A 66,757-nucleotide genomic window follows, 5' to 3' on the forward strand; every position below is an offset into this window, starting at 1 on the left:
GGGCCAGCCTAGTCTATAAAGCAAGTTCCATCCAGGACAGCCAGGGCTGTTACACAGAGGAACCCTGTCTTGGGGGGAAAAAAGTCATTGATTAAAATAAAATATTTTTAAAAAATTTTAAGAGTTGTCTGAATCACATAAAAGGGTCCACCTTGGTGGACACTGAAATATACGCCAAGGTATGCCCGAGTAATTGTGCCATGCAATGGATCTGGTATAAGAGGTTTTTGTTAGGGCAAGGGAGGGGATCGGGAACCTGGAGAGGGAGTAGAGGCAGTAGAATGGACATGTAGAGAGCCAGAGAGGAGTGGAGGCATGAAGGCAAAGGAAAAAATGGGCACAGAAAAGGACAAAAAGTGTAGATTCCTTTTTCCTGCCTAGAGGCAGTAACAGTCCTGTGTCACTGTCCCTAGACATGTCCCTGTCTGTAGTCTCTAACAATTTGTACCCTGTGAAATCTCGGGTTTGTCCAACTTTTCTTCAGTCTCTCGACACCTTCCAACTGTGGCAGCCAGATTCTGCACAGCGGGTTCTTCCTAAAGAAGTCATCATTTCTAGAAGGTTCAGAAGTGACAGACACAGATGGTCACATATATGATGACCAAAGATATGCACCAGCCCCTCCTGGCTGGTTTCATTCAAGGAAGCTCCCACAAAGAGTTGGGAACATTGACGGACTGTCCTGGGGCCTCTCCATCCACCCAGAAATGACCAGGTTTCAAGCTCTGTGAATTCTAGAGGTCAGCCACTTCTCTTGACCTCTGAGGTCTCTTCACTCAATAGCTCTGACAAGATTTGTTCCCTGAGCCCCAGAAAACCAGCAGGGTCAGCTGTGGCATGAAAGAGACCCTGCAGCTCATGGAACTGAAAAGGCTCAGAGACAGGAACTCACAGGAAGCCCCCTTTCTCATTCCCTTTGTCCCTGAGCCTCCAGGGATGCTTCGGCCTCTTTCTTTGTGATAACAAGATAGTGGCAGCTGGTCCAGCCTCACTTTCTACCACTTAGGAGGTAGTATACAGAAAATGGGATGATGGTTCTGGATAAGAAAAGTCACAAAATAACTATGTCAGAGCAAGAGGGGTGTAGAAAAGACTTCCTGCAGATGACTCAGTGGTGTCGTATAAGTTATAGGCTGTAGATTCGTGGAGCCCTGCGAGAAGGAAAGAGGTCTACCTGTCTATGGACATTTAAAGATGTAAAGAGTAATTAATTGGCCAGGCATGATGGCATGTGACTTTAATCCCAGCACTCCGGAGACAGTGTTGGTGGACCTCTATGAGTTCAAGTCCAGCCTATTCTATATAGTGAGTTCTAGGTCATAATGAAACCTTGTCTTTAAAAACTAAAATAAAAAAATTAACAACACAAGCAATGTGTGTTAAAGGGCAATTGTCAGTGAAAAGACTGTTGGGGATATAAATTGTAAAACACATGGGTCCAAAGATGGCCGCTATCTAGAGAATATTAGCTATCTATCTGGCCACAGAACATTGGCTCTGTGTGTTAGAGTTGCAATTCCAACATGAATGTGATAGGCTAGCAGCTACATGGCCTGGTCATGGATACCTGCACTCTCAGCCTTGTCTAGCTAAGCTCTCTCCCAGCATGCACTGGTGGCAAGAAATGTCTGTCCATCTCATGCACCATTTCCCTCCAGCTGTTCCTCGAGCTCTGAGATTGGCATAAGTGTTCCCAGGGCAACAGCATGCATGAATTCTCCAGGATGATGTTCAGAGAAAGCCAGACACAGAAGGCCTCATGCTGTATGCTGCCATTTATGTAACTTTCAAAAACAGACAATGCAATCTATGCAGTCTGAAGCTGGGACACAGTTCCCTTAGAGCGATGACTGAGCAGACAAGGAGGGGAACTTACAGGGTGCAAGTCAACCACATTTCTGTATCCCAGCAGCTATAACTGTGTGCCCACCTTATGAAAATGTTTAGTGCTGTACTGCTAAGATCCGTGCACTGTGTGGCATGGTCCAGCCAGGATCTCCCATCTGGTCTCCAGGTTGGTGTCTCATCATTCATTCACATTTAAGCTTAGCTGTGTGTTGGTTGCTCTTTAATTCCAGTGCTTGGAAGGCTCTAGAGTACTGTGAGATTGAGGCTAGCCTAGTATACATAGTAAGACCCTGTCTCAAACAAATAAAAAAAAACTTTATTATTGGTGTGTATGTATGTGTGCATGTTCCAGAAATTAAACACAAGTTGTCAGGTTTGTACGGTAGTCCTTTTTCCTGCCGAGTCATCTCATCCCTCTCCCGATTTTTACATGTTTGTGTATGTTCAAACATACATGGGTGCATGTGTGTGCATGAAGGCCAGACATTAACTTGAGATGTCACTCCTGAGGAGGGATCTCCCTACTTTTTTTCTTAAAGACAGAGTTGTTTTACTGGGATTGAGGCTGCTTCTGAGTCAGGCCAGGAGCCCCAGGAAGCTGCCTGTCTCTGACTCCTTAGCTCTGAGATCACACCTCTCTGCCTGGAACTTTACAGGGATTCCGGGACTCAAACTCAGCAACTTCTACTTGAGTGTCAAACCCTTTCCCCAGAGCCGATCCACACATTTTAAAAGTTCTCCTGCTCTGACACAAGGTGTTCCCATATCTCTCATCTTTTTGGTTTTGTTCAATTCAAGATTTTTAAAAAACCATATCTAAGAACAAAATTGTGCATATCTGGGAAGATCGTGAAATGTTTTGATTAATACATTATGAAGTATTTAATCAGGGTAGGTGTGTGTGTGTGTGTGTGTGTGTGTGTGTGTCAGTGTGTTTGTGTGTGAGTGTGTGAGTGTGTGAGTGTGTGTATGTGTGTGAGTGTTTGCATGTGTGTATGTGTGTGTGAGTGTGTGTGTGTGTGAGTGTGTGAGTGTGTGGGTATGTGTGTGTGAGTGTGTGTGGGAGTGTGTATATGTGTGTGAGTGTGTGTTTGTATGTGTGTATGTGTATGTGTGTGTATATGTGTGTGTGTGTGTGTGTGTGTGTGTGATGACCAGTTTTATATCAACTTGACACAAGCTAAAGTCCTCTGAGAGGAAAGATGCTCAATTGAGAAAGTCTCTGTAAGATTAGGCTGCAGGTAAGCATATAGGGCATTTTCTTAACTAATGACTGGTGGGGAAGGGTCTAGCTGATTGTGAGGCCATCCCTGGGCTGGTAGTCTTGGGTTCTATAAGAAAGCAAGCTGAGCAAGCCATGGGAAGCAAGCCAGTAAGCAGCACCCCTCCAGGGCCTCCGCCTCACCTCCTGTCTCCAGCCCTGCTTCAGTTCCTGTCCTGATTTCCTTTGATGATGAACAGTGATGTGGAAGTGTAAGCTGAATAAAGCCTTTCCTCCCCAAGTTACTTTTGGTTTTGATGTTTATCACTGAACTGGTGACCCTAAAACATGTATACCTCCTCAACATCCATGATTCCTTATTGTTATTGTTGTTGTTGTTTTGTTTGTTTGTTTGTTTAAGTCTTTTACTAACTTAGGACAACTAAGAACAACACCATGAAACAACAACAGATACCACCTGCTCCACATTTGTTTCTTTTACTGACCTTATTTTTGTTGTTTTGAAGCAGGGCCTCATGGAGCACAGCAGGCCAGTGGAAGCTCACTATGTAACTCTTACTCCTCCTGCCTCTACCTCCCAGATACTAGGTTGATTGGTACAAGTCACCACAGCCTATCTCTTTTCCTCAGGATCTAACAACCAACAGGAACCTGGACTCAAGTCACACTTTCCCCGGGGTATGAGAAATTGTGGCTATGGGTCCCGTACCAGCAGTGAAAGAGGAGTGTCATCTGTGTGAACGATGAGAGGTGGGATATAGGTCAGGGTTCTGAGCAGTACTGGGGCTGTGTGACCCCATGCTGGGAGGAGGGTGCTACTGCTCTGCAGACCCATGCCAGGCAGGTTCCAGCCATCTGTGGAACCACAAGCTGGAGTGTCAGCAACAGGTCTTTCTGTCCTCTTCAGACAATGCTATGGTGACAGTTGTACGCACAGTGTGTGAAGACAACTCTTCCAGATATACTTATTAAAATTCTTCTTTAAAAAGTTCATTATTTTATGTGAAGGAATATTTTGGTTGCATATATACCTTTACCACATGTATGTCTCATGACCATGGAAGCCAGAAACCTGTCAGATCCTCTGGAACTCCTTTACAGATGGATGTAGGGCCATGTGGGTGCTAGGAACGGAACCTGGGTCCTCTGGAAAAGCAACCAGCATGCTTAACCACTGAACCATCTCTCCAGCCTTCTTATTAAATTCTTTTTTTTAAAGATTTATTCATTTATTATATATAAGTACACTGTAGCTGTCTTCAGACACACCAGAAGAGGGCACCGGATCTCTTTACACATGGTTGTGAGCCACCATGTGGTTGCTGGGAATTGAACTCAGGACCTCTGGAAGAGCAGTCGGGTGCTCTTAACCACTGAGCCATCTCTCCAGCCTTCTTATTGAATTCTTAAATGCTCAGAGACATGGAAGATCGAAAACTTCTAAATTAAAAACAAACAAACAGAAAAACAACAACCACAACAACAACAAGGAGAGTGAAGTTGTGAGAAACACAACAGCTCTGTAGTCACCGACTGACATCATCTGCAGGTTCATCTTAGAGTTCAAAAGAATGAAGGATATGACGCAGAAACATTAGACTTGTGTTAGAGATAAAACTTCTGGAAGTAGCTTTTGGTGACATCGATCATCAGTTCCTGTGTGCACCCTGGGAGCTCCCCTGAGAAGAGTCACGGGCAGCAGGAGAAGACAGTGAATGGGGTGGGGGGGACACCACAGTTTCTCGAGGTAATACTGTATTGTCAAGAAGTTTGCGGCAGGGGTTGGGGATTTAGCTCAGTGGTAGAGCGCTTGCCTAGCAAACGCAAGGCCCTGGGTTCGGTCCCCAGCTCCAGAAAAAAAAAAAAAAGAATTTTGCGGCAGTCTTTCAAGACACACCGGGGCCTAATCACACAGCTCTTCCCAATGTGAACATAAGAACCAATCTGGGCAGCCTTGACCCCACAGTCTTCCTCAATAAAGACATGATTCCCAATGTGCAGAGGAAAGAATCCCAGACCTTTGCTGAATTTTTTTGAATGGTGGCCTCAAGGCACTATGGCTTTTCACAACACAGTGGCGTCCAACTCTTACATTTGCCAGGTCTCCTTGGATGATACAGTCATTCATTAAAATGGTCTTGCCATTGAGAATGATGTTCTGGCTTCCACACAGAACAGACTGGGGACTAACTTTGTTTCCAGATGCAGTCTGGATGTACTCGGACTTGTACAGCAGTTCGCCCAACTCCGTGGCTGCCTCCTCCTCTCTGAACCTCAGGATCTTGTCGGTTGCTTCCCATCATTTCTTTATGGGAGAAAAAATTCGAAATATTTCTGTAGCATTGAAACCTTCATTAGTGTGATCTACAGCCTTCTGTTAGACTTCTATAGGGAGTTTAAAAAGTATTAAATAAAAAGCCACTGAGAAGTACTTTTTATTCTTATTTTCTACCTGCCCCTTAAGCAAATCCAAGTGTGTCCGTGATAAAAGGTGATTTCGTGTTCGTAGGAAGCTTTATCTTCAGTGACTGAAGAGCTTCCGGGAACAGCCACTGGGAGCAATCAGCCCCCACTGATAATCGAGTCAAGTGGGAGTTATACTCAACCTCGGGGAACCAAGCCACCCACATGAAGCATCAAAGTCAAGATGGGAAACTGCTTTCTTCTCTCACAAGGAGGAGTCTGAAGAAAGGCAGTCCAAAGAAGAAAGGACCAGGCCAGTGGGACACTAAGTGCCCAGTCTCCTAGCTTGCCTGCCCGCCATCTTGAAAATGGCGGCAGCTTCCGTGACCACGTTCCAAGCAGAAGGAAGAGAAGACGACAAAGTGGAAAGCTAGCCCAAACAATATCCTTTAAGTTTTTTGTTTGTTTTGTTTCCCAGAAGTCCAACCGCGCCCGCCCAGCTAAGGTATGCTTACTCAGCAGCCTGCCTCAGCACAGTCAGATCCCTGTGGTGCACTCCTGCAGGGAACAGCAACCCGCAGGAAAAAGAAACCAGCCTCTTGTTCTAGAAAGCATGTGTGCATGGAGATTTTTTCGGGAAGAATGTGGCTGTTGGAACTACTGCTAGCTCCCAGTGATGCAATAACATTTAGGGGCAAGTTCAAGAGAGATTCTAGCAAGTTCCACCAGCACAGCCCGCAGTGACTCTTCGCCATCCAGTGACCCATAACCTGCCACCGTCCCTCCCCCATCCCCAGCAAAGCCTGCTTCTCAGCCTTTGTGAGAAAATACCAGGATCCTGCGATATCTCAGCTGTAACAGAGGGGAGATGGCTCAGTGGCCAAACACGAGAACCTAAGTTCAGATCCCCAGAACCCTCTTTAAGAAACAAGCATGGAGGCGCACGCCTGTGACCCTAGCACACTGACGAGTCAAAGACAGGCAGATCCCAGAACAGCAGCCACTCCTCAGGCTATCCTGACGCTCTTCTGAGTGCTTTTCTTCTTTCTAGTCACCGCTCATTATTTCAATCCCCATTATAAGTCAGTCAGTCAGTCATCAGTCTGTCTGTCTGTCTCTCCAGTATCTGAGTTCACTTTGCTTACTACATTAGTCACTCTTCCAATCCCGTTATAAGTAAAAATCACGCTCTCCCTGTCTTTTCTCCTCCCTCCCTTGTGTGTGTGTGTGTGTGTGTGAGAGAGAGAGAGAGAGAGAGAGAGAGAGAGAGAGAGAGAGAGAGAGAGAGCCACCAGAGCTCTTGAAGCATGAGACAGCAAGGTGGACATTACTGTTCTCATCGGCTCAGGCGACTTTCTGCGGCTGAGATGGCAACTGGCTGTGTGACCCTGGGCAGGTTATGTTCTCTCTGACGCCCTTCTCAGGAACCCTTCTCTGAGTCTCAGCATTAAATGGGCAATGTCTGGGAAACATGCCCAGCAGCTAGCTTGACCTGAGTTCCTAGCAGATGCTAACCGGTGCCCTAGGACTACCCCCTGAGTGGCTTGCTCCATGGAATAGCAGAGAAGGGTCCAACTTTGGAAGCAGATCAGCTCTAGCTTAGGAACCCCAAGTCAGTTCTCAGCCCTGCGAAAATCCTAAGGCACCCACAGAAGTCACTTTGAAGGGACGAAGTAAATTGCCTTTCTAGGGAAGCAACAGGAGGAAATGAGTTGACTGCCTTAGAACCCTGGGCTCCAGGGCAGACTTTCCCTAGGTTGCTTTCCAAACCTGTGGAGCTGTGTCAGAAATGTGGGCTGCAGAGTCATCTGCTGGCGGGTGCTTGGAATGTCCCCGCTGAAAGAAAACGGTGGATTTGTGGTCCGTGTTTAGCCTGGAGTTCCCCAGACTGCTTGCAGAGGTTCTGGGGGATGCTTACGGTGCAGGTGTTCCAGGGCTCCTTACCTCTTCCCATCCTGGGACCCTATTTTAAGGTTGTCAACAAAAAACATGCAGAAAAATGTGACCCCTCCCCAGTAGTCAGAAGCTTTATCCCAACACATTTCATAACCTTGAATGAAAAATGTTCAAGTCGCAAGATACATGAGAAAGGCCGAGGACTCAGAGTGACTACGGGGAATGGGACAAATAAAAGCACTGTGTCACCAGGTATTTTCTTTCTTTCTTTTTTTTCAAGAGAATTAAATCATTTATTGAGTACACATGATAATGGATGATACACAAGCTTCATTCCCATCTGTTATTTTATCTGATACCGTTATTCAATTTTGATATTGCATAGGGTGTGCCAACAACCATTTTATAACCAAATTGTGATCTTGCTTGGATGACCCTTCCAATGATGAAACTCATTAAGTTACAACTCATTAAGTTACATAGTAACTGGCAGTTTAGCAACACCAAGGTTTTTGAAGACAATGGCTTCTCCACCCAAGCAACCATAAATAAATTCCGAATGGAATTTGGCACCACCCTGAAGGAATTCTAACTTCACACTGTTGGGGAAGTTTACCAAGATGGCTTCAGAGTAAACTAACTTTACGCAGCACATTAAAAAAAAAAAAGACACATTTATTCAGCGTCATGATCAGAGTTTTACATTTAGCAATCAACAGCATGGGTGACAAAGGTCTACAGTAAAACCCTCCGTTGGAATGCTTTACACTTTCCACAAAACAGAAACTAAAATAACCTGTTGTACAATTAGTCACAGATACAGTCCTGGAGTTTTTGCCCACACACTTGAGTATTGTCTAAAACATGTCTTCTTTGTAGCAGCTAAGCCCTGCCACCACTGTGCTTGGCTGAGTTCACAAATCTGTTGTAACCTGTAGCTTCCCTGTCACTTCTCTGGTTCTCTGTCTCCTGCTAAACTTTGTTTCCTAGCTGTAATTAGAACCTCCTGCCACTGCATTGCTACTGCTGCTGCTGGAACCTCCATAGCCACCTTCGTTTCGTGGTTTAGCAGAGAACTGGCCTCCACCACCATCAGGGCCAGAGCTCCTGCCTCCAAAGTGTCCTCCTTTCATGCGTCCAAAATTTGATGACTGGTTGTTGTAATTGCCAAAATCATTGTAGCTTCTGACACCTCCAAAATTGCTTCCAGCATTGCCAAATCCATTATAGCCCTCCCCACTGCCACCATATCCACCACCACAGCTGCCACCAAAGCCACCACGACCACTGAAGTTCCCTCCTCGACCAAAATTGTCATTGCCACCAAAACCACCTCCACGACCACCACCAAAGTTTCCGGAACCACTTCGACCTCTCTGACTGATGAAGCACTAGCCATATCTTGTTTCCACAGAGCCTTTCTTACTTCACAGTTGTGGGCATTCACAGTACGGTATTTCTGAATAACAATCTTATCTACAGAGTCAGGGTCATCAAAGGTGACAAAAGCAAAGCCCCTTTTTTTTTCCACTGCCTCTGTCAGTCATAATTTCAATCACTTCAATTTTCCCATACTGCTCAAAATAATCTCGTAGGTGATGTTCTCCAGTGTCTTCTTTAATACCGCCAACAAAGATCTTCTTCACAGTTAAGTGGGCACCTAGTCTCTGAGAATCTTCTCTTGACACAGCTCTCTTAGGTTCCACAACTCTTCCATCCACCTTGTGTGGTCTTGCATTCATGGCAGCATCCACTTCCTCTACAGTGGCGTATGTGACAAACCCAAAGCCTCTGGATCTTTTGGTGTTTGGATCTCTCATTACCACACAGTCGGTGAGTGTTCCCTATTGCTCAAAATGGCTCCTCAGATTCTCGTCAGTTGTTTCGAAGCTCAGCCCTCCAATGCAGAGCTTCCGCAGCTGTTCTGGCTCCTTGGGGGACTCTGACTTAGACATGGCGGCAGGGTGATGAGAGCGTTCAGCGATGCTTTCTCAGTAGCGTCAAAGAGCAGAAAGGAATAAGATAACAAATGTGTCCCACTAGGTATTTTCTTTATATGAAAAGAGACCTTTCATAATAAAACATATTACCTAAACTGACTGTAATATATATATATGTATATATATAGAGAGAGATATATTATATCTAGAGAGATAGATAGATAGATAGATAGATAGATAGATAGATAGATAGATAGATAGTAGGATTCTGAACAGGAGAAAAATAAACAGGAGACACCCCCACCACCACAGTCTGTGTAATTTGTAAACATAGGAGGGTGGGAGTAGAATCAGGTCCTGCCCCTCCACACAAGTTGCTACAAATACCCAGGGGCGTCCAAAGGGAGCACCAGGAGGGGAGTCCCCCAAGATGCAAGAATGGGTCTCCAGCCAGGAATGGAAAGTACACCTTCCCCCCACCCACACACACACCCAGTCCCCTCTAAACCAGATATGGAGGTTTCCAAATGGTTCCAAGCAAATAACAATAATTGGTAATGATAGATAAGGCTCCCCCAAAGCCCCCCAGTGCTTCAGGCACCATTAGCTCAGGTAACCTTGGAGGGACCAGATTAAGAGACATGTGAACCAGTTTCTCAAAGCCTATGGTGGCCATAATTATTTTATTATAACTATAAAAATAGCTGATTGTTTTTGGCACTGATTTTTTTTATCTTTTAATTATCTTTTTAAATAGCTTTGTATTTTCAGGAAAAAAAATAGAGTTTAAATAGCTCCTGTATGCCTTTCTCCTAGACGATATCATGAGACAATCTGAACACACAAACATCTGAATAAGGCCTTTTGTGTAGACAATTGGACTAATTTCCTGGTGTCAGTCATCATACGGTGACTAGATAGGAGAATGCCCTTGCTGATCAGAAAGGTGTGCTGAAGTATTAGAGGGTAAAAAGCCAGTGGTCTGTATTTGACTTAGAAATCGTTCAGAGACAAATGCATGTATACTGTATGCATTTCTACATATACTTCTTTTGAGATAGAGACTCATGTAGCCCAGGCTGGCCTCAAATGCCTTATCATCCTGCCTCTGGAATTCCAGGCGGGCACCCCCACACCCAGTTTATGAGATTCTGGGGGTGGGACCAGGGCTTTATGCACATGACACCAGCACACTACCCACTGAGCTACATGTCCATCCTTCCTTAGGCTGTCATGACCCCTGTATAGGAATTTTTTTCTAGTTTTTGTAACTTTTCAAAAAGTCTGAAATTAGACAAGCCGACAAGCTAGCCCCACCCCAAATCAAATAAATGGTGCTTTTAACACCATTCTGGGTCCTGTGGCTCAAGCAATACCAGCTCTCCTTGTGAAGGTGCCAGGCAGGTGCTAATTGCTTTTTTAGGTCTGTGTCTGGAGTCCCTGGCAGCCTGTGGAGGAGGCGCTGTGGTCGCCCTTCATTTGCAGGTGAGAAAACCTTAAGTCCTGTGAGGTAGAGAGTGCCCAAGGTCACCCTCCTAATGAGGGGTGGGATTGGGCCAGGCTGTCCCAAACCAGAGAATAAAACATCCAAGAGGTTGGACCGACGGAAGGACTGGGGTCCTTGCCCATGGCTGTCAGCTGGATCTGCAGTATCTTCCTATGCTCATGGCTCACCATTTGTGACATGCTCTGCTTACTGTCCCCATATGGCTTTCCCTTACTTCCTCTTCTAGGACAGCCTGTCTTTTCTCCAAACCCACCAAGGAGGGACCTTCTCTCTCCTCTACAGTTCCATAGCACAACACCAGCCCCTCTCTTGGGGGTTACCCCACTTTCCGTCTCCTGCTGTAATTCTTTTCCCAAGGGCAGAAGTGTGACTCCGTGGCAGGCTCCAGCTCTGCTTAGATTCCAAACCTGGGTTTTCTGCTACTGGCTGTGTGATCTTGGGTGAGTTACTCCACCTCTCTGAGCACCTCAGAAACAAAGTCACTATTATAACTCAGTTCATTATACAGGACTAGGGAGCAGTCAATACATTGTCTGGCAAGCAACAGTAACTGAAGTCTTAGATTCTGTTCTTGTGTCCCCTCGAATGTCAGTTTTACGTTTTTTCTTGGAGCATGTGTCCAAGTCATATTTCTAGCTTGCTGCAGAATCCAAGCCACAGCTTCCTTTTGGGAAGGAAGGTTCTCGGGAAAAGAGAGTGCTTGGATAACCACTAAACTGGATATAAGACAAAAGGTTTCTGATAATCACTGGGTGTTTGGGTAGTTGATTTCCCTAAAGAGGTTCTAATCCTGTTAAAGTTTATCAGAAAATTGCTTAAGTACTTACCAGGAATACTAAATGGCCTTGTGGTGGTGGTGGTACAGGGCAGTGGTTGTGAGTTGCATTAGAATTTTATCCCTGACCCTAATGGGTATATTCATTCTCTTTCTCTTCCTCTCGCTTCTCTTCTCTTCTCTTCTCTTCTCTTCTCTTCTCTTCTCTTCTCTTCTCTCCTCTCTTCTCTTCTCTTCTCCTCTCCCCTCCCCTCCCCTCCCCTCCCCCTCCATATCTCTCTCTTTCTCTCTCTCTCTCTCTCTCTCTCTCTCACAACTGCCACAGTTGGGGCTTGTTGCTTGTTGGCTTTTTATCCCTGACCCTAATGGGTATATTCATTCTCTTTCTTTCCTCCTCCTCCTCCTCCTCCTCCTCCTCCTCCTCCTCCTCCTCCTCCTCCTTCTTCTTCTTCTTCTCTTCTCTCTCTCTCTCTTTAACAACTGCCACAGTTGTGGTTTGTTGCTTGTTGACTTTTTTTTTTTTTTTTTGGTTCTTTTTTTCGGAGCTGGGGACCGAACCCAGGGCCTTGCGCTTCCTAGGTAAGCGCTCACTTGTTGACTTTTTAAAAAAGATTTACTTATTTTATTTGTATGAGTATACTGTCGCTGTCGTCAGACACACCAGAAGAGAGCATCAGATCTCATTACAGATGGTTGTGAGCCATCATGTGGTTGCTGGGATTTGAACTCAGGACCTCTAGAAGAGCAGTCAGTGTTCTTAACCGCTGAGCCATCTCTCCAGCCCCAGTCTCTCTCTCTCTCTCTTTTTTTATTCATTTATTATATATAAGTACACTGTAGCTATCTTCAGATACACCAGAAGAGTGCATCAGATCTCTTTACAGATGGTTGTGAGCCACCATGTGGTTGCTGGGAATTGAACTCAGGACCTCTAGAAGAGTAGTCGGGTGCTCTTAACTGCTGAGCCACCTCTCCAGCACCAGTTTCTCTCTTCTTAATCACCGCTAGCAAAGCTGACATTCCTTTCTCTACGCTTCATTCTGGCCGGGCTAGAGCTGTGTGGCAGGCCCAGCCTGAAGCAGGTCACATTTATTCCTGTCTCCCACTTCCATTTCGAATGCTCAGTTATAGAGCCAGGCTGTGCAGATCATGCTGGGGGATAGGCCTGTGAGAGAAACACACACCCTCCCCTGTCCCCAGGGACAGAAATACAAGGGTTTCAGAGGGGGACGAGGTCATTCACTCTCCTGTTATGTGGTGGTCAGCTGTGTGCTGTTTGGGTAGATAGAACTTGGTTGAGCTGTCTTTCCGCTACCATAGGATAAGATTCTTGCCAACTTGAGGATAAAACACAGAGGTGGCAGAGGACCAAAGCCTTGTTACCAAGCACGGACTCTTTTCCTCTGACAACACAGTAAAGGGCTGGATCCAAGTTACTTATAAATGTTTCCTGAGAGATTTGTGGCCATCTTGTCATGGTATGAACAACCAGATGCAGTCGGCAGCTGGACACGTGCTCTTCTGGAAGAAGCAGGCTGCCTGTCCATCAGGAAGGCTACTCCACAGGTAGGAGGAGGGCCGTCTCCAGGTTAGCATGAAGTGAGGTTGGTTCTCAAAGTGTGGTCCCTGAGCAGTGACAAGAACTTACTAGAAATGAGAACTCCTGGGGCTAGACATATGGCTAGGTGGTAAAGAGCACTTACTGCGCTTCCAGAGGACCCAAGTTTGGTTCCCAGCACCCACATCGGGCAGCTCACAACCATCTGTGACTCTATCTCCAGGGATCTGACACTTGTCTTCTGAGTGCAGGTACTTGCACTAATGTGTACGTAGATATACACATACACATAGCCAAACTAAGTCTTCAGAAGGAAGGATTCTTGTCCCCACCCAACACGTACAGATTCAGAACTGACTGGGGCTCAGTGCTCCCGCTTAAACATGCCTTCCAGGGCTTGATGCAAAGTTCACATTCAGGTAGGTTAATCTGTAATACCTGCCCCTTTTCTTCTCTCATTTCCTACCATATTCTTTGCCTCCTGTCTTCTCACACCCTTCCTCCTCCATAAAACAGCAATACCTTCTCAGAGACCCCCGAGGTTCAGACTAACTGCCCCAGGTGCGTGTGAGCGAGCGCTTCTGTTGTCAGAGACTTTGTGCCGTTTCCTCTGCCTGGAACATTCTTCCTCCAGAGACATGAGTAAATAGGGCCCTGCCTACTTCAAGCATCTTGAATGGCTTGCTTTCTTGCCTGATGTAAAGGAACTTGCCCCCTCCTGCCCCATCTTTCCTCTGATTCCGTTCCCTTCTTTCTACTTGCAACGGTGTGATACCTTGGCCCATCATCTTCCTCCCAAGACAGAGGCCTTCTGGTCTCTGGTCACTGCCCTGCCTAGAGAGCAGGGAGCCATCTTGATGCCATCCTGTACCAGGACTCCACACACAAAGTAAAGACAGAAGTAAGAACCAGCCACAACAGACCTTTGCTGCCCAGGACCCTAAGGATGCTTGAAACAAAATGTCACTCACTGGAAAAGAACAACGGCTTTGAGAAGAGCCACTATAGCAGCTACCCAAGGAAAAGGTAGCTTCTAGAGGGTGGAGAACTAGGGAACACCCCCCACCCCCACCCCATGGCACACACTGATTCTTTTGATAACTCTTTGTCAAGTGTCAACCATTCACCATGGCCAGTGCCAGATCCTAAGCAGAAGGCAGATCTGATGCTGTTGTCTCTTTTGGCCAGCTCTCCCGTAGACCCTTGGCTCTTTAGCTCCTGGGTCTGCTAACAATCTTGCTGGTCCCCTCTTGCTGTGAACTGAATACCATCACCATCTTCCCAATCTGTATGTTCAATCTTAACCCGAAATGAGAATGTGGGGATAGGAGGATTAGAGGTTAGTTAAGGTTCTGTGAATCAAACTGGTAGAATAGATGTCCATATTGCAAAGGTTCCCAGGAGGCCATTCTCCTCCATCACGTGAAGATACAGTGGGAGGCCTTTTGCACACCCACGAGCCACTGAAGCAGCTGGCACTTTGACCTTGGACATGTCAGTTCCAGAACTGTGAGAAAATTAATTCCATCACCTAAGCCACCAGCATGTAGCATTTTGCTACGGCCATCTCTAGCTAACAGATACTCCTACCTCTGCCCCACCGGTATCCAGTTGTCCTGCCTATTCTACAGGCTGAGGAAGGGGACACTGTAAGAGGTGGCTTCTTACAAAATCTTAAGTGACAAGCAGAGTCTGATTTCCTTCTTCAGAGTTCTAGCTGCATCCCTGCACCCCCCAAGCGAGAAACTGAGCCTTCTGTGGCCTTTTGTCTTCTGCTTTCTGCTCTCCAGCTGGGAGACATTCCTTAGCCTCCCAGCACAGAGTTCTGTTCTCCTACTTCCTGTCCTTCGAGACAGGAACAGCAAACTCTTCTTTTGTGCCCACAGTTATATCCTTCTTCTTCCGGGTCCCAGCTAAGACTTGAACAGTAGACAAAAGCTTCTCCCTGGCATATCTGAAAAATTGCCTGGGACAGATCATCCAGTCTGTTCCTTAGTATTAGGAACAATAGACAGGCCTGGAGTATCCCACTTTGCTATTTTGTTGCATAGCTCTGCCTTTCAAAGTCCAAAACTGACATTTCAGTCTCCTTTGGTGAGAAAGGTACCTAAGGCATATTAGAATAAAGATTACATGGGAAAAGCAAAATATAAAGGCAAATTAAAACTATAATTGTTGGGGGCTGGAGAGATGGCTCAGCGGTTAAGAGCACTGACTGCTCTTCCAGAGGTCCTGAGTTCAAATCCCAGCAACCACATGGTGACTCACAACCATCTGTAATGGAATCTGATGCCTTCTTCTGGTGTGTCTGAAGACAGCTACAGTTTACTCATCTATAATAAATAAATTTTAAAAAAAAAGAAAAACTATAATTGTTTATATATGTATATATTGCATTTCATTTTATATACACATAAATATATATATATATATCCATTTCAGCACAAGTAAGTATTGTATTTTACATATTTCTCTGACTCTAGCTTCATTTATCTAACATCACACCTTCATCCTTCCACATTTGCACCAAGAGCTCATCTTCTGCCTCTACCTCTGTAACCCAAGTTGCAGCCACTTGTCATACAGCTGCTGGTCTGTCTCCTAAGCGGCTACTCTGCTTCTGCCACTCTGTTCTTCAAACAGAAATGAAAAAGGATCTCGGAAAACCCATCTGCTGGTGGCGAGACACCTGTGTCCACTGGGCACTGCTGTTCCTGGAACCAGGGTCCGAAGCAATGGCTCTCACCTGTGCCTTCCCTTGCTTGCCTGTGGAGATAAACATGTGACTCAAAAAGGAGGGTAGGGTGGGAATGCTTTCAGTTAGAACAGATTTCAAGTGGTAGCTTTGTTCTAATGTAGAGGGTTGTTCTAAAAATAGAAAAAATAAAAAAATGTGATGTATGCACTTTGCAAAAGGGCTGAATTGCAAGATTTATGGGAGATGGCATTTGACTCGTAAGAGTATGCTCCCTACAATGGTTGTTAAAGTCAGATACTGCTAGGTGCTTTTTTTTTTTAAAAAAGATTTATTTATTTAGTCTATATAAGTACACTATAGCTATCTTCAGATACACCAGAAGAGGGCATCAGACCCTATTACAGATGGTTGTGAGCCACCATGTGGTAGCTGGGAATTGAACTCAGGACCTCTGGAAGAGCAGTCAGTGTTCTTAGCCTCTGAGCAATCTCTCCAGCCCACTAGGTGCTTATCAATCTGTTTCAGACATTAGAACACTGCAAAGGAGACAGTGGGGTCCCAGAGATTGCAAACTAACTTTTAAATTCAGCTTTGGTGATTTTCAATAACAGAAATAAAAAGTTCAAAAGGACTGGGAGAAATTTTTATTATAAACAGTGTAATGAGCCCAATTAATAATTTTAACCCAGGCAGGTAACACCCTACTGCCTTAGAAAAACTCCATCCTGAGGATTCTCAATGGGGCAGTGCCATGCCCACCCTGGAAAAACAAGGTGCCAGAAAAAGACCGCCCTGGGCAGCAGTCTAAGAGGGAGGACTTTGCCTCCTCTGCAGAAGCAAGCTTTCTGAGGGGTTCAGGTTCTACCCTCTGGAGGGAGGAGGGGCATTCATAGCCATATCTCCAGGACTCAAGCCCCAGTCACGAGAATACAGATGAGTACAAAGATGCTTCAAATCATTCTTAGTGTGTCGGTACCTGTGGGGGTGCATTGTGAGGGTGTGTCTCTGTATATTCAATTGTTAATTCTGTACCAGCAGAGAGCCAGATGCTGGCAGGATTCTGCGACGTGGTTTATTTTCTAAGCATTTGTTCTTCCTCACCTGCCCAAAGCGGATCTAGAATTGTATCTGACTGGCTGCAATAAAAAACTAAATAGCTGGGCAGGAAGTAGAGGGAGGGTCTCTTGGGCAGAGGGAGGGGCTCTGGGAGAAGGAATCAGAGGCAGAAGATTCAGCCTCACAAGCAATGAGCAGATGGGCCAGAGGTAGATCTGGCTACATGGTGGGACACTGTTGCAGTAAGTATTAAAAAGGACTGAACCTTTTTTATCCCGTGCTAACTAGGGCCACATGGCACTGTGAAGTACATTTATGTCAGTGGCTCCACGCTGCCCCCAAGTACTCTCAGACCCAGGTGGTCTGCAAGCCATCCCTTCCAGCTACCCGGTAAAAACCAAGACTCAACAAACTGCAACCCAATAATCAGATTTATGTGTTAAATTTTCTTTTCTTTTTAAAGGATTGATTTATTATATATAAGTACACTGTAGCTGTCTTCAGACACACCAGAAGAAGGCATCAGATCTCATTACAGATGGTTGTGAGCCACCATGTGGTTGTTGGGATTTGAACTCGGGACCTCTGGAAGAGCAGTCAGTGCTCTTAACCACTGAGCCATCTCTCCAGCCTCCTATATGTTAAATTTTCAATCCACACTACATTCACACAATAAACTCACAACCAGTTGATAAGGATATAAACTGCCCACCTAGATAGATTTACCTATAGAAATCCATCCCTTAAAATATATATATACACATATATACATGTATATATATACATATATATATATAGCCTAGGGCCATTCAAGACCACCCGGATCTGGGTCATCCTCAATCTCCATCTTGATTCTCTTCCCTTTGTTCTTCTCCCTTTCCTTCTAAAACTTTGTTCCCGCCTCCCTTCCTTCTCATCCAATGACAGGCCTCGTTTTATGTGTCTACCTTCACCTACATAAGGACATCAGCCTACAGGACATAGTGCCAGAATTAGGTTAGTGTAGTTCGGAGACTCCTCAGCCAAAGGCCTAAGCTTTAAAATATTACTAAGTCTCGTGTCACTTTTACTACTGACAGGTCAGAGACAGTCCCGCTATAGGTACCAATGTTAACTTTCTTCCCAATCAGCAGTGGAGCCAGCTCCATTCCCTTCCTTGATCATTCAAGACTTTTATCAAATAAATTTGTACAGTAACCAATGCTAGTGGGAATGCCCAAAAACTAAATGGAAGTTACTGTCAACCCCAGCCTTGTCTAAGTGTCCACCACAAGGCCCAGTAACATTAGAAGTTAAAATAAAAATTTTACATAAAAATTCAACATTCCTAGACCCTTCTTTAGCTTATTCAGGATGCTTATAAACCATTGCAAAAGCAATGTCACGTGATCAAGACAAATCTTAGCTAATACCTTCTTGGGATGGAAAAGACTACGCCACTCAAATAGAGTAACTCAAATTTTTTCTCTAAAGTAAATTAGCTTTTGTGTTCCTACAACCCCAGAGTATGGGGTTAACTGTCCACACCTATAACCTAACAAGACTTAAACCCTCTTCACAGGCCTGGAGAGACGGCTTATCACTTAAAGATGAGCTGTTCTTGCAGAGGTCAGTTCAGTACCCAGCATTCATGTCAGGACGCCCAAGCCCATCTCTAACTTCCCGTCCCATGATCGTACGTCCTCTAGTCTGAACTGCAGACCTCCCTACATGGACTCAGTTTAAAAAGCAAAACTTAGAATTCTCAAACAAGAAAAATGTTTAACTTTTAAAATTTTATCATCTACCTGTTTGTGTTCTGGGAATTAAACTCAGCAAGCATGCTTACCCACTAAGCCTTCCACAGTCCTTCATGTCTTAAATAAAAAGTCCTAGTTACAAACCCATCAGTTATCACACCCTTTCTCTTTGCCAGTTTCTCTTTTGCCCTATTGGTATCCAAGCTACTCAAGAGGGTTTCTTCTTCCTCCCACCTGGCATCCCACCCAGTGGGAGCACTTGTGTTCCTTAAGGGCCTGAAGCCAGTCTGCAGAGCATACCCTCATTCCCATGGCAACAACTCCCACCTGTCTACAGCAATCTGTCCTGTCAGCAAGATGCTCTGAATTCTCTCTCAGTCCCTTTGCCCATTCACTTCAGTAGTGAGACTTCACTTCCTAGAACTGACACCCCAGCCTTCCTTACCGACAGACACCTTCCCCAAGTCCTGACCTTGTCTTCAGCAATCTCTCAACTCTCACAACCCTAAATGCCCATAGGCTACCAGCACCAGCCCTCACAGTTCACTTCCAACACCCTGAAGCCCAAGCCTCAGGGGGCATTAAGGACAGGAAAGGCACAAGGAGTGACAGGAACTGGCCTTCCTTTTCCACAGCCAGTCCTGAGTTCATGAATTGACACGGATTTCAAAGCCAGACTGAATTAACCTATGAGGTTCATTGCACAGCCGTTGGGAAAGTAACAGGAAGTTGGCAACAAGTTCTAGCCATTAGTCATTCCAGACACTAGCAGATGGTCACAGGGACAGAAGAGGTGGTGTATGCTGGAGTCTCCCATGCTTGAGGCAATGACTAAGCACAGTAAAAAGCTGTTTCATGATGCTGAAGAGGCAGGGTCTAGTGTCACTTTGTGGTTTTGTTGTCCACTCCTGGCCCTCTGGTGTCCACAATCATCTATAAAATGAGAAAGAGAAAGAACATGAGGCTTTAGATCTCCACCCGTAGCATCACATAGCTTCTGGCACTGTTAGCTAATTGGAAGCTGGTGACAGGTCAGAGCTAGGCAGGCTCAAGAGACCAGAGTCCCTGTCAGCCAAGTTATTCTTCTCCTGACTGCATGTGGGAACACGCTAGCCTTCCACCAAACAGGCTTCTGCAGGCCTCTCGTCTGCAGCCATGGAAGGAGAGTATGACTGGGGCTCATGAGATATTTGCAAAACTGATCCAGAATAAAACCCTCAAGGCAGAGGCTGGCTTCTATCTCCCTTACAGAAGCCTCTGAGGACACTGGCCAGCACTCATAGAGGACACTCAGTGAGCCAGGTATCAGCAGCCAAGAGACCAATAGGCTGAGAAGATTTGTTCGAAAGCACCAGGGTTTGGTAAGGACAGGAGACCTTCCAAACACGGGGAAAAGGCTTTCCGTATCCTCTCCCTGCAGTATCAATGACCGGGGCACGGGCAGCCCATAATCACTTTCGAATACAGGGACAGACTGGAAACCACAATGGATAGGGGCCAAGCTGGGATAAGTGACCAGGAACAGTGACCACATCTACAGCTTCTGACAGAGGCAGCTTCCAATTCTCCAAGCTTCTCCAACACGAGCTGTCATACTACTGCCTGCAGGCATGATCACCCTACACACGCCAAGCGACGGTGTAGTGCTGCTTTAGTGGCCTTTTACTAAGACAATCAATGAAACAGACAAGTTTGGGGGTACTTCTGAGGACTCACTAACCGACACGTCCCTGCCGGCCTGGGTGGGGAAGCAGCCTCTGCTTTTCCTTATGACTGTGGCCTTTGCCGGACCACAGCAGCTCTCTCTCTTATGACTGTGGCCTTTGCTGGACCACAGCAGCTCTCTCTCTCTTATGACTGTGGCCTTTGCCGGACCACAGCAGCTCTCTCTCTCGTGAGGCGTCTGGATTCATACCTTCAAGGGCCCTGTTCCAGCCTCTTCTGGAAAGTCAACGACTGTTGAGCACACGACTGTTGAGCACACGTGGCAGAGATCAACTGACAGTCCTGCAGAGACAAGCCACACTCAGGACCCCATAGACAACCAAGACTTCAACAGGAACCAAGACACAAATATCAGTTGGGGGTGGGTGGGACAAAAGGTGGCTGCAACACCTTCTTCCTGGAACCCTCTTTCCTCCTGCTGGGCACTCAAGGCCACACCCTTAGCACACCCCAGCCCCCCACTTCCATTCTCTTCCTTCTGATTGCTCACGTCCTCCACAGGTGAAGGCTATGAGTCTTCATGGGTTTATTTATTTCATTGTAGCTTCTGATAATGGTCGGCTTTTCTGCTTTTGTTAAGTTTTGTGAAGAAGCAGTCTGGATATGAGTGGAGGCTTGAATGAGAATGACCCCGCCCATAGGCTCATATATCTGAATACATGGTCCCTAGTTGATAGAACTGCTTGGGACGATTAGGAAGGGTGGCCTTGTTAGAGGAGGTGTCATGGGGGTGGGGTAGGAGAGCTTTGAGGTTTCAAAAGCTAACTGGGATCAGTTAGCTCTCTGCCTGGTGGTTGTATTAAGATGTGAGCTCTCAGCTACTGCTCCAATATGGCCATGCCTGAAGCCATACTGGCCATGAATAGACTCACCCTCTGAAACTCTTAAGCTCCCAATAAACTCTTCATGGGCACTAGGCACACACATGGTATACACACATGGTACACATACATACATACACACACACGAAATAAAAAATGTCAGACTGCATTTTGGTCTGCAAGCCATGTACTTTTTTTTTTTTTTTGGTTCTTTTTTTCGGAGCTGGGGACCGAACCCACAAGCCATGTACTTTAAAGAAAGCTCCAAAGGGCCAGACAATTGGCAGCACAGATGGCCAAGACCAGTGGCTCACAGTGCTGCAAATACATACGTCAGGCCATGAGGGACCACAAGGTTAGGAAGTGAGCTGCGCATTCTGTACCAGGGAGCTCCTTCTCTAAGCACAGGCTTAAGGATTCTGTTACACACACCCTACCTCACCATCACCCCCCAACCCCGCACACAGCTCTACTCGCTCCAGCCCCTCATTTCCTCCTGTCATCTCCCCTCTGTTCCTATGTGAAAACTTAAGGAACCTGTCTAGAGGCCCTTTGGAAATCTGTGCTGACCTATCACCTCACAACATGCAAATACCCCAAGTTTCTGGAAACAGAACACCAAGTTGCAAAGTCCCAGCACCGACTTGAGCTTCCAGAAAGCACTACACTTTTATAAGGCTGCAGAGAAAGGCACGAGTGTAGGAAAGCTCTAGGATTTGGAGGGGTCAGGATAGACCGAACTCAGAACACGTCTTTCGGCATGATTTCCCTGCACTACCAATGACCAGGGCACAGGCAGCCAAGATCACTTTCGGATGCAGGGGCAGAAAAAAACAAAAGGAAACTTATGAAAGACAGGAGACGAGGCCAGGGCCGGATGCAAGCTACGGTGAACATGTGGATTCCGTGCCTAATATCAACTGCACAGAACCACACCAATCTCCAAGAATCAGGGAGAGTCAGTCCTGAAAATCTGTCTTAGCTTTGGTTTTCCAAGCCAGGAAATGGAGGTTCAAGGTAAGACTGCTTAGGGTAGAATCTGGGGACAAGCTAGGTATCAGCTGGTCACTTGATGGGAGCTCAAGGGTGAGCCCCTGCTTTCCAGTGTGTGCACTTCTGTCCCCAGTTGGGGGGGGAGGGTGGGGGGGGATGGGTTCTGCTGTGATGCTGGGGGACGGTACCTCAGGAAGCCAGTGCAGACGCTCCAGACCACCCAACCTTTCTCTTATCGTCCAGCTATGAATATTCCTTCTACTGCTAACAAGTCACTGCTACCCAACACAATGACAAAGATAAAGGCCGGGGGAAAATGGTGGCATATAGAGGTATTTCTAATGCCTACATCCACCCCTTGCCCTTACAATTCGCTAACACTGGAAAAGCCTCACATTTACCCCTAGCAGGTATCTGAAGGTGTCATGTATGACCTAGGTCTCCCAGGGAAGTGGGAGGATCCACACACCACTCCCTACTCATCCTCACCTCCCTCGAAGTGCCACCAGAACAGCAGAGAAAACTACGAAACTCCAGAGACTCAAAGGCTGGGGCTCCGGACTGGACAGAGTCATCCTTACAATCTTTCAAACTCTGATCCCTTGACCAGGTCTCTGAACGGTGGCAAGCACGTGACTTACCTGCTATGGCCTCCTGAGCAGCCAGTCTGTTCTGGAGGAGGAACCAGAGCTCTCTGGAGACGGGTCTGATGATCTGCTGTGCTGGCTGCTCAAAGGCGCGTCAGGACACGGCACTCTGGAGTGTGCCGTCTCTCCTGGCACTGGTATGTAAGAACAGCACAGACACATCAGTTACTCTGTGCTGTCAGGCCCTCATTCTTGCCTGTTGTCACAGGGTGGAGAGAAACACCCTTCCCAAGTGGCTACTCAAGGCAAGGATCGAAAGTAAGCACAAGAGAAGAATTCAAGGAGGGAACACAGCACGTCTGCTCCCTCCTGGGCCTCCCTGTCAGGGTGTTAACTCAGTTTACACGTGGCAATGCTGTACAGTGACTGTCCCTTTGCCGGTCATTTGTTCAATCAAAACCCCGACTCTTGACTAATGGAACACAGCAAACAGCATGCTAGAAGTCAAGCAAGGCAACATTTTCTACAGGTTCTCAAGCGTCCTGAAGAGGTGACAACTGGGTGTAGAGGCCGAGAAAGCTTCTGCAGGAAGCAGCCAACGTCTGAGCTCCATACCACGGCTTCACAGAAGAGCCAGAAGGACAGGCAGCGGGCGATGTGGGAAAGCACCAGGGTTTGGCAAGGATAAGTGTGGGTCCTCCAAACACGGGGAAAGGCTTTCCGCATCCTCTCCCTGCAGTATCAATGACCAGGGCACCGGCAGCCCACAATCACTTTCGAATACAGGGGCAAAGAGCAGAGGGCAAGAGGAGAGGGAAGGCTATGGCCAACGGGCTGGGTAATGGTTAAATTAGAGACAGACAGACAGGCAACAGACAGATAGCCAACAGAGGAAGGGAGCTGCTCCGAACTGAGCAAGAGTTGTTCCTGAAGGGGAGCTCAGAAGACTGGCTGGGAGGAGGTGACAATTCTAGTGAGCGCTAGACCTACAGTAGCCCCAGCACTTGCTGTCACGTCTTAGGTAAACACAACCAGCCTAGCCAGCAGAGCTGAAGGGTGACAGACCTCTTACGTCACAGAGGGAGGAACTGGTAGTCCCATTTTCCAGAAAAGGAAACCAAGAACCAGAAAAGGCCCGGAAGTGAGCAGAGAGCAGTGACTGGAGATCTGGAGGCTGTGTATGACCCCCAAATCCTCCCAGTTCCTTTCCATTCTGCTCTCAACCCCCCAAAGTAAAGCAGAGGGGCACAGAAGGGACGGGCGGGAACATACAACACAAGAGACATAGATCCCAAGTGGGTACAGCAAGAAGCAGGCACACCTCAAAGCCCCCAGCCTTACCTTACCTTCACATATGTAACTGAAGAAACTGCACCCCAGATCCCAGGGCACAATCCTCACTCAGGAGCACCGTAGTCTTGTCAGTCTAGTGGGTTGGAGCCAACTTTATGGCCACTGTAGATCCAAGCTATTATTTCTGCAAAAGATTAGCCCAGGTGAGCTTACCTGGGAAGCACACAGAATACCAGACACAGAAGCTGCCAGGCAGCAAACCACGTGGCATGGACCCCACCCCAACCCCCTTTCCTCTGTAATCTGTAAGGGGCTCCCATTATGCAACATGGACCCAAACTGTACCTAGTCTTGCTCTTGGGTACTTCTGGCTCCTACTGGGCTTCTCGCTGCCCAGTGGCTTCGTCAGCTTTTCTCAAACCACAACTCCACACTACCCCTCTGCTGGTGCCCATGGGAAGACCATTTAGAGGCACCCGGGTTTCCCCTTGCTGCGGAACAGCAGCACTTACCCAGACATCCTCTCCCTGGGGACAGTGGGCACCCACCACGTGGCTGAAGGGAGTAGCTGGGCTCCAGCTGCTGCAGAAGCTGTAATCTGTCGACCCAAGGAGCTTCCATCGGTCTGCAGAAGGGCCGCGCAGTCTCCAGCCTGGCAGGACAAGGGAAGAGGCTGCAATGCAAAGCAGGCAGGGGGACCCCGACGCTGCACCCGGGGACCTGAGAGTGTCCTGAACTTAAACTATGGTCAACAGATTCACCTTGGAAAGATGCTAAAAACAGAACATAGGTCGTAAATAACGACACGGGGTTTTTTTGTAGGCGAAAGACACGGCTTTGGGGCTCTAGATACTCAGGAGGCGAAAAGCACACTACTTGAGGCCCTCCTCTCGACCCAGACCAGCTACCTCTCGACCCAGACCAGCTACCCACCGACGGCCCGCAGCCCTGTTTCCCTGGCGGCGGGAACGGCGCCCTTGCACCCCGCTGCACTCACCTTGGCGCCCTGCACTGGGGGGTCGAGCAGACAGCCCGGAACACGCGGGATGTCAATAGATTTGGGTGGATGGCACTGACCGGAGAGGAAACATCCACGCCACAGGAAACTTCTCACGATGGGCGCCGGCGGAAGTACTAATGATAAAGCGCCCGACAGCCTAGAGCAGCATCTCCGAGCTGCGGGCCCTCCATCGCCCCCTGGAGGAGAGGAGACTAACAACTGTTTGAACGTATTAAGTTTTAACAATGATGGGTTTTAGGAGGAAACTTTACTTCGTTTGCTGTATTTTTTCCCCCTTCTGTTTGTTCTGAAGCATATCTAACTTATTAGCTACTGATTCCATAGCACCTGGCTCAGATGGAACGATTCCCTTAACCAGAAAAGTCCTGATCCAGTTAACAGTGATGACAGACGGATGTCTAAGAAGGAGCTCAAATGTGTCTGTCTTCACACTCGAAAACTCTGCCTGAATCCTGGATCCTGTGGCTCTTGGCCCTATGTACCGCAACGAGGCCCTTTGGTCTGAATTAGGAACCCCACTGAAAGAGTCCAGAGGCTGACTAGGTCAGGAGAAAACGGAACTCCAGATTTGTCCCGAGCAACCTTGAAGGAAATGGGAGTCCTAGATGGTTAGTGGATCCCATATTCCAGATGCCCATAGGGTTCAGAGATTACACATTGTGTGTCTCTGTGATAGGAGAAACTGTGGGATGTTGTTCCTGGGGTACACCGACCCTCTACCCCCAAGTGCATGCACCACCACTGCCTAAGAGTGTTAAGATTTATTTATTTAATTCTGAGGCTTGCCAGAAGAGGGCATCAGATCCCATGTGATTGCTGGGAGTTGAACTCAGGACCTCTGTAAGAGCTGACAGTGCTCTTAATCCCTAAGAGTGACTAAAAGATAAAAGGTAGTCTGGGTTGGAGAGATGGCTCAGTGATGAAAAGTAACTGCAGAGGACCTGAGTTCAATTCCCAGTACTCATACAGAGCGCCTAATGTAACTCCAGTTCTAGAGGATATGATGCCCTCTTCTGTGCACTGTGACCATTGTGTATATGTGGTACACACAGTATTTCAGGCAAAACACTCATAGGCATAGCATTAAAAAAAATGTAGAAGGGGCTGGAGAGATGGCTCAGTGGTTAAGAGCACCCGACTGCTCTTCCAGAGGTCCTGAGTTCAATTCCCAGCAACCACATGGTGGCTCACAACCATCTGTAAAGAGATCTGATGCCCTCTTCTGGTGTGTCTAAAAACAGCTACAGTGTACTTATATATAATAAATAAATAAACCTTTAAAAAATGTAGAAAATGTAAAAAAATGTGCAAAAGGTAGAATTAATTCTAATGATGTATTTTTATGAATTCAATACTGTAACAAAATATTATGTAGCATCGTCATGGTTAATACCGAGAGGATCCAGAATCACCTAGAAGATGATAGGCTAGGAACAGCTGTAAGGGACACCTAGATTAAGTTAGCCGCTGGGCAGGTCTGTGAAAGGAATGATCTAGATTACATTAAATGAGATGAGAAAGCCCACCTTAACAGAGTGTGCTCAGCACCATTCTGTGGTCTGGGGTCTTGAGCTGAACAAACGGGAGAGTTAGCTGAGCAGTAGCAACCATTATTCTATGTGTCCCAGCTCTGACTGCAGTGCGACCAGCTACCTCAACCAGAACGTCCCTCCCATGATGAACTGTACCCTCAAACTGTGAGCTAGAATAGCTTCCTTCCTGTTAAGCGGGCTTTTGTCAGCGTATTTTACAGAGCAGTGAGAAAAGCAACCGATGTATGATACTGTATTTTTTTTTCTTTCTGGATACTGGAGGTTAAATCAGTACTAAAAGCTTCACTCCTGGGGCTGGGGATTTAGCTCAGTGGTAGAGCGCTTACCTTGGAAGCGCAAGGCCCTGGGTTCGGCCCCCAGCTCCGAAAAAAAAGAACCAAAAAAAAAAAAAAAAAAAAAAAAAAAAGCTTCACTCCTGCTAGGTGATTGCTTGGTCGATAAGCCCAAAGCCTAGCCCTCTTTGAAAATTTAAATTTGAGGGGTTGGAGAGAGAGTTCAGCAGTTAAGAGTTCTGATTCCGGGGCTGGGGATTTAGCTCAGTGGTAGAGAGAGCGCTTACCTAGGAAGCGCAAGGCCCTGGGTTCGGTCCCCAGCTCGGGAACCAAAAAAAAAAAAAGAGTTCTGATTCCTCTTCCAGAGGAGTCAACTTCTAGTACCCACATGGACATGGTAACTCACAACTGTCTCTAATTCCGGTTCCCAGGGACTGGACACTCTCACACAGACATACAGGCAGGCAAAAAGCTAATGCACATAAAATATAAATAAATAAATAGAATTTAATTTTGATTTAATTAAATTAAGCAGGCTGGCCTGGAAGATACCATGCGGGGGTTGGGGAGGGGGGTAGGTGGAACTTCAGTGAGCAGGTCAGCCTCCTGGAGGTGATCCACCATTTTGCAGAGCTGAATGGATGTACCTCAGAGAGGCACAGCCCCCTGGCTGTTTGTTCCTGGGTTGCTTCTTGCTGCTTCTGTTTGTCACTGCCATATTCTTCCTGTATCTGGCATGTTGTGGAGAGTCGTGAATAGACACTCCCTGCCTATAATCTGGTGTGACGACTTCATGGGAGTAGGAGGCCAGATATTTTAAGTTCAGGCTCCATTTTAGAGAACCTGACCTAAGTTTGAACTCAGGTAAATCTAAGAGGCTGGTACCTAGCATTAGTTTTCAAGTTGCCTCCCCCCACAACAAAACCCAAGCATACCCCCAGTCTGTAGGTTAATCCCCAACAAGGTCAGCATCTCCAGGTTACACCCTCACCAAGACCAGAGTCTCCATGTAATTTCCCCAACACACCTGCACCCCCAGGTTACAAGTCCACCCCCTGGTTAACAATCACTAATGCAGAGGGGAGCAGAAATTAAGTTTACGATATGACTTCCAGCATCAGCCAATCATGTTAAAGGCTATAGTAGCTCTCCAATCAGATGCTTGCACACTCAACCCCTACTTGCTGCTTACTATAAAGCCTTGCCCCGATAGACATTCGGGGCTACCACCACCACCAAAACTGTCCTGTGTGACAGTGGTGCACTGGAGGGGTGGCCCAAGCTAGCTGGGATAGAATAAAGACCCTGCTGTGGGTTGCATCAGATTGGCTCCTGTCTGGTTTTTTTTTTTTTTTTTTTTTTGAGGGTCACTAACATTTCCCTTGCACTGCAGGAGACAGCCCACTCTATTAGTCAATTTTTCTGTAGATCAATAGGAAGATGAACTTTCATAGAATACTGCTATTTAGATGAAAGAATGATTTTTCAGAGTACCTGGCTTGGTTTAAATAGTTTTAGGAAGTCAAGGTAGTTGATAGGAAGATTCAGGAGATGGTTTAGGCTGTTTTGCCAGCAAGATTAAGACTAAAGATAGAAGGGTAGAAATGTGCCCCTCTTTGTAGAGTAGTGGGGCTGTACAGGTTAGGAAAGATACGGTGAGCTTTCATGCAGTGCTGGCACCTCGTTGTACTTTCGGAAAGGAAGTTTGGCACAGGTTAGAGATCAAAGAAACATTCACTCTAGGTTGTGTCTAAGTTCCTTCATCTTGAGACCTAAAGGATATGGCCACAGGTTTTGGTATGCACCATCAAAAGGCAGGGTTATAAACGAAGAGTAAATGAATAGAAAGTCAGCAATTAGCCAGTTTAGCTAAATAAGGTTTCAAAGACATAAAACAAGATAATTGGTTTGTTTCTTGGTAAATACAAACTGGCCTCTGCTAGTGAAAACCTAGCTACTACAGATTTGGCTTTGATGGAACTTTTGTTAATAAATGACCAAAGAATTATTGCCTTGAGGTTAGGATGAGTTTATGGAAAGATAGATCAGAAATGCTCAGTTAGGCGTGGGTTTCAAAAGAAGAATATATAACCAGTAACTCTCATCCGTGTAAAGATTTTTGGTTCTTTTTTTCCGGAGCTGGGGACCGAATCCAGGCCCCGCCGCCCCCCGCCGCCCCCCGCCGCCCCCCGCCGCCCCCCGCCGCCCCCCAGCCCCCCCCCCCCGTGTAAAGATTTTAATCTGTTTTGAAGAATATGTTTTTGTGGTGGTTGTTTTTTGGAGACCACGATGTAACTTGTGGGTATGAGATAATCTCTTTTTTTTTTGGTTCTTTTTTTTTCGGAGCTGGGGACCGAACCCAGGGCCTTGCGCTTCCTAGGCGAGGGCTCTACCACTGAGCTAAATTCCCCAACCCCGCCCTCTTCCTCTTAATCTAAGACTTGTACGAAGGCTGCAGGGGCTTCCAACCCCTCCGGAACTCACAGTGCTAATGCTTGCTCTCTTTCGGACATTGCTGCTGGAGCAGATTAGTGATTCAATCTCCACCTTTGGAAAGAACTTAGAGATACAGATTGTTAGCTGTGATCGTCACTCTTAGAAAACTCTTAGAAAATTTTGGAAAAATTAATCGTCGGTGCGGAAAAATCTTAAGGAACAGTTTGAAGTTCAGAAAATTTGAGCTGTGGACTTTTGAGGTCAGGGAACAAGAACAATGGCAGCCCAAACTAGCACTGGCTGACTTGACTCTTACTGAGGCTGGGCTGGCGCTGATTTTTTGTTTGTTGTTTGTTTGTTTGTTTGTTTGTTTTGTAATTTTCCCCTCAGCTTCCTGCTATAATTTAATAAAACTTGCTGATGAGTAGATGTGCATTCTGAGGGTTTAAAGTAGAAATGGCTGTTTTCACATAAAAGTTTGGATCTGTGATTCATTTAAGATTTTTGTGAGATTACTTTTTAAGATAAATAACAAAATAATCGTTCCTTTCTTTGGAATTGCACATTGCTGCCAGCTGGTGAGAAAAACTGGTTGAGAAAACGACCTTGCTTGCTCACCCTTTGTTTATCTATAACAAGTTGCTTAGTTACAAATGTCTGTGGGTTCCTGGCATAGTTGTTTTTTATCTGTACCAGGTGAAATGTGTTTTCATGTAAAGGTATTGGGGAAGCATACTAAAAAAAAAATCCTTCATTGTAATTAAGACAGATAATTACATTGTAATTTTCTTCTATACTGCTTAAAAAAGTAAAAGATATAAAAGCTGTGGGAGAAAAATAATTGATGGAAATTTCTCATTAGAGCCTACTGAGGTTTGCTTCATCCATCCACCAATGTGTGTGTATATGTGTGTGTGTATATGTGTGTGTGTGTATCTGTGTGTGTGTATCTGTGTGTGTGTATCTGTGTGTGTGTATCTGTGTGTGTGTATCTGTGTGTGTATCTGTGTGTGTGTGTATCTGTGTGTGTATCTGTGTGTGTGTGTCTGTGTGTGTATATCTGTGTGTGTAAGTGTGTGTGTATCTATGTGTGTTTATGTGTGTGTGTATCTGTGTGTGTGTATGAGAGTGTGTGTGTGTGTGTGTGTGTGTTTCCTTTCCTCCTTTTCTTTTTTTTAATTGGCCTTTGGTGGCCCCCAAAAAGTTTTTTTCACCAGGCAATTGTGGGACCTCAAAAGGAATTAACATCCATCCTCCAGGAACATTCTTTTTTTTTTTTTTTAAATTTGGGACAGTTTTAAACTCGTCTTTTGTTTTTCATCGAGTCTTTTTAAACGATCCCCATTTCTTTTTTTTTTCTTTTTTTCGGAGTTGGGGACCGAACCCAGGGCCTTGCACTTGCTAGGCAAGCGCTCTACCATTGAGCTAAATCCCCAACCCTCCAGGAACATTCTTGATGGCCCCAGTTAATTTCGGACTCTACACCCCGCCTTAATTTACCCTGAATGTCAAAGCTGATCTTTACCAAGCTGACCTTTGACATTGGCCTTCAATACATTCTCTAGCTCGGGGAAGTTCTATTGCAGTACAAATAAAAAAGCGCACGTTCTCACTCTGCTCAAATCCACGGGAGCCGCACTCCGGCTGTTTCTCTGCCAGCCGCTTTCACATACTGTCCTCTTAGCAGGTTGTTACCACTCCTGACACACACAACATGTTCCACAGGCCGTTCTAGCATGGCACTATGCCATGCTTTTAGCACGGCTTCCAGAACTGAGACAGGTTGTCTCTCTGCCCGCCGGAAACTTTGCTCACATCCCCTATAGCCTGTAAAATCAAAGCTCTAGAAACTTGTAATTTAACAGTAAGATTTATATGTTAAATTCTCAATCTGCAATACATCCACATAATAAATTCACTGCCAATCAATACAGACATACACTGCCCACCTAGACGTGATAAAATTGACCTAGTGCACCTGGATCTGGATCATTCTGCTCCATCGTCCCCATCTTGATTCTGACCCACTGTCCACGAGCCATTTCAGCATGGCACCCTGTCAGGCTGCCCTGCCCTCAGCCACAGCTCTCTTGGCTGGTTTCTACCACACCAGGCATACACATCCCAATTCCGTGGCGGGTCCAGTACATCCAGCCACCATACACTCTCTTGAACTCAATTAAATCGCCACATGAAAGAACGCATCACATAATATCCTTTGATCCAATTGATAAGATATAATTTTCCCATCTAGACAATACAAAATCCTGTACACATCCATTCCTTAAGAATAGTCATAACAGCCTGTAATGTGTGCAGAGAGGAATCTTAACATCTGCTGCCATGCTCTCCCTGCTTCCTCCTCCTCCCCCTTCTCCCCCCTCTCCTTCCCCTCCCCATCCCCCCCCTCCCCCTCCTCCTCTTCCTCTTCCTCCTCTTCCTCCTCCTCCTCCTCCTCCTCCTCGCTCTGGCTTCCTCCGCCTTTCTAAAACTTTTCTCCCACCCATCCTTCCTTCTCGTCCATTGACAGCCCTCATTCTATTCTGTATCCACTTGCCTTCACCTGCATGATGACATCAACCTACAGAGTTCAACCGGCCCAGCTTTTTTTTTTTTCCTTAAAAATACTTTAAAAGGAAAGTTTGTATTTTTTATTTACATTTTATGTTTTTTTACATAGTGTTAGTGGTCAGCCATTTTTAATGATGATGGGTGACCCAAGCAGCCTTCAGAGTGTTTTCTGTCCTACTTCAGACTTTATTTGTGGTGTGACCATGTTCATTATAATCTCAAAGGAGAAAAAAACTTGTAAAAAACAACAACAACAAACCAATCTTATTCTGAGCATTCCAGTAACTCTTTTTGTGTATGTACCTAGTTGTACTATAAGTAGTTGGTTTGTATGGGATGGTTAAAAAGACCAAAGATAAAAATATTTTCCTTTTATTTTTTTTGTCTATGAAGTTGCTGTGTTTGTTTGTTTGTTTGTTTGATGTATGTGTGAAACAATGTCCAACAATAAACCGGAATTTTATTTTGCTGAGTTGTTCTAAAAGAGAGAGAGGGAGAGAGAGAGGGAGAGAGAGAAAGAGAGATCGAAACACGCCTCCAGCCACACTCAGCTTTCTCGTTAAGTTTTTTTTTTTTTTTGTTTTTTGTTTTTTTAAGAACGACTCAAAAGGGTTATAGGCTATGCCCCAGACTTTCTAGGCATATCCTAGGAAGAGACATGCGCGCTTAGCATGTGTAAGGAGAAAAACAAACGTTTCTATGTCAGGATTTTTTCTTCCAACATAGCTAGAGCTGAACGAACTAAAGCTCCGCCCACTGAGAGTTTGTGACTTCACAGTAGCTGAGGATGCCTGAGGCCTGGGGCTCCTCCTTGAAGGAGAAGGAGTCAAGGCTGAGTCAAGACGCAGCGTTCCAAGAAGGGCCAAGGATAGAAGTCAGCAGCTGGGTCACTGAGGCCTGTGACTGCTCCAGCCTCCGTCCCTGAGCACAAATGGCTCTCCTGCTGAGTGCTATGATGTACCTGACCATCCTCCTCCTCTGCTTCTTTCTGCTCATCTGTTACTGCGCCTGAGGTCAGGGACTGAAACCTAATGGGAGCCGTGGCACAGCATCCACGGCCACTCAGCGGTTTCTAAACTGCCCCAGAAAGTACTAGCACATAACGTTGTGCAGACTGGGCACTGGGCACATTGGCGTCACAGTCCACAGCTGAGAAGCACAGGTGTTGGGAGTGCTTGACGGGGCTGAAGCCACAAACACGTATGACTACAAGGAGACACTTTTCCAGGAAGCGCCCCCTGGAGCAGCAGAGAGACCCGATGCTACATCATCCAATGCTTAAAGGGCAGGTCCTTCTCATAAAGCCTCCTGGGTATATCTTCTAATAGTGTATTTAAAGGGTTAACCTTCACTCTATCCCGACTTCATAAAGCAATGCAGATTATTAAGCCTGAGAGAGTGAGACTGCAGGGCTGTTGGAGATGAAGAACTCACATGCAGGCAGTAGGCAGCCCTTCCCTTTGTGGATTCTGAGCTCAGTGTTCCGTTACATCCTGAGCCAAAGCGTATCCACTGCTGCTTTTCTTGCTGCAATGAGATGTCCGGTATAAGCCTCTTGGGGAGGGGAAGGTTTTTTCTAGCTCACAGTTTGAGGTTACAGTTCATCACAGCGTGGTGGCAGGAATATGAGGCAGCTGAGTGTGTTGCATCTAAAATCAGAAGCGGAGAAAGATGATGGTACGCTGGTGTTTCCTGTCTCTTTCTTATTCAGCCTCAGACCTGTGGGATGACGCTATCCGCATGGAGTAGAACTTTCCACCTCAGTTCACCCGATCTAGAAACTTGTCCCCTAAGTACTCTAGATCCTGTCAACTTGACGATCAAACTTAGACTTCATACCATGGAGCCTCACTTCCACCCTTTTCATAGCCGCAGGAGAAGTCACCCCCTCTGAGACCCATCACCTAACTTGTCTTGATGGTTGAAAACGACCATATCACTGATGAGGCCCGGGGCTTGCCTGCATCTAGAATGCTCAACTATATCCAAGAGCCTTTCTGGCCAACTGTGGTGGTTTGAATAGATTTGGCCCTCCTAGACTCATGCGTTTGAAAATACTTGTCTCGGGCTGGAGAGATGGCTCAGCAGTTAAGAGCACCCGACTGCTCTTCCAGAGGTCATGAGTTCAATTCCCAGCAACCACATGGTGGCTCACAACCATCTGTAAAGAGATCTGATGCCCTCTTCTGGTGTATCTGAAGACAGCTACAGTGTACTTATATATAATAAATAAAATAAATCTTTAAAAAAAAAAAGAAAATACTTGTCTCACGGGGAGTGACACTATTAAAAGTTGTGTGGTTGTTAGAGGAAATGTGTCACTGTGGGGGTGGGCTTTGAGGACGCCTAGTACTTAAGCTCTGCCCAAGGCAAGAGAGCCTCCTCCTGTGGAGGAGCCTGTAGAGGACAGTCTCCTCCTGGCTGCCTTTGATTCAAGTTGTAGAACTCTTAGCTCCTTCAGCTCCAAGTCTGCCAGCACAATGCCTTGATTCCCGCTGTGATGATAATGGACTGAACCTCTGATGCTGTAAGCTCCAATTAAATGTTTGCCTGTATAAGAGTTGCTTTGGTCATGGTATCTCTTCACAGCAATAAAACCCTGAGTGTGATACTAGTCATGGTGTGTGTGTGTGTGTGTATACGTGCTGGTGCCAGGAGAAGCCAGCAGTGTGTTGGGCTCTTTGTAGCTGGAGTTGCAGATGAGTTCTGAGCTGGATGGCATGTAAACAATAGAAATCTTTCTCAGAGTTCTGAAGCCTAGATGTTATGTTTTGAAATAGAAATGACCCCAAAGGCTGTGTGCTTATGGCTTGGTAGCTAGAGAAGACTTGCCCTCGACTTGCCCTCAGAGGGGTTATTGGAAACCCCTACTGTAACTCTAATTTTTTCAAAGTCTACTTTTAATGATGTTTTTTTTTAAATGCTTTAACCTCTCTTGTAGCTCCCCTCCACACACATACACACCAGAGGTGGTGGAAAAGAAAGAAAACTGAGGAAGTGAACCTGTTTAGAAAGTTTCTTTGTATCAACTCCCGTCTGGGTTGTCTGGAAATCAGCAGTTCAGTTCACAGGCTAGCCGTGGCAGCTTGATCTACTTGGAAACACCTCATGGACAAACCCGCAGTCTAGTTCTGTAGAGTCAGGATAGCAAAAACAAATCAGCAACTGTGGTACTACCTAGAAGAGGCAGTCAGGCCCCACCCTCGGCACAAGTCAGCAGGGGAGACCAGGGTCAACAGGAATGTTGGGAAATTTCTCAGCTGTGCCTCTCCCAATGAAGGGAAGATCAGCAAAGACAGAGACCAACAAGCGCTGCACAGCTAGCTCTCTAAGCAAGCCTAATTCACCCTCCATTATTACCTAGTCCAGTCTATTTATATCCCTCCAAATATCACACACCCTCCACGGGTCTTGCCTCAGCACCTGTGTCTATCTCAGCTGACATCATACTGCCAAGCAGCCGGAGTTCACAGAAGCAGCAGAAAACCATCGGCACATCACCAGAAGTGTTTTTGTTGCATTTCTCTCTATGGAGTCCCAATAAATGCAGCTCAACTATGCAACGTAAGGTGGACCAACATATGCCTGTTGTTAGCAAAGAATTCTTCATAACGTGTCCTTTCACATGCCTGCTTTAGAAGAATATCATTTCACTTGTCTGCTTCAGTGAAACGTTCCTTCATGAGTCTGCCTTAACCTCTCACTTATGTCCACTTCAGCTAAATGTTCCTTCACGTGTTTGCCCCAGCAAAACACCATCCAACTGACTTTCCAAAGAACCCTGAAGCTTATACTTCACAGACCTTTCTTTTTTGCTCTCTGGCCACTAATGAGCAGTTTTGTTCCACCACACACTCCTTGTCATGAGCCCTTGACATCTCACTACAGGGCCCAGAAACCACAAAGTCAAATGATCCAAAGCTAATACAAAGCTCAACTCTTTTTTTTAAGTTGCTTTCCTCAGTATTTTAGCCCAGTAACACACTGCAAGTCCAAGGTCAATGCACCCGCCAATTCAGTATCTGAGACCCTCTCACCCCACTCCTATATCACAGGCTGATGGATGCCTCCCTGTTGTTCCCAAGTGGCAGAAGAAAGAAGCAAGATCCAGGGGGCGCTCATAACCCGATCACACCCCCACCAAAGATCCTGCTACTACCATGGTGGGAGGTAGGGGTTCAAAATGGACTCAGGGGAGGGAGTCACCATTCCGTCTGTAATACTGGAACAATAATTAAATAGGTCAAAATGCCTGAAATATTTCGTGTGCTCAAAAACCCTGGCTGTTAGGTGGATTCCTTCGTCGCATTGAGAACAGGTATTAGAATCATATATCACTGGGGAAACATGGCTGGACTGGGCTAGACGATGCAACCAGTAAAGGCACTTGCCCTCAGGAATGACATCCTGCCAGGCAGTGGTGGCACATGGCTTTAATCCCGCATAGTAGGCAAATCTCCGAGTTTGAGGGCCAGCCTGGTCTACAGAGTGAGTTCTAGGACAGTCAAGACTACACAGAAGACCCTGTCTCAAGAAAGAGAAATCACACTAAAACAAGAAGCATTGCTGACCCGTTTTGCACGAGCCTTGTGTCTCTATTTCACTCCTTACATATACTCCTGGATATAATATACTGCACATTTCATAATCTATTCCTTATTTTCCATCAAGCATGATTGTCTTTTCTTCAGAGAAGGCCCTGCTGTCCATTCTGGATAAATACATAGGTCACCACTGTCACAATCTGCCTAGTGTTTCATGTGTAGTGCTTATGGTTTTTTTTTAATTTATTTTATGTGCATTAGTTTTTTTGTCTGCATATACATCTATATAAGGGTGTCTGACTTGAAATTACAGTTATGAGCTGCCATGTGGGAATTGAACCCAGGTCCTTTGGAAGAGTAGTCAGTGCTCTTAATCACTGAGCCATCTCTCCAGCCCCACGCTTATGATTTTTAATGGTCAAGTTTTCTAGCCTATTTATCATGCTCATTAAAATGTAACCGAATTAGGGATCATGCCTGTCTTGTTGCTTTTAATTTTAGTGCGTAGTCTGGCCCTTGATATGACGTAGTTCCTTGGAGGATATTATGGGTGGATGCAAGGCTAGATGAGCAGATTAATGAAAAGGTGATTGGATGGATAGATGAGTGGATGGATGGACAGGCAGACAGATGCATGCAGACGAATATTTAGATACATAAGAAGGTAGATGGGTCAGTATTGATGGATGACTAATGGGATGAGAGGTAGCTGACGTTCCGCACATATTTTCTGGCAAAATGGATGCATGGACTGATGGGAAAGAATGGAAGCTAGGACTAAGGGAGGAGAGCCTCGCTGGCGCGGTAAGCATTTCAGTTCTACTCCTGCAGGGGACGCTGCAGAGCCACGCCCACTGTCTGCGCAAAGGTGAAGCTGGAGACTGCAGCGCGCGCGCAGCCGCAGCTGGGCGGACACTGCGGTGTTCGAGAAGGGTCTTGCGCAGTCCTGCACTGCGGCACTCACGCACTCCACTTTCCACCTCAGCCTGCTAGGCGAGTCACCTCGGCTCTGCGCTCTCGGCCGCCTCCAAGGCCTCCAAGTCACCTTTAATCATGAAAACCCAGGAGCCGGGAAGCTAGGACGCGGGCTTGATCCTCCCACACCTGCGAGCTATGGATCTTCTGGAGTACACGAAAGGAGATATCGCTGGTAGGCTGCGACATCTGATGGGTTCGAGCTGAGCTTAACCCCAGCTTCGGAGGAGGGAGCCAGTAGGAGAGAGACCCGGGACGCAGTGCTAGTGTGCCCGAGCGGAGGTGGAGGGTTGAGGGTTGGGGGCTAAGCCCAGGCGTCTTGGGTTCGTTCAGGTAGCATGCGAAGCCACTTGTCCTTTCTTACTAGGGTCCTCAGACTGTTGACGCGTCCTTCCAAGGAACTGATAAGCCCAGGCCCCTAGGACGGGATGCTAGGACTCCAGTGTGGGGCCTTGCTGTGAACCCCTTCCCAAGTGTTTGCTTCCCTGATGGGCCTTTGCCAAAAGGCCCTCTTGACACCGAAAAGGATGACGACTCAGGTTCTGCGGCAGCCAATGCCCCTCCCCCAACTCTCTGCACTCACTGGTGGGGGCCACGGTCAAGGAAGCAAGTATCCCGGTAAGTGTTGCGGGTGCACCTTGAGGCCTGAGGGCCACCTAATTTTAGCCTTCCTGTGGGCACCAGCAGAGGGGTGGCATGGAGTTCAACCAGGTTCTGAGGGGAGCCTAGCAACGACCCTGTGTGGGAAGTCCACTTGGGAGTCTGGACTCAGGCCATAAAAAATCCTCAGGTCCTATGTGTGCTAGTTCTTTCGTTCCCAGGTAGGGAAGTCGCAAAGGCAGATCTGGCTGCTGGTCATATTTTGAACCCTAGTGGTGGCATGGTGTGAATGAAACCCATTTCTCATTTTGAACCTAAGTTGGTCTTCTTGTGGGTGGCAGGTAGAGTCTTACCTGAAAGGATGATTTATTTATTTAATAGAGCTTGAGGTCTTTGAAGCCGGCGTTAGACAGTCAGCCAGCCAGTATTTTTCCATTTGAGGTCCTTTGCCAGGAGACGGAATAAAAGGACCTTCTGGAGCAGCTGCCATTTATCAGAGTTTGCAGGAATGATCTGGAAAGTGTTCGCTGACATAGGTGATTTGTTGCTAGCCTCTCCCTTTGTTCACGAGAAAATGCATCGTCACGAGTAATCCAGCCTCCCGTGTATCCGTTGTATTTGACTGCTGCACCAGGGACTCTGTGTGTGCTGCCCAGGACGGATTTGACCAGGTGACATTTAGATGCTTATTTAAATGCTTCTTGTTTATTGCAGAATTGACAGCTTGGTGCAGAGGGGACATGCGAGGTGTCTCTATCCTGAGAGGAAGCAGCTGGACCCTGGCGCTCCCAAGGTAGGGTCTGAACTTAAGATGGCTGCCGTCAAGGGCTGCTCACAGGTTCCCAGGGAAGTGAGGTAAATGGACAGAAGAGGAAGGCGGCTGCATCCCTGTCCCCAGTTTCATTGTCCCCTGGGCCACTGGTGTACATCTAATTTCTGTTGTGCCTGCTTCAGTTCTGAGTCCTCTGCAATGCTTCTCGATTTGCTGGGTTAGCAGCAGAAGGTCTGAATCAGACACAGGCGATTGCTGTACCATATCCACCAGTACTCAGGTCCATACTGGTTGGGGTTCCTCTTGCTGCAGTAAAACACCATGACCAAAGCAGCTTGGGGAGGAAAAGGTTTATTTGGCTTACACTTCCACATCACTGTTCATCATCAAAGGAAGCCAGGACAAAAACCCAAACATGGCCAGGAACCCGGAGGCAGGAGCTGACGCAGAGCCCATGGAGGGGTGCTGCTCATTGCCTTGTTCCCCCTGGCTTGCTCAGCTTGCTTTCTTATAGAACCCAAGACCACCAGCCCAGGGATGGCCCCACCCACAATGGGCTGAGCCCTCCCGCAACAATCACTAACTTAAAAAAAAAAAATGCCCTACAGGCTTGCCTACAGACCAATCTTACAGAGGCATTTTCTCAATTGAGGTTCACACCTTTCAGATAACACCAGTCCGTGTCAGGTTGACATCAAACTATCCAGGACAAGGTCTCATTCTCCGGAAAGCAGAACAACTAGACTATTTTCCTTTGGGCCAGGAACCTCCTTGTTTCACAAGCGAAGACCGCCTGCTGTGTGCATTCCTTTGGACTCCACCCCCCACCCCCCCACACTCCCCACCCCTCCCAACCCTCCTAAACCCCCCCCCCCCCCGTTGATGTGTGGAAGGAATCTTTACAATTAGATGTATTTCCTAAGTCCTGGTACCAACAGAGGTGACTGCTGGACGCTTCTGCAGTTGACAGCAGGCCCTCCCCACCACCTTCTCTGGCCCTGCATTCGTAAGTGATCAGGGGATACCCATACCCTGGTCATTGGTAGTGCAGGCAGAGGAAATGCGGGAAGAACTGTCCAGTGTTTGGAAGGTCCACACCCATGTCTTCCAATGCTGGGAGCTTTCCCACACTGTGCCCTCTCAACTCTGCAGACATTTGGGCCTGTAGGGGATTGGAAATGCTCACATATACATCATCACTGTCATCCGGGCTTTTGCTTCGTGCCCTGGGTGTTAAGTTCTCCTGGATGGCCGCAACGTCATTGCCAGTCCATGGGGACGTATTCCCACAGACCCGTTTCATCCTGTTGGGCATTACATTGGTGGTGTGATTGATGGTGACTGCTTTGCCATAGACTGCACACAATGTCCTTTTTAGGAGTTAAAGCCGACAATGGCTTCGTTCTGGAAGTAAGAGCCAACAGTTTTGGTATGCTCACTGACTGGTAACTCCCGCGCCAACCCTTTGTCCCATAACCACCATACCCTGCTGTGAGCAGTGGTAAGATGGGTACTCATCAAGTTTCATGAGCTTTGCAGGTGACCCCACTGAATACAGAGGCATCCTGGGAGTTGCCATGTCAGGAACATTCTAGACCCACCTGTACTCGAGGTCAGACCTCTTGTCCAGTCCCTTCTCTGGAGTACTGATCCCTTGCATCCAATACAGCACCATGCATGTTGCCACAGGCTTTCAGCGATGATACAAGGGCCGACTAGACACGGGACTCCTGCTCTGTCACTCTCTTATGTCAAAGACAGACTCAGAACTTCACTTTCAGCATTTGAAAAATAAAAGGATAGCCGGATGAGGTGGGGCACACCTTTCATGCCAGCACTTGGGAGACGGAGATCTCTGTGAGTTTGAGGCCAGCCTGGTCTACAGAGCAAGTTCCAGGACAGCCAGGGTTAACACACAGAGAAATCCTGTCTCAAAAAATGAAAAAAAAAAAAAACCAAAAAATGGGTGTGGGGGTGGGGGTGGGGAGAAGAACTGAACAGAAAGGAGGGGGCTGGAGAGATGGCTCAGCAGTTAAGAGCACTGTCTGCTCTTCTAAAGGTCCTGAATTCAGTTCCCAGCAACCACATTGTGGCATCTGACCATCTGTAGTGGGATCTGACACCCTCTTCTGGTGGGTCTGAGGACAGTGAGTGCTCACATATATCAAATAAATCTTTAAAAAGAAAGAAGAAAGGAAAAATAAGACAACGACCGAGGCAGAGACAACTTCTGTTCCACTTGAGCGCATATGTCTGTCCCAACCCCTTATGCCTCCCAGTAGCTCTGCCCAGGGAATCTTCCTTGGTTATCTGTGGCCGAGAGGCTTTCTGGGGCCTGTGTAGGGAACAAGGACCATGGCAGAGGAGTTCATCTTGGCTGGGCTCTTTCCCTGGACACAACAGGACAGGCCTCCGGGATCTGCCTCTCTTCCTGGCCTCACGTCTGTACCTGTGCATGCACCTGCATTTGGAAGCCGACCACGGGCTGCCTGTGCTCTGGTCATCCATAATGCAGGGAGAGGAGTTGCTGAAAGCCATTTCCCGTGTTTGAAGGGTCCACTCCTCCCTCTCAAATGCTGGTGCTTTCACACACTCCTGCCAGCGTTTCGGCCTCCCCACGGGACACTCTTGAGTGTTTCGTGTTATTGTACTTTGTTTTGTTTGTTTAGTTTGAGACTATGTGGGTCTGGCTGGCCTGCCTCTGTCTCCCAAGTGCTAAGATTAAAAAAAGACATGAGCTGGGCCTGGGAGAGATGGCTCAACAGTTAAAAGCACTGGCTGTCCTTCCAGAGGTCCCGAGTTCAATTCCCAGCAATCACACGGTGACTCATGACTATCTGTAAGGAGATCTGATGCCCTCTTCTGGCGTTCGGGTGTACATGCAGCAGAGCACGCATATATTAAGTAAATAAGTAAATACATTTATATTTTGGCTTGGGCTTTCTCGGCTTGGCTCCCTGCTATCAGAGATCAAGGTTTTGACACTTTAGGATCTAGGAAGGCCAAGGTGAATTACACATAATGAGTCACCACTACAAGGTTTTCATAGAGAAGCTATCTCTATGGGCCTTTGCAGAAATGAGGTTCAATGGACTAAGGAGGCTTGTAGGAGAAGGCATGGGAGGGACTCGGTTGAAGTGCAGGCCACTAATGACAGTCTATAGGCAAGACTGCAGATGGAGGGACCTTGGTGGGGGGAGCCCTGAGAGTAAGCCTCTGAGCTGTGTCTCTGCCATTTATATGACTGCTCAGCCGACCGGAAGGGAGCTGTTTTAGACTAACAGGACTGCGTTCACGTTGACTTTCTCTCCCACATTAATTAGGAGCGTACTCCCCAGTGTGGAAAAACAAGAGAACGTGACTGTCTCATGGTGAGCGCCTGCTGGGGCCTTATCCAGGTGAGTTACTGCTGGACCACAGGGTCAGAGCATACAATCTGAAATGGAACTTACAAGCTGCCGGCCTTGCCTGATTTTCTGCCCTAGGCTATGGCGGTCTCCGTGGGCGTCCAGGGAGAGCAAGGATGCTGACATGGAACGTGCCTCCAGAGCTCGTTGCCATCGGCTCGCCAGCCAGGAACACCTTTTTACTTTGGTAGGTATGCAGAGGGAAGGGCCTTGACTCTGGAGACTTGGGGACCAAAGTTAGAGCGGAGGTAGTTCTGTCACTCCCCTTAGACAGAGCCACAGAATGCCAGGTGGCACTAAGGTCCTTGCTCTCACAAGTAAGCACTGTCCGGGGAACCAGCAATATTAAACACGCAGGGTTGTCTCTTCAAAGGGAGAGATAGATATCCTGTTTTTCCTCCCAGAAGGCTGGGAGCGGAGGTGTTTAATATCCTGGCGAACTTTGTGCTATCTGTATGACCAAGGCCATGCTAGATCCTCCCCTAAGATTATATATGAATCTTAAGATGTCATATATAATCAATATACCTAGTCGGCTAGGTAGTGGTGGTGCATGCCTTTACTCCCAGTATTCTGGTAGCAAAGGCAGGCGGGTCTCTGCATTCCTCCCCTAAACCCTTAAGATGTCATATGTAATCAGTCATCTGGGTGGTGGTGGTGCATGCCTTTACTTCCAGGACTCGGGTGGCAAAGACGGGTGGATCTCTGAGTTCGAGGCTCGCCTGGTCTACAGAGTGAGTCCAGGTTAGCCAGGACTACCCAGAGAAACCTTCTATCTGGGAAAAAAAAAAAAACAATAAATAACTTTTTAAAAAAGTTGTCACGTGTAGTTAATCATCTTTATGGAAAATGTCACATGTACTTTACAGATGTAGTCATGGCTTAAATGTTAAACTACCTGGTGTCAGACTCTTGAAGTTTGAACCAGCACCTAGCCGGGCGATGGTGGCGCTCGCCTTTAATCCCAGCACTTGGGAGGCAGAGACAGGTGAATCTTTGAGTTAGAGGCCAGCCTGGTCTACAGAGTGAGCCCAGGACAGCCAAGATTACACAGAGAAACCCTGTCTCAAACATAGAATTAAACGAAGTAAAATAAAGTAATAAAAACGTTTGAATCAACGCTGGCTGCTGAGTCATGTTGAGCCAGAGTGCCTTTTATACCTTACTTGGGCTCTCACCCTGGCTGGTGGAGGTGCCTGCAGGAACCCCCACAATGGCGACCAACAGGAGGGGCTCAAGTCTTGGAGAAGGTAAGAGAATTATTCTTTAAATAGACTCAGGAGCGGTGTGTCCCCTCACCTAGGAGGTCACAAGTAAGTGGGGAGACAAAATAAGCCTGGGTTCTTCCCAGTCCAGAGACAAAGCATTTTCTACAATTACTGAGCTGTTGGTTAAGATCTAAAGGAGGGAAATAGTTAAAGCAGCAGTCAGTCAAATTCAGTCCTTGGTTTCCTGAACCAGAAACTATTGGTGTTGAAATTTGGAAATGCAGCCAGGTGGTAGTGGTGATGGTCTATAGGGAAAGTGCCAGGCTACTCAGAGAAACACTTACTTGAAAACAAAACAAAACGAAAAGAAAAAAGAAAAAAAAAAAAGAAAGAAAGAAACTTGGAAATGCATAGGAGCCAGTGTCAATCGGGCCTGTGAAAGCTGAGATAAAATTCGTGCCAATTATTTTGCAAGCTGGAGTCTGTATTGTCGGCGTATCATCGCTCGCACCCTTGGGGTATCATCGCTCGCACCCGCGGGGTACCATCGCTCGCCTCTCGGGCGGATCATTGAAATGAGGCTTTTTTTTTCTCTGCAGGCCGCCTGGACTCCGAGGGAATTCTGCCGGGGCTCCTGGAGGATGCCCAGCCAGGATTGTTCAGGGCTGTCATTGTCTCAGTCTCTTTGCCTCATTGTCTTAGTCACGTTGCTTCATTGTTATTGTCTCCGTCTGTCCAATCGCGTACTCACAGCCTTAGCAAAATAAGCAATTTTATCTTGTCTTTTACATACAAAAAAAAAAAATGGAGATTTTCTTACTTCAAGCCTTTCAGGCATCGAGAGACCTAACCCCACCCAGATTCCTTTGTATTTATGGTTACTAAAACGTCATGTCTTAAATCTGTATCTTTGGACAACAGAAAAAATAGTTTTAAATAGCAATGTGATCAAACTTAACATGGATTTTTAAAAAAAAAAAAGTAGGGACAAATTGGAACCGAGAAAAAAATATTTCTCCTGGATAATATGGTGGCCAAGGACTGAAAAGCTGAAGTATAGTCAATAGGAGTTAGATTATTTGAAAGTTTTCACATAAAATTATTTTGGGTACAGTCTGAGAATATGTGGAATGTAGTAAGAACTAGAACTTTCCAGAAAGTTCTTCTTCCGTGGAAATGTTATACTTTGATGCTGTTCACATGTTTGTTTTGCTTGCAGTATCAGCCGGACATGTTCCTTCATGCTCTTGTGGGACAACCTAGTTGTTTCCCACTTCAGGATGTTCTGTGATGGTTCCTCAGGTACTTTTGAATCTCTTGTTAGGAGAGTCTTCTTTTTTTTTTTTTTTTTTTTTTGGTTCTTTTTTTTGGAGCTGGGGACCGAACCCAGGGCCTTGCGCTTCCTAGGCAAGCGCTCTACCACTGAGCTAAATCCCCAACCCCAGGAGAGTCTTCTTGAACTCAGAATTCAAATTGCCCTAAATTTTAAAGATCCCAAATCGTACATAAATAGCCTTAGGTTTAAATCTTTAAAAGTTAATGTGAATTAGGTAGGTCTTGCTTGTGGTTTAGTTTTGTTCTTGCCCTTGGTCTGATTGTAAAAGAACAGACTCTTGACAAGGGAAGAAGTTAGCGGAGCCTCAAGAGCCCTGCTCTCTGTTCAAGATTTATGCTACACAGTATTCCAAGCTTCTAGTGCATATTAGTAGTGAGTGATTCTCACATCAGTGTGACATCTAAAACTAGAGCTTTTTAAGATTTATTTATTTTATTTATGTGAGTACACTGTAGCTGTCCAGACACACCAGAAGAGGGCATCAGATCCCATTACAGGTGGTTGTGAGCCACTATGTTGTTTGCTGGGATTTGAACTCAGGACCTCTGGAAGAGCAGTCAGTGCTCTTAATCGCTGAGCCATCTCTCCAGCCCCCTATACATTTCTTTCTAGGACTCCCACTACAACTAAAAACTGATAATGGACCTGCTTATACTTGCAATTGTTTTAACTTTTTTTTTTGAAGTTTATGGAATATTAATCATGTTACTGAGTTCCCTTACAATTGACAGTGTCAAACTATTGTAAAACAACACAATCAAAGACTTAAATTACAAATTTGAATTCCCACATCCTATGCCTATACATTTAGCTATGCTAACTTTAAATTTTTTTCACTTTAAAAGATAGTGGCTTTTTCTGCTCCCAAAAACATTTTATCCAAAGAAGACACTACCTAAAGTGTGTGTGTGTGTGTGCGTGCGTGCGTGCGTGCGTGCGTGCGTGTGTGTGTGTGTGTTTAAAAAACCTTTAAAACTAATCAATGGAAAGTGCCCGATGTCCTACCATCGAGGCGAGGTTATGCTTATGTCTTACAGAAAAGTAAATGAAGTCCCAGATGGCTACTGCTCTGTGACACTTTGGACAAGGACAGCATCCCAGAGACCACCAGATCAGCAAGGGGGTCTAAGCTAGATTACAAGCCCATCAAGAGGGGACGTCCCAAGAGGAGGAGGAAGCCAGTATCTCGGGGAGACTTTAACTGGTCAAGCCAAGACCTTGGGGAAACAACAAGGACATAATTCTGCTGACCCCCAAATGATGGTGTTACGTTTACTGACTGTATTACATGTTGATTCTCAGCCTGTCAGTGCAGAATCCAAATGCCTTATGTCAGGGGGGATAAAGGGCGCACCTGTAATAGGACAAAGTATGAAGTTGTCTTGCTGTGCTAATAATCATTTTGATCCTCTGGGACCGACCAGTTGTCTGGACAAAAGATAGTATACAAATATTTAGACACAAGAATGGGTGGCATTATGGGTAGACTAACTGAGCAGTTCAAATGTAATAATACAGGTTTTAGGGGTTGGGGATTTAGCTCAGTGGTAGAGCGCTTGCCTAGGAAGCGCAAGGCCCTGGGTTCGGTCCCCAGCTCCGAAAAAAAGAACCAAAAAAAAAAAAATAATACAGGTTTTAGCTGAAGGCAGTACTCTAGAAAGCTTTGATGGTGAAAGGAATATGTGATATATTGCTTACTAAACTTGAACTGACACCAGGTACTGAGTAGTGTGGAATCGGACTGCCTTCTTGTCTCCTGTGAATCATTAGTCTGTTGGCCTTGGTGGAGGAAATATGCCCCTGAAGGAGGGCTTTGAGAGTTAAAAGCCTCGCCTGGCTTCCCGATTAGTTCCTGCTCTATACTTGATCTTCAAGGTGTGATTTCTCAGTTTCATATCCCTGCCACCATGCCTGCTGTGTGCTCTCATCCTTCCTGCCGTAATGGACTCATCTCTGTTCTGGAACCACGAGCCAAAATAAACACTTGTCTTCCTTAAGTTGCCTTTGGTCACGTGTTCTATCACCACCGAAAAGTACCTAAGACAGGCGGTGAAAGACTGTCAGAGAGCATAGTGCAGGTTTCCGAAGTCAGCACTCAGTGAGGGACAGCTCTTCCCAGCTAAGCCCTTAATTCATTCGCTGAATGATTCCCCATCCCTGGCCCAGCCTCTCCCATCTCCCTGTTGCCCTTAGCTTCTCACACCCTGTCTGACTCTTGGCCATCAGAGGATGTGGGTGAGGCTCCCATTTCTCTTGCGCCAAACCAGCCCCTCCACCTTCCCCTTGTGCAGTAAACTTCCACGGGCACCCCGGCCCCAGCTACTGAATGTGCTCTTTCCCTGTGTCACCTCCTCCAGGAAGAGCATTCTCTCTGCCCCTCCCTTACCAGTTAATGCAGGCAGTTCTAGGGCTTGGCCAAGCAAACAGATCTCTCTTTCCTAGGACTGACCTTGCAGAGCACAGGAGCAGAAGATTGACCAAAGAACTTCCATGATGTGCTGGAGAAGGACAAGGAGAAAGTTATGGAGCACGGAGACAGGCTAGGAAATCCGGAGGAGTGGCATTTTGCACTGAGTAGACGGAAAGTCACCTAGGTGATGGGACATGCATAAGCGGGGCAAGAGCCTCTGGTATCACTGCAGCCCATTTAGGTTCCATCACGGGGTACCAGACCCAGTGATCTGGGAAGGCCATAGTGTCTGAGGCCTTAGGACCTGTTCCTGGTTGTAAATGTCTGCCAACCATTAAGGTAATGATGGCAGCTGGGTCTGGCCAGGGTTTGAAGCTAGCACCAGGTTGGGCATAGCTGTGGCCAAGCTCTGCACCTGCCCACCCCACTTCTCCTTTATCCTGACCGTAGCTCAGTAGACTAAGAAGGCACAGTCACCCAAGGGCAGACATTGATAGGTCAAAGCCATGACCTTGGTTAAAGACCAATGGTAGTGTTGAGCAGGACTGGAGATTCCTTTTGGGGGAGCTCCACTGTGTCAAGAGTTTGAGTGATGGGTCACAGGAAGAGAAACATGAAGAGGGAGAGAGAAACCAGGTCTCAACAGCTGGGCCTAGGCATGCAGAGCACTGAAAGCTTGTTCTGGACAAGAAGAGAGTATCTCAGAGTCTTACAGACAGAAGATGATTGTCCAGTTTCTAAACCACATTTATGGAGTAATGCATTTTAGTTAGCTCATCATATAAAGCTGTAGTTGAAAGATGGGGTTGAAAGATGGCTCAGTGGTTAAGAGCCACGAGTGTGTGGCTATTGCAAAGGACCTGGTTTGGATTCTAGGACACGCATGGCAACTCACAACTGTCTGTAACTCTAGTTCTAGGGGACCCAATGGCATCTTCTGACCTTTAAGGACACCAGGCATAAATGTGGCACGCACATACATACAGGCAAAATACACACAATCACTAAGTGAATGAATGAATGGATGAATGAATGAATCTTTACAAAAAATTATCGGGGCTGGGGATTTAGCTCAGTGGTAGAGCGCTTACCTAGGAAGCGCAAGGCCCTGGGTTCGGTCCCCAGCTTCGAAAAAAAGAACAAAAGGGGTTGGGGATTTAGCTCAGTGGTAGAGCGCTTGCCTAGGAAGCGCAAGGCCCTGGGTTCCGTCCCCAGCTCCGAAAAAAAGAACCAAAAAAAAAAAAAAAAAAAAAAAAAAAAAAAGAAAAAAAGAAAAAAAGAACAAAAAAAAAATTATCATTTTAACCCACAAGGCCTTGGTGTGGGCAACACCCACAAGGCCCAGGGATGCAGTCTTCTCTGATTTATTATACAGTATGGTCAGGTGATCCAGATTCCTGTCTCTTTAATTCATTTGGCTACAGTGACTCTGTTTATTATTTTCTTTTCTTTTCTTTTTTTACGGAGCTGGGGACCGAACCCAGGGCCTTGCGCTTGCTAGGCAAGCGCTCTACCACTGAGCTAAATCCCCAACCCCGAGTCTCTGTTTATTAATCCCAGACTTACCAGCTGAGTGCCTACCATCTGGAGGGTGTCCATTAGCATACGAGGATGAGGAATAAGACCCTTTGGTGGCCTTTGGCAGTGTGTGACAGGAATAGTTCATGTGGTCTCCTCTCCTCTGTGTTGTCACCTACCACATCTCCAGGATTCTTGGCCAGCTTTCCTCTAGAAGCCACCTAGTGAGAGCATACAGGCCTGTCAAGTTCTAATTTAGTCACTTAACTGCTGTGGGGCCCGGGGTATCTTCTTTTGCCTCTCTGAACCTCCGTTTTCGGCTATGTAAGTTGACCACGAATTAGCACTTGCCTTAAATAGTAAGGACGAAATGGGATGACGTGTGTTAAATATTCACCACCTCGTGCTGGGTACTCAATAAATGTCAGCTATTTTTTTGTCCAATGAGCATGTATAGATGAGTGACAGCTAAGATGAATACCAAGTACAAAATGCCACCACAATAAGCCTCCTCCGTTAAGGTGACATCACATCCCGTCTGGTCTACTAATCTGCAGGCATCGCAGTGGGGCTGTTGCAAGTCATTGCGGATGATAGATTGAACTTGCATTAAATGCCAGGCATAGTGTTAGCCGATACATGTAATCACCTCCCCACAACCCAGTGATGTAGATTTAATTGACACCTTTTTACAACCCAGGAAGCCAAGTCGTAGAGAAACAGAGAGACCCACTTCATGCCCAGTGAGTGGCTCAGACAGCACTTGCTTTTTCAGTGTGTGTAGTCTGGAGAGGCCTGGTCATAAGAGACAGGGCACACCTGCCCAGTGGGTACTGGGTTTCTATGGGAAATTGAAGTTTGAGACACTTCACTGGCTTTTCCAGCTGCTCAGATAACTGCCAATGGTGTTGCCAAGGCTCTCCAATGTATTCCCCATCTGAACTAACAACTAGGGTGGCTGAACTTGTGGGCCAGACATGACCAGGGACGATAGCCTTATTATTGTTTTTTTAAAGATTTATTTTATGTATGAGTGCACTGTAGTTGTCTTCAGACACACCAGAAGGGGACACCAGATCCCATTACAGATGCTTGTGAGCCACCATGTGGTTGCTGGGATTTGAACTCAGGGCTTCTGGAAGAGCAGTCAGTGCTTTTAACCGCTGAACCATCTCTCTAGCCCGACAATAGCCTTATTTCAGCTGGTGCCTGGGCATCAGGTGTCCTGGAGTTATCCCAGGGGTCTAAAGATTGAAGAAACTCCAAAAGGATGTCACTAAGGTATCTCAAAAAGAACCATAATCCTACAGGAAGTCGTGGCCTGGTACCAGAGACCCTCGTGAGGAGCTCTTTGGAGATTTTATGGTAGAATTCAGCCAGGAGAATGGAGTGGGAGCCTTAATGAATGGTCTTTTGCCCAATCCTCTCCCGACCAAGAGACCTTAGCTTCAGTGGATGTGGTAGCATATGCTTTTAGTCCCAACACTCAGAACTCGGCTCTCAGAGGCAAGTGGATCTCTGTGAATTACAGATTAGCTAAGGCTATGTAGAGACCATCCTCCCCGAAAGCAAGACACCAGTTTCTAGATTGAGAATAGAGTTAAGTTGGTGGATAAGAAAGCCTCTAACCAGGCATGGTGGCACATGCCTTTAACCTCAGCATTCTAGAAACAGAGGGAACTCTGTGAGTTCAAGGTCAGCCAGGTCTGCATTGTGAGATCCTGTCTAAAAGCAAAGAAGCAAAAGCAAATCCAAAACCTCTATTTATATTATACCTATACCTATGTCTATATCTATGTCTATGTCTATGTTGGTCTGTCTGTCTATCTATCTATCTATCTATCTATCTATCTATCTATCTATCTATCTATCTATCTATCTACTTATCTATCTATCTACTGATCTGAAGTTCCACTGGTTCACCGTGTTCTGGGCCTGACATGGAGCTCCAAACAGAGCAGGCAGGAATTCTTAATGAGCTGTGCTGTTGGGCTGGGTTATTGCTCAGTGGAGGAGCACTTGTCTAACCTGTGCAAGGCCCTGGGTTCAAGTCCCAGGGTAACATATAAACACAAGTTGACAAATTAATCAAACCGTGCCCCTGAAAGAAACACCATGAGCCTTGCACTCCATTTAGAACTGTACCAGGAGTCACATTAAAGAACTGGGGAGCGGGGGGGGGGGGGCAGTGCTGGAGAGATGGCTCAGTGGTTAAGTGTGCTGACTGCTCTTCCAGAGGTCCTGAGTTCAAATCCCAGCAACCACCTGGTGGCTCACAACCATTTATAATAAGATCTGATGCCGTCTTCTGTTGTGTCTGAAGACAGCCATAGTGTACTTAATATAATAAGTAAGTAAATCTTTTAAAAAAGAATTGGGGGAGAAACAAAAGAAAAAGCTTTTTAAAAATGTATTTTAGGTGACCATATGGAATGGTCATTTTATCACATAATCAACATTAAGAATTTTTGAGGTGAGTCAGGTATGGTAGTGTCCACCTGAAATTCCAGCACTTGGGAAGCTGAGGCAGGAAGCTTACCATAGGAGAGACCAGCTTGGACTACAGTGGCCAAAATACTATTTTTCAGTGAGTGACTATTTTCAGATGGTCTTACTCTGCGGCTAGGACTGGACCTACGATTGAAGTCCTTTTGCCTTAGCCTCCCGAGTGCTGGAATTACACGAATGCCCCCTCATTCCTGACTCAATGAGATTTCCCCAAAACCTCCTTGAAATTTAGTATGGATTTTATAGCACATCTCAATTTCATCTTTTTTTACATTTTAAAGATATTTTTTAAATGTATATGAGTGTGTACTTCTGTGTATTTATGTGCCCTAGGTGCCTGAGGATGCCAGGTGAGCAGGGCATTGGATCACCAGAAATGAAATTACAGGTGATTATGGGTCACCTAATGTGGCTTTTGGGAACTGAACCTGGTCTTTGTCGTTGTTATTGTTGTTGTTGGTTTTGTTTGTTTGTTTTTATAATAGTAAGTACATTTAAGTGTAGAATCAGTTCTCTAGTCCCCTTAATTTAAACTAGGTATGTTTAAAATACCACTGACCACGTGTGGCTACTTATCAGACATGATAGATATAGGGGATAAGAAGTTCAAAAACTGGGCTGGAGAGATGGCTCAGTGGTTAAAAGCACTGACTGCTCTTCCAGAGGTCCTGAGTTCAAATCCCAGCAACCACATGGTGGCTCACAACCATCTATGATGGGATCTGATGCCCTCTTCTGGTGTGTCTGAAGATAGCTACAATGTATTCATATACATAATAAATAAATCTTTAAAAAAAAGTTCAAAAACTGTGGAAAAAAAGAGGTTGGGGATGTTTGCTTTGCAGAGAGCTGTTGCAATTTGTAGGTGCTTACAGAAGCTGCTGTGCCCAGGTTCCTCATTCTCTTGTATCCCTTCCCTTCACTTCTGTCTTGGCATAGAGGAATCAGGTACATATCAGGTTTTCTGATGGAATCATGCATCTTATTTTAGGACCTTCTGTAGACAGCCCTCCTCCCCCATCCAGCACATACTGCATACTGGGTTAAACCTGAGTTTGTTCCCTTGGACAGTCACTAGTCCCTTACTGAGCATCTCCAAGTGCCACCTACAATAAGCTAAGCACAGGACGTATGTATCAGTGTTAGCATATTCCTAGTCACTCCTCAATATGCATTGGTTGGTTCTAGGACCTCAGATGATACATACCAAGGACCACAACACTTCCCTCCACCTGTAAAGTGACGTGGTATTATATATAACTGTGTTGTTGTAGTAGTTTGAATAGAAATGACAGAGGTTCATATGTTTGAATGCTTGGTCATCAGGGAGTGGCACTGTTTGAGAGGAATTAGGAGGTGTGGCCTTGTCAAAGGAAGCATGCAACTTGGGGTGTGTTGTTGTAAAAATATAAAAAATAAAAAAAGTATCATTGTCTTTTATCCCGCTAGGTCCGCACCGAGGTGCCCAAGGTATCTGCTAGATATCTTGGCAGAAACATATCCCAACTCTGCGGCGGCCCAGTGTCTCTTGGTGCCACACACTTTCCTACACTGAAACCGTCACATAAAAGAACACACAACACAATAACCTTTGACCCAACTGATAAGATATAATTGCCCACTTAAACATACAAAGCTCAGTACCATCCATCCCTTGAGAACATTAATAACAACCTGTAAATACACAGAGCAGAATCTTAACATCACCTGCCATGGCTTCTCCGTCTCTCCTTTTTTTTCTCTAGTCTCCTCCTCTTCCTTCAAACTTCTCTCCCGCCCATTCTTTCTTCTCCTCCAATGATAGGCCTCCTTCTATCCTGTACCTGCCCTTCACCTGTACTTTACAAATTCAATGGGGAGGTGGTTCTGGTGAAGTCACCTGAGTTCTGAGTATGTGACTAGGCAGCTGTCCTTGGGGCAGTGGAATTAGCATCAAAATACAGATAACTTCTGGGCAAACCACACTAGGGGTGGGCTTTGTGTTTCAAAAGCTCAAGCCAGGTCCAGTGACTTTCTCTCTTCTTGCTGCCTACTGATCTGGATGTAGAACTCTGAGCTGCTTCTCCAGCACCATGTCTGTCTGTGTGCCACCACGCTGTCACCATGATGAAGATGAACTAAACCTCTGAAACTGTAATTAAGCCCCAGGTATATGTTTTTAAAAAATTGTTTTAAATAGGAGCTGTCTTGGTTATGATGTCTCTTCCCAGTAAGATAGTAAGACTAAGACAATCACATACATACATATCCTGTACATATCTCTCAACTACTCATACCATGTAATATAATGTAAATAGTATGTATTGCATGGAATAATGACAAGGAAAAAGTTCTTTGTCTTCATACTAGGTATGTCTTAGTACTTCTTCTGTTGCCGTGGTAAAATACCTTGACAAGGGCCAATGAGATATCTTGCGGGGGACAGGTTGAGGTACTTGGTGCTAAGCACTTGAATTTAATTCCTGGAACCCACATGGTAAAAGAAGAGAACTGGCTGCTAAGAGTTGCTTTCTGACCTCCACTTGCACCGTGTGTGTGTGTGTGTGTGTGTGTGTGTGTGTGTGTGTGTGTGTGTGTGTGTGTGTGTTGAGAATAAGTAAACATAAAAATCTACTTAGAGGGATGGTTTATCTTGGCTCATGGTTCAAGAGTACAACAGTTCATCATGGTGGGCAAGTCAAGACAGTTGGTCACACTGTCCACAGTCAGTGTGGTGGTCTGAATGAAATGACTCCAATAGGTTCAGATGTTTGAACACTTACTTGATCCATGGGGTAGACTTGCTTGGGAAGGGTTAGGAGGCATGGTGTGGCCTAGTTGGAGAAGGTGTGTTGCTGGGGACAGGTGTTTTAGTCACTCACTGTTCTATTGCTGTGAAGGGACACCATGACAAAGGGAACTATTATAAGAGAAAGCATTTAATTGGGGCTGGCTTACAGTTTCAGAGAGGTAGTCCATTGTCATCATGGCAGGAAGCATGGCAGCATCCAGGCAGACTTTCAAGCAGCGGCCGAGAATATATTTTGTGATCTGTAGGCAGAGAATGAGAGAGAGAGAGAGAGAGAGAGAGAGAGAGAGAGAGAGAGAGAGAGAGATTGACTCTGGCCTTGGCATGGGGTTTGGAAACCTCAAAGCCCACCTCCAGTGGCACACTTCCTCTAACGGCCACACCTCTTAATCTTTCTACTCCTTTCAAATAGTGCCACTCCTCTCCCTGGTAACTAAGCATTCAAATATCTGAGCCAATGGGGCCCATTCTTATTTACACCAGCACAGTAGGCTTTGAGGATGCAAAGAGCACATAGCATTCTCAGTGTGTCTTCTGCCTCTTGCTTGGGGACCAAGATGTGAACTCTTGGCTCTTCCTGCCTCCATGCCTTGGTTCTGCCGTCATGGACTCTGACTCTGTGAAACCAAAAGCCCAACTAAATGCATTCTTTTGTGAGTTGCCTTGTCCCTGCTGTTTTATCACAGTGATAGAAAAGCAACAAAGACAGTCAGGAAGAAGGGAGCAATGAATGCAGGAACTTAACAAATTTCTTCCTTTTTTTCCAGTCCAGATCCCAGGCTGTGCACATTAGAGTGGGTCTTCCAACCTCGATTAGCTCAACCAACAGAATCCCTCACAAGCACAGCCCGAAGCTCAACTGAGCAAGAGGATCTCTCACAGGTGTACTTGGAGGCTTGTTGTGTAGATGATCCCAGATTCTGTCAAGTTGACACCCAACTTTAAGCATCTGGTGCAACATCGTAGACCAAACCACGTAGACCGTGAATAAGACTCAAAATGAAAAATGCTCAAGTGGGAGCCGGAGAAAGGCCGATAGTGTTGGGATGTCAGAAGGCTACAGCCTGGGGTACCCACATACCATGTCACTCACACACACTTGGCACAGTGCTCAATAAGTAGAAAATTCAGATTCTGATTTTTGGAACTCTCTAGAACTCTTCCTCAATTACTTTGCATCTTGTCACCAGGTTCTTGGTCTGGGTTCTTGATTCCCAGTCTTTGCGATCATCACAGGAAGAATTCTAACAAGGCACCCACACCACAGTGTAGAAGGTAGAATTTATTGAGGAGTAGTGTGGACCAATCTCATGGGTTGAGAGTGGACGATGACCAAATGGACTACTGTTGCGATCTGCATTTTCAGTCAGCTTTATACTGTTTCTAACCTCTGTAGAACAGTCAGATGATTGACAGACTCCCCAGGAAGGGTAATTTTTGGTATGTCTTTGCTTTAGAGCCGTCTCCTAAGGTCTAGTGTTCAGGAGGCAGGTTTAGCTAGTTGCCAATAACAACCTTCCAGGCAGTTCAGGGTGTCGTGGTGCCCACCCGCCTCGGGGCCAGGGATAGGGCCTAGATCCCATTCTTTTGACCAGTCAATAGAATCGTGCAACTTAGCCTCTGGCTTTACAGACTGATGATTATGAGGGGCATGGGTCTAGCTTCATTGCCCTTCAAGCTGGCTAATATCTAACTAGTTTCCTAACAGCCTCACACTGGTTGAATCAACAAATAGAGAAGAATGACCGTGGCCTGCCAATTGTTGTCTTGTCAAGGTAAGGAAGTTACCTGCTGGGGCTGGTTCCTGATGCCTCAACAGTTAAAGGCCTGAGTCACAGAGCCCCCAGCACCTGAGCCCTACCTCTAGAATCCTCACATGGTATTTGGAGAGAACCAACTCCTAAAGAGTATTTTCTGACTGATGCAATCATCGTCATACTAAATAAACGTAAGAACTTAAGGAATTAGCTACCCACAAAGAAACAATTAAAAGCCTTAGGAAACACGGTGGAAGAGAAAGGGAAGTCTTGAGACTACTTAAGGATCACACACCTCCGGCCTAAGGGAAGGAGGCTTAACTGGACCAGAGGGTTTGTTTTGTTACAGCAGCATCAAGGACAAAGGACACAAGCCTGTGGGATACGAGCCGGAAGTGTAGTGAGAGCGCTGGATTCAGAGCTGAGAAAGCCTGTCCAACCCAGCAGGGTGGCCTGGGTGACAGACTTCAACCTCTCTGCTTCTCATTTATCACCTGTGGTAATGCTTGCACAGACTCAGGTGACCCAAAGTTCTCTGGCAAAGCCATACCTATGTTGAGGGTTCTGGAGACTGAGTGACTAACCAGAACTACTGTGACTGTAGAAAGTCTGAATGTTGCAGATCATGGGCCAACATTATTTCGGATGTTTAAGTTCCCTATATACAGCATTACATCACCTGCCTCTGTGTCTGAACCAGTGTCCCTTTGACTCTCAGGTAAGACCTTTGGAATGCATAACTTAGCAGACTGCTAACTTCCACCGATCTCAACGTCAGGGTGTGGCCAGGACACTTCGAAAACCTGAGATAGAAACGTCCCTGTCTTGCTGTCACTTGTCTACCTGATGTCTTCACCAGTGGATCTGGTTTACACACTAATTCACTTTTCCCCCACCTTCTGTAACTATTTTTTTTTTAAATTGAGACTACATGGTGGTGATACACGCTTGTAATCCCAGTGCTCAGGAGGCAGAGGCAGGTGGATCTGAATTCAAGGCCAGCCTGGTCTACAGAGTGAATTCCAGAACAGCAAGGACATAGAGAGAAATCCTGCTTCAAACAAACAAACAACCAACCAACCAACCAAACAAACAAACAAACAAACCCAACTAACCAACCAAACAAACAAACAAACAATGCTCTGAAAGTGGGAGCAGATAATTTGGGACAATGCAAGTCATGGTCACTCTGATTTGGCTCAGAATAAATTCTCTTTTATTCTCTTTGGGTGAAAGCTGTGCTTTACGCCATTCCTGGCACGAGGAAGCCTTTAGTCTGTGGATAGCCCAGTCCACTGGTGAACTATGGGGCTGTGTTGTTATCTGTTGAGGCTTCCATTCCATGTTAACACGATGGCTGTGTTTTATGTTTGTTTCTATCTTGAGGACTTGGGAATTAAGGCCCTGAGCTTGAGAGGTTGGGAGTGTCCTCTCCTGGTTTTCCAGCTTTATTTTATTCTGTGCTGGCGATCCATCCCAGGCCTTGTGTAAATCAGGCAAGCAGGATACTCCTGAGCTCCAGCCTCAGCCCCTTCGTACTTTTTGAGACAAGGGCTCATTATGTTGTTCAGGCTAGACTTGAACTCACTCTGCATCTCAGTCAGGCCTTGAACTTGAGATCCTTCTGCTTTAGGCTCTCAAGTGCTGGGGTTAATGCCTATGCTCTGAGACCTGACCCCCCTTAATAAATGACTTATCCTGACACTTTTCATTATGTATCCCTGGATGCCTTGAAACTTGTTATGTAGACCAAGCTGGCCTTGAACTCACCAAGAGCTGTCTGCCCTCTGCCTCCATGATACTAGAATTATAGACATGCCCAACCTCGCCCAGGACCACACACACACACACACACACACACACACACACACACACACACACACAATATTTTAAATTGTTAATAAATATTTGAATTATGCAACCAGCAAATGTGTTTGAACGTCCTCATTCTATTTATTTGTTTGTGTGCATGTGTGTTCCATGGTGCATACATGGAAATCAGAGGACAACTTCCAGGTGTTGACTCTTCCTTTCATCCATGTGGGTCCTCAGAATCAAATTCAGGAGTCAAACTTGGCAGCGAGTGCCAAGGCTCACTAACCGCAGGCTAGCTTGTGTTACTTAGTGAGACTTGGTCTATAAAAATAGAATAAGGGTCCTGGGTGAGGTTGGGCCTGTCTGTAATCCTAGCACTATGGAGGCAGAGGGCAGACAGCTCTTGGTGAGTTCAAGGCCAGCTTAGTTTACATAACAAGTTTCAAGGTTGCCAGGGATATATAATGAAAAGTCTCAGAATAAGTCCTTCCTTGTGCACGAAACCATCTTACCTGCCTCATAAACTTAGTTAAACAAACAAACAAACAAACAAACAAATGACAACAACGAAATCCTTGTGAGAGCTGGAGAGATGGGCCAGAGGTTCAGAGCAACTGCTTACTCTTCTAGAGGACTGGACTTCGATTCCAAGGTGTCCTACGGAGGCTCCTAACATCTGTAACCCCACTGCAAGGGGATCGGTACCCTCTTCTGGCCTCAGAAGGCACCAGGCATGAATGTGGTACCCAAACATACATAGAAACAAAACACCCATGTACGTAAGGTAAAACCAGGCCTTGCATTTTTAAAATAATTTTAGATTTATAGAAAAATTGTAAAGTTAGTACAGAGAATTTCCATATAGCCTCCACCAAGCTTCCCTTAATGTCAGTGTCTTACGGATCCAGGAAACATTTCTCAGAATGAAAGATTCATATCAGCACATTCCCATCACCTGAACTACACGCAGGCCGTGGACTACTGGTTTCCCCAATGATATTGCTTTCTTTGCCAGGATTCCAAAACCAGAATGGCGTTTAATCGTGGTATCTCCATTGTCTCCTGCAGTTGGATAGAGTCTGGCTTTTCCTAACCGTGACAACTACTTTTATTCTGTTTTATTTTCCATCTTGTTGAGACCAAGTCTCACTAAGTAACACAAGCTAGCCTACGGTTAGTGAGCCTCTGACCTCGGCCTCTCGAGTGCTGGGATTACAGGTGGATGCTACCATGCCTAGCTGACCTTGGCGTTAGAGGGGCATCGAGGTGCCCTGGAGGGTGCTGCTCAGCTTGGCTTCTGCTCTTTTCTCACAATCAGACTGGAGGTTGCAGGTTTTGGGGAGATTACCTCAATGCTGAAGGTCCCATCCAAAGTTTGCTGTTATCAACGGCTCTCATGAGCTCTCAGGTATTGTAGCAACTGCCCAACTACGCAGGGCAGCCTCTCCTTCCTTAACAGCAGAAGATGATGGAGATGGGCCCTGGGGTAAGTCCACCTTTCTCATATATACAAGGAACCAGAGTAAATATGAAAGCAGGAAGGTCCAGTAGGATTCTCCTCTCTGAGGTTGACTTGCAAATCCAGCCCCAACCTTTGCTCTCCTCATCATCGGCAAACAGGAACATTCCAGTAACTTCTTGCCTTTCCCCTTCACCCAGGAGTCCTGGTTCAGACCTTGGGTCTTTTGTTTTACTTGGTCACTATGGTCAGTCAGTAAGGTGCTTCATAAGTGGCTGCCACGTGACAGTTTGTGGACACTTTGCTTATCCGGGTGACTTCCTCTCACGAGACACTCTACCCACCTAGAAATTTCAGAAAACAGACCAACAGGTCCAGGTTTCAAGGTGAACTTGCTTTGACAGCCTTTGCCTGCAGCCCTCAGACAGGTCTTCAGTGATTCCCCAGTACTCACGAACCACTGAGCACATCTTTAGGCATTAAAAATAGAGCTTCAAGAGATGGAGAGGTGGCTCGACCTGTAAAGTACATGCTGAACAGACATGAGGACCTGGACTTGGATTCACGGCATCCACATATGAAACAGGCAGGTGTAGCAGGGTGCATATGTAACCCCAGAGCGAGGGGTCTGAGGGTGGGGACTGGTGGAGCTCATTGGCTAGTCATCGAATCAATGAACTTCTGGTTCAGTAAGAAACCTTGTCTCAAAGATTAAGGTGGACAGTGATGGAGAGAGACATCAGATGTTGACCTCTGGCCTCCACATGCATGTGTATGTACAACTTAAACAGACACACATCACACACACATACAGACTCACACATACGCACACAGAAATACACAGACACACATATAGACACACACAGAGATGCACACACACAGACACACACAGACACACACATATATAGACACATACAGACATACACACACATAGAAACACACAAAGGCATACACAGACACAAATATATTCAGACAGACACAGACACACAGACAAACACACACACACACACACACACACACACACACACACACACACACACACACATTTGCAGGCCCCATTTCCTCCAAGCAGGAGGTGTTGTAAATTGGGCATTTTGGGTGTCTTGGCATTCTGAGTTACAAATGAGGACTTAGGTGGGCAGTTAAGCCATGGATGCAGGTGAGTTTTGAGAGGATTATGGGTAGAAGAGGAGTCACCAGCCAAGGCAGATCTTCATGGGCAAGGCTGTTGGCCACTGTTGTTTGTGGGGCTTCTGTCTTTTCCTGCTCCAGTCTCCAAAGGATTCGATCTGTGGTTGCTGTTCTACAACATTCCTGCTTCCTCTATTCTCTCTCTTCTTATGGAGGCCCCACCGGTGGCCTCGGACCGGCAGTGATCTCGCATCTCTTTAATGCCATCTGCATCATTGCTTTCATGTTCTGTCACTTATGGGTGGATGGCTTGTCCTTAAAGAGTGTGAAACTGGGGACATATGCCCTTAAAAAAAATCAGCATTCAGGAACTGCAGGCAGGAACATCAGAAAGTCACATGGCAACATAGCAAGTTCAAGGTCTGTGTGGGATACATGAGACTCTGTCTCAAACAAACAAACAAACAAACAAACAAACAAAAATGTTACTGTGTGGGCTGGTTAGTTATAACTCTCAGCTTGACACATCTAGAATCCCCTGAGAAGAGAGCCTCTCAGTAAGGAGTTATCTTGATCAGGTTAGTCTGTGGGCTCGTCTGTGATGGACTCCCTTGATTGTTGATTGGAATGAGAAGTTCCACTACGAACTTTGGTGGCATTATTTCATGAGCTGGGTTGGAACTGTGTGAGAATTCAGAGAGCACTAAGCAAACAGGCAGCAAGGGTGTGGTCTTTTCTCTCTGTTCTTGGCTGTGGATGTGAGGTGACAGCTGCCCTAATGCCTGCCTACCTTGACTTCTCTGAAATGATGACCTGTGATCTGGAATTGCGAGCTAAAAGAAACCCTCCCTCCCCTAAGTTGCTCTTGGTTGGGGTATTTTTTCACAGCAGAAAAGGAACCAGAATTCTATGCTTCCCCAATGAAGGTGGCAGATAGACCGTTTTATCTGGAGTCTGTGAGAAAATGTCAATTGCCTAAAGCTTCTCCCCTGGTTGGGTTCTCTCTTGCCAAGGGGGCAAGAGTTGATCTTGTAAGAGAGTAGGGTTGCTTTTTATAATAACATATGCCTATGTTGACTTTAAGTTACTCTAGGGCCAGAAGCTTCTGGATCTATTGACACTTGTTGCTAATGGGGAGGGGGCAGGGCATGATTAGGATTTATTGCTAGGGCTCCTTTCTCAGGCCAGGCAGTGAGAAGCCCTTCACTGGCTTGGCTGGTTAACTCTCTATGAACTAGAGAGGAAGGAAAGGAAAAGAATTAAGATGCTTTATACAGGCAAATGTGCACAGACACATATACATCCATACAAACATTTACATTTTCATTCATGTTCTCATTTACACACTAACAATTCACATTTTTGTTGGGCCCAACCACTTGTCTCATATACTCCACAAGTATTCATGCATACTTACATACATACACACATACCTACACACATATGTACAAACAGACATGTTCATTCGGATGGATGGATGGATGGATGGATGGATGGATGGATGGGGCAGAGCTTCCCAAGCCAAATTATCCAATCAACAACTTTATTTCATTTCTCTGGACTTTTTATACCTTCTTAGACAAAAAAGTTCTTTAGAAAATTACCTCAGTGGTGGCTGGGGATTTAGCTCAGTGGTAGAGCGCTTGCCTAGGAAGCGCAAGGCCCTGGGTTCGGTCCCCAGCTCCGAAAAAAAGAACCAAAAAAAAAAAAAAAAAAAGAAAAAGAAAAAAAAAAGAAAATTACCTCAGTGATAAAATGTTACATAGAATGGGAATTACAGAAGGATGATGATATTAAGTTCAAAGCAGTGTTTCACTCTATATGCTCATTATAAGTTCAAAGCAACAGTTTCACATGGCCTTGCCTTATCATAGTGCACACCTGTGACTTATCTTGGACTTAAATGTTTTTTCCTTGAACACAAATTTGTCCCAAACCCTATTCTCTTTTAAGTGTAATTATGAAAGCTCATTGTATTTCTTATTATGCAGATTTTACTTACTATTATGAGGAGTGGACACATTCTGTTATTGATTCTAACTTTATTACACCTTCCTAGCAAAGCAACTAAGACCATCTCTTAAAACTTTCTTCCTGGGGCTGGGGATTTAGCTCAGTGGTAGAGCGCTTACCTAGGAAGCGCAAGGCCCTGGGTTCGGTCCCCAGCTCCGAAAAAAAAAAAAAAAAAAAAAAGAACCAAAACTTTCTTCCTAAAATTATTTGAATCAAATCAGGAATTCTATAGAATCATTAATTCATCTAAACAGCATTATTTCATGAAAGTTCATCTTTACGTTGATCTGCAGGAAATCTAATCAATAGGGTGGGCTAATGCCCAGGGCTATTATATTGATTTAATAATGACAGGAAAGGCATATCAGCTGCAAGAAGCAATCCTGAGAAGTCTCTTTGGAGCCTTGCCATTGAACTCACCCATCACAGACCATGCAAAAACAGTGGGCCACCTCCAGGAAGTCCACCTGCTAGTCTTAGCCTATCCAAGATGGCTCCTGACAGTCAATCATTCATAGTCCAGTCATTCTACATTAATCACTTAGATTTCTCTTCACAGTCACAGAACAAGGGGCTCAGCAGTAAGGCACTTACCTAGCAGCAGGTACAAGGCCCTGGATTCAATCCCTAGCCCTGCAAATAATAAAAATTAGAGAAAAAAACCAAACGAACAATGTGGACATAGAAGAACACATTTCCCAACCACGTGAACTCTTTAGTCTGAGATTGCTGCCATCCTTCAGTTGATGGATTCCCGTGTTGGCTTTCTCCCATTTGCTGCCACCAGCAGGCAGCATAACAGGAGGGCTGTGAGCAGAGCACCTGTCTCCTTTCCAGGTATCAAGGTCAATGAGCGAACGACGCCATTGCGCCACTTGGAGTACAGCAAGAGAGGTACATCTTGGTCTTGTGAAGTCTTGAAGAAGCCTCCAGGACATTGTGTTGGTTTAAATGAGAATCGATTGCTGCGGGTTCAGGCTTGAATACTTGTTCCTCAGTTGGTGAAACCTTTTGAGAAGAACAGAGAGGGGTGGTGGCCTTGTTGGAGAAGGTGTGTCATTGGGATTGGGCTTTGCGATTTCAAAAGCCCATGTCAGGCCCAGTCTTTCTTTCTTCTCTGTCTGCAGCCTGTGGCTCAGGATGTAAAGCTCTCAGCTACTGCTCCTGGGCTATGCCTGTCTGCTTCCCACCATGATGTTCATGGACTAACCCTTGAAAACTGTAAGCAAAGTCCCAACTAAATGCATTCTTTCATAAGAGTCGCCTTGGTCATGCTGTAGAACAGTGGCTAAGATAAGCATTATAGGCTGATCGTGTATGTCCTCTGATGTGTACGGTGACAGCCTGTGACCCATTGTGGTTGGATTAGGAAGCAGAGCCTTGGAATGTGTTTGTCTCCCCTTCCCTGCATCTGTGATAAGACGTTCTGACAGAGCACCTTGAGGGAGAAAAGGTCCATTTTGACTCACAGTTCAGGTTACTGTCCATCATGGAGGGGAAGCCACAGTGGCAGGAGCTAGAGAGCTGGTCACCTTGCATCTGTAGTCAAGAACAGAAAGGGACAAATGCTGCTACTCTGCTTGCTTCTCCATTCCCCACAGTCTGAGATCCCTGCCCAGGGGATGGTCCTGCCCACAATTAAGATGATTCTTCCCACACCAATTGACTTATGAGGCCCATCTCCCAGGTGATTCCAGCTCTTGTCAAGCTGACAACACTAACTATCCCAGAAGGTAATTAAGTTTCAACGAAACCCTGAAGGTGGAGCTCTAATGATAGGTTTAGTGTCTTCGTGAGAAGGGAGAGACACCAGAGTTTCCTCTCTCTACCAAGTGCAGACACAGTAAGAAGACAAACCAGGAACAATGCCTTCATCAGAACTGGGTTAGATAATACCTTGAACTTGGACTCTTGGCTTCCAGAACTTTGCGAAATAAGGTTGTGTTTTGTCACAGCACCCTTAGATGGACATAAGAGTTGCTGTTCTGGGAGGACAGTCTGATATAAGAGTCAGGGTCTGCCTGCCCGCACATAGGCCAAAAGGCCACATAGGCCAAAGGTGCCTGGGGTACACCATCTGTGCTGCAAAGGGTCAGGTGATGAATTCTGAACACAAAATAACAGCCAAGGCTGGGACCATCCTCTCCCATAAAACTGAAGTCCAGGTTGGGTTTTTGTTTTTGTTTTTGTTTTTGTTTTTGTTTTTTTTTTTGGTTCTTTTTTTCGGAGCTGGGGACCGAACCCAGGGCCTTGCGCTTCCTAGGTAAGCGCTCTACCACTGAGCTAAATCCCCAGCCCCTTGTTTTTGTTTTTAACCAAGACTCGATTTTTATTACTTAAAAAAGTCGCATATTTATTTTCCTTTCTGAATCTGTGCTTGTGCCTTCAACACTCTCATAATTTTCTTTGCCTCAATGAGGAAAGCCCTCTCGATCCTGTCACAGTCTCAACTTGGCTCACACAGAACCACTGTAGGCCCAGCTGACGTGCTTCCTTGTCTTAGAAAATCATAAGGACTTTAGGCCCCACCGCACGAACCCCTTGTAGTCTGCCTAGGCACATACTGAATGTGGATTTAGGTGCTTTCCCCAACCTTCTTGGTATAAAGGTGGACAGTCCTGTTGTCAGAGGGTTCGAGAGGCAGTCTTGTAAGAGAGCCTACGACAGAATTCAAACACTGGACCTTTCCGAATGCCTCTAAGCACTGTGCCTGGAAGAGCAAAAGGAAAGGGCCTCAAGTCCAGGTTTTGAAGAGGGTTACTTGTATCCTAGAGTCTTGAACTTGTCCTGAACCAAACATGAGAGTCTGCCAGTCAACTCATCAACACCAATTTACTCTGTACAAAAGTACTCTGAAGAGGAAAACATGGCAATTGGGACCTCCAGGTCTGGAGCCCAGTTGTTTTGCTAACTGGCACTCATGGCCCTGGCCAGTCTAACCATGGGACTGAGAAAATTTTAAGGTATAAAATCCTGGCTAACAAAACCCATGCACAGCTTGGAGAAAACTTCAGGCATCCTTTATAGATGCTTTAACCGGCTCCAGAGGTCACTTGACTTTCTCCATAGCATCACTTCTGCCTCCTGGATTGGAATGGTCATTGCGTCAACCATATCCAAAGAGGGTTGAAACCCTGACCCGCCTCTCAGTGGGAGGAGCATCAGTTATGCTGTAATAACAGCTGTAGGATGGGTCCTGTGATTGATGTCCACCTTTGGAAAACAGTCTGTCACGAGAGACAAAATGGTAGCGCTTTTCATGTCAGCCAAGATATGGGACCAGTCTCTAATGATGTACAAGTGAGTCAAGAACATGTGCTGTGCCTACACAGTGGAATAGCGAAGGGCTGGAAAGAGAATAACATCCCAGAATGCAGATGGAGCTGGATGCCATTATTGAAAAAGAAGAAGAAGAAGAAGAAGAAGAAGAAGAAGAAGAAGAAGAAGAAGAAGAAGAAGAGGAGGAGGAGGAGGAGGAGGAGGAGGAGGAGGAGGAGGAGGAGGAGGAGGAGGAAGAGGAGGAGGAAGAGGAGGAGGAAGAAAAAGAAGACTTACATCCTTGCATTCATATAGTAGTTAGAAAGTTAGCTTGAAAGTTAGCCATGCATATGGTTAGTAGAGGAAGGCATGGGAGGGTCAGGTGGAGAAAGGGCAACTAGTGGTACTGAGATGGGGCAGGATAGAAGGAGGAGTAACTTCTTACATTCTTCCTTGCATAGTGGGATAACCATGGCTGACAGTAATTCATGAAATATTTCAATGTACCCATTGAAGAGCAACTGAGCCCTCCCAATACACACAACATCTGATGCAACAGATACGCTAGTTACCCTGTGTGATGGTCAGTTTTGATTGTCCACTTGTCACCATGACAGATGGAGTAGATCAGATTGGCCTGTGGGGTTGTTTTGATTAATAGATGCGGGAGGATCCAGCCCACTGTAGGTGGCGCCATTCTCTAGGTTTGGGCCTTGGGACTGAATAAGTGTGAATGAACTTGACAGTGTAAATATGCGTGCCGTTTCTCTCTGTTGTTGACGGCTAATGTGGCTAGCTGCATCGAGTTCCTGCTGTCTCAACTTCCACACAAATGATGGACTGTAACTTGGAATTATGAGGTAAAAGAAACCCTTGCTCCTCTAAACTGCTGGTGAGCATTTTTTACCACAGAAACAAGACACTAAAATAAAGCACTCGGTCTAGTATTCATTGCTTACACATGTTTCTGTCTATTATACATTGTTTGCATATGTTGAAACGCCACACTAGACTCCCTAAGTATGTATACCACATCCAATTACTAGGTGTCAATAAAAAGAAGATCAAAATATGATTAACCTGCATGTTATAGCATGGAAAAGAATCCCAGTTCACATTCGTATCTACCATGGCAGTTAAGCTATAGAAATATGTAGAAACTCCCTAGGTGGGTAGTTAGGACTTTTAAAATGTCGATTTGTTCTACTTCTGTTCTCTTTTACAATAGTTCTTTTTTTGTGTGTGTGAAATAAAAATGATAAGAAAATCTAGGTGCCTCAGGTTGGAACTGAACACAACTTCTTTTCCGAGTTTTAAAGGAATGGAAACTCCCCCTCCCTGTAG

At 46.0% G+C, this 66,757-nt stretch overlaps 2 long non-coding RNA genes, 5 other non-coding genes and 2 pseudogenes across 11 annotated transcripts; 3 read left to right on the forward strand and 6 right to left on the reverse strand.

The window, feature by feature from the left end:
* Positions 1–4,622: 4,622 nt before the first annotated feature.
* On the reverse strand, positions 4,623–5,834 carry Dctn5-ps1 (dynactin subunit 5, pseudogene 1; annotated as a pseudogene).
* Positions 5,835–8,317: 2,483 nt separating this feature from the next.
* Positions 8,318–9,324, reverse strand: Hnrnpa1-ps15 (heterogeneous nuclear ribonucleoprotein A1, pseudogene 15; annotated as a pseudogene). Its single transcript, XR_015683932.1, has one exon. The product of XR_015683932.1 is annotated as a heterogeneous nuclear ribonucleoprotein A1, pseudogene 15, transcript variant X2 (transcript).
* Positions 9,325–17,334: 8,010 nt separating this feature from the next.
* Positions 17,335–25,197, reverse strand: LOC100911534 (uncharacterized). Of its 2 annotated transcripts, none has more exons than XR_015683934.1 (6): positions 25,059–25,197; positions 24,610–24,713; positions 24,115–24,245; positions 22,823–22,962; positions 20,558–20,649; positions 17,335–19,575 (listed from the first exon to the last, which is right to left on the reverse strand). It is a non-coding gene; the product is annotated as an uncharacterized LOC100911534 (long non-coding RNA). The 2 variants fall into 2 exon arrangements; XR_015683933.1 differs by having other exon boundaries at positions 24,574–24,713.
* LOC120101987 (small nucleolar RNA SNORA71) lies at positions 19,982–20,111 on the reverse strand. Its single transcript, XR_015685058.1, has one exon. It is a non-coding gene; the product is annotated as a small nucleolar RNA SNORA71 (small nucleolar RNA).
* Snora71a (small nucleolar RNA, H/ACA box 71A) lies at positions 21,886–22,011 on the reverse strand. The gene has a single exon (XR_015685060.1). It is a non-coding gene; the product is annotated as a small nucleolar RNA SNORA71 (small nucleolar RNA).
* Snora71c (small nucleolar RNA, H/ACA box 71C) lies at positions 23,425–23,556 on the reverse strand. The gene has a single exon (XR_015685056.1). It is a non-coding gene; the product is annotated as a small nucleolar RNA SNORA71 (small nucleolar RNA).
* A 12,223-nt stretch (positions 25,198–37,420) lies between the features above and the next one.
* Snhg11 (small nucleolar RNA host gene 11) lies at positions 37,421–46,753 on the forward strand. Of its 3 annotated transcripts, NR_202102.1 has the most exon segments (7): positions 37,421–37,608; positions 37,801–38,051; positions 38,748–38,826; positions 42,129–42,203; positions 42,291–42,399; positions 44,020–44,722; positions 46,351–46,753. It is a non-coding gene; the product is annotated as a small nucleolar RNA host gene 11 (long non-coding RNA).
* Snora71e (small nucleolar RNA, H/ACA box 71E) lies at positions 39,802–39,935 on the forward strand. Its single transcript, XR_015685059.1, has one exon. It is a non-coding gene; the product is annotated as a small nucleolar RNA SNORA71 (small nucleolar RNA).
* Snora60 (small nucleolar RNA, H/ACA box 60) lies at positions 41,265–41,397 on the forward strand. Its single transcript, XR_015685057.1, has one exon. It is a non-coding gene; the product is annotated as a small nucleolar RNA SNORA71 (small nucleolar RNA).
* Positions 46,754–66,757: the final 20,004 nt, after the last annotated feature.

This window comes from Rattus norvegicus, chromosome 3, assembly GCF_021556685.1.
Source record: "Rattus norvegicus strain SHRSP/BbbUtx chromosome 3, alternate assembly SHRSP_T2T, whole genome shotgun sequence".
Classification (NCBI taxonomy): Eukaryota; Metazoa; Chordata; class Mammalia; order Rodentia; family Muridae; genus Rattus; species Rattus norvegicus.